We start from the raw sequence: 72089 nt of genomic DNA, 5'->3' as shown, positions 1-72089 counted from the left end.
GAGCACCTCCAGGACTCAAATTACTTGTGATAGGTGCTAACTGTTGCCATTGACATAGACGGCTATGGCAGAGCCCAAATTATCATCGGATAGAGTTAGGCATTAAGAAGGGGGATCCTTAATGTTAGGCATCAAGAGGGAGGGCTTGTGTAAAAGTAAGGTTAGGTTAGGCCATAGTAAAATATCGGAAATAATTTAGCGATATTCTACTAGCAGATTTCTGTGGTGTCCCAGCTACCATAGCATCCTTTTCACTTTACACCTTCATCTTACCCAGCTGCAGTGCATGGTGCTGACAGCAGTCTGACTATGCAGGAGGTGGCTCCTCCATAAAAAAAGCAGCAGAATTGGCCTATGGGAAAAATGGTAACAGTGGAAGCATACTGAAGTAAGCCTGCATGACTGGTACTTTCAGATTCAGAAAGAGTCCCATTTTTAAAGAGAACCTGAACTGAAAATAAAAAGTCAAAATAAACATAAACATGTCATACTTACCTCCTGTGTAGTCTACTCATCAATCTCCTCTCCTGCATCCCATTTGTCCAATGTTTCGAATTCTCAGTCCTGCATTTTGAAAATGGCCATTACCCCATAACAGCTTCCTGGTCAGCACACTGTGAAACTGGAATATCGCCCACTTGAGCCATAGAAACATGGACATTACCTTGCACATTCTGGTGTAACTGACAGCAGCTGATATATAACTGACAGCAACTGGTGTATTTCAGTTCTGACAAAATCTTGTCAGAACTGGAAGGGATCACTGTAAGAAGAGAATGGTGAGCTTCTGAGAGGAACTGACTGTGAGGTAAGTTTGTGATATTCATTTGCAGCTACATCACGTGTTTATTTTAAATAATTTTACTCAGTTCAGGTTCCCTTTAAGTATGCAGTGTGCCCTGGTTTGCTTTAAACAAATATATTTAATGTAAAATTATTCTAAGCAACAACCTGATTACCAAATGCTGTGTTCACATTTTGGAATCATATATAATTAAAATGTTATACATTTCACAGTAGGAGGTCAAGGGGAGGGGGGGGGGGGGGGGGGAGGGGAAATATATGGCCTGCTAGCAAGCACTCGTGTGCTATTTTTCTGCAGTAAATGGGGACCAATCATTTCTGCTCTGACATGTAACCTTGTGCTGGCTGTGTTGAGCTTTTACAAGGTTTTCACAGTGTGTTAGTATAAATTCCCTTGGTGATTTTCCCCGAGCCCTATCTGCTGCTAAGCTGCTAAATGCTGTGAGGGTTGCAGTGATCACCTAGCACCAGGAAGGGGCAGCAGATCCATGTTTCACATTTGCCGCTGGCACTATATTCCTCTGCATGCATTACAGGTTATGTGAGCAGAGAAAACATAGATAATGCAGGTAACAAGTGTAGCAATGTGATTTCATTAAATTATATGGTATTCTACTTAAGATACGTGTTTATTTTTCTTTGTTTTTTTATTTTTTGTTGTATGAATATAGATAAGCATCTACACTACAAAGCTGGGCTCCACAAGACTGCTCATTACAATCATTTACAGTGGCTTAACTTTCATTTCAGCAGCCTTTAATGTTTCAAAGCGTATTTGTTATAATGAAACAATCCCCGTGCTATGTATAGTAATAACAGACCATACATCATTCTCCCACTATAAATAGTGCCCAGCAAATTACCTATTCTTTCATCTACCCATTAATTTGAGGAAAGACTTGCGGCATGTTAAGATACTGTTTTGACATTAATGTACATTAATGTATATGGATCCTTATGTATTATTGAGTTAAATTACATACCCAGGAAAATCGATGTGTGTAGGCTGAACTAATGCTATTTATTATGCAGCGGGCATCTTAATTAATAAAAAGCATGCATGAATAAATAGGGATGCAGTGGGTTAGAGCGGTCACTCTGGGTTTAGTGTTACCGGACAGTGATCCTAACAACTGGAGCGCTAATACCTAGACTAAGCACTGCAAGCTCCGGAGAATTACTGTGCTATTGTTCCAGTTATTTTGTGCATCTGTCTCGACCAAAGAGACCCCCTCTACTATCAGAAATAGATGTAGGGTCTACTGAGACACAATGCTAATAGTAACGGTGGCCATAAACTAATAGATGGCCACCAGATTTCATCATTAGATTGATCCCTCTCAGATAAAATCTGATCTGAGAGAGATCGAATCCTTCCACACACTAGACGTTCTGCATGTATGCCGCCTGACCTCTATTGCTTGGCCTCTATCTATTGTCACATGACGCAGGTGCCCCAGGATTGAAGACACAGGGAGGAGGCACCCTGGCAGACAGAGAGTTAGCTCTGCTGCCAACACTCTGTCAGTCAGTCGACCCCCAAATCAAAGCTCCCAACCGCCGGCACCAATAATATCTTCAGTTCGGTGTGATTGACTGAGAAGATGTAGCGAAGATGCAGCCAGCAGGGATGAAAACAGAAGCACAGATGGAGCAGCTCGCTAAAACAGGTGAACTGCAATCCTGCCGGAAAAGGTGCAGGGTCTCGCAGCACGGGGGGGCCTGGAACCCACAGGGGGCAATTGCCCTCTCTGCTTTAATGGTAGCACTGGTTCTGCCTCTCAGCATGGATTGCCCTGCTTGTCATGCTTTCAGTGACATCATGGCCCTAACAGTAAAAGCACATATAGGAGGCGGAGCATGCACCAGCTTTTACGGTTGTCATGAAGGCTGGGTTAATACCTTTTGTGCCCCTAAGCCAAGTATGTTGTGGCTCGACTATCATGTGCAGCAGCCCCCCTCCTATTCCACATGCAACCCTCTCTTCCATATCTAGTATCCATGTTCTGTATTCCCTCTCTTTCACAAACAGCTTTCTTGGACATCAGTTTCTCTTTTTCATGTGTTGTTCCCCATTCAGCCTCCTCTTACATTCTTTCATGTCCAGGTGCCCCTTGGGCCACAACCACCCAACACCCAGGACTTTGTGGCCTTTCCAGAAATCCACCCCTGGTTGTCATCCGGCCTAGTGAGAGCAGAAAGCATGACAACTGGGAACTGTTAACCTGCCTAAATGAGTTAAATAAAATAGCTTTTATGGTGTTTTTGTATTTTCAAATATAACTGTTTGTGGGTATGTGTGAAAGGGGACAGTGCTCCCCATATCCATTCCCACTGGGGGGTATATTAAGGGGCCCCTTATTAAAAAGCCTTCCAGATTGAAGTGTAGGTCACTAACATGACCAATCTCCTCCACATGCATTTGAGTAGTTAACTTCTCTTGGGCACCGGAGATGAGGATGAACTCCTTGTTTACAACATCAGACAAGGGTGCTCTGCAAGTAGAGTGAGAGATTATTTACTACACTCCTTTCACAGAGTCTTCAGAATCCCTCACCCATTAAGTTGATCCGCATACTGCTAACATGCTCCCCTGCAGGACGCGGATCAACGTGATAGCAGGAAGCGGATCACCTTTATGGATGAGGGATTCTAGCGGGACGCCATGGCTCCAGCTACCGTATTTTTCGGACTATAAGATGCACTTTTTCTCCCCCAAAAGTGGGGAGGAAAAGTCAGTGCGTCTTATAGTACGAATGTGCCGACAGAGTGCAGAGAAAGCCGCAACACCTTATCTATCCTGCATGCGTCCAAGTCCCCGTCTCCTGCCACAGTCAGACTCATACATTGCATTAGTGCGCTGTCTTCTGTCCCTCTCACGTGACATGGCAGCGAGGTAGGAAGATGCGAGCATTGATTCTGGGACTCCATGCGCGGCGTGCTCAACCACACTAAGGAACGCACATCACCATGGCTGCAAGAGAGGCAGAGAAAGTAGCGTGGCTGTGGAGCGCTGCAGCCTCGATCTGCTGAAACTCTGCCCGGGGTGATCAGCTGGTTGCTCTGTCAGGCTGGAAGAGAGGCAGAGAAAGTAGCGTGACTGTGGAGCGCTGCAGCCCCGATCTGCTAGGACTTGGCCCGGGGTGATCAGCTGGTTGCTCTGTCGGGCTGGAAGAGAGGCAGAGAAAATAGCATGGCTGTGGAGCGATGCAGCCCCGATCTGCTAAGACTCGGCCCGGGGTGATCAGCTGGTTGCTCTGTCAGGCTGGAAGAGAGGCAGAGAAAGTAGCGTGGCTGTGGAGCGCTGCAGCCCCGATCTGCTGAAACTCTGCCAGGGGTGATCAGCTGGTTGCTCTGTCAGGCTGGAAGAGAGGCAGAGAAAGTAGCGTGGCTGTGGAGCGCTGCAGCCCTGATCTGCTGAAAGCTGTGTTGATCAGCTGGTTGTTCGATCAGGGAAGAATACTGCTCGCCTCGGTATTGAAGATTCTCTAGGACGAGTGGTGAGATCTGCCCCGAAGCTTGACCTCTAAACATTCCATGTGCAACCATGTGTGCTGGCTGTGTGATTTGCTGAAGCTGGTGGCGGCAGAGGTTTTGTAGGACGGCATGGTCAGTCAGGGGCATTGCTAGCACTTTTAGTGCTGTAATTTATTCAGGCCTCAGCGTCTCCTGTCTACAATGGGCTCTATTCTCAAAGAGCCAAATTTTCCGCAAAATTTTACCGCTATATTCCCGCCAGCGGTAAACTCCGCATTTTTTCCAAATTCACTAATATTTTCCGCATGTTTTCCGCATGCGGGAAAAAAAGATGCGGAAACAGCCATTATTCATGCAGGAATGATGCGGTAAAAAGGTCGCATGAAAAAGTGTTTAAAATAAAAAGTTAAAGTCCAGCAAGCACAGCCCTTAAGCCTCCACACTTCATTAAAGTCAATGGGATGCGGAATATATCACCTACTACTTGTAGGTGATAAAAAATCGGTAATTAACGACGAAATGATGCGCCTGAACATTTTTGAGAATTGATCTTTTATTGCGGAAAATACCGACTTTTGCGGAAATTTTTCCGCATGAATCCCGCACTTTTACCACACTCTTTCCGCATGCGGAAAAAACATGCGGAACATTTTGAGAATTCCAACTTGACGGTATTTTGGGTGCAAACTTCCCGCATGTACTTTACCGCATGCGGGAAGTCTTTGAGAATAGAGCCCATTGTGTGGGGCAATCTGGTTAAGATCTAAGGAATTCAGGTGAGAGCTATGTGAGAGAGCTTCTGAATGATGGGTAAAGGGAGGTTGTATATATAAAAAGACAAAATGGCGCTCAACACCCTTTCCACATATAACTGTCCTCAGATTAAGTTCAGTTTTCCCAAAGTTCTGCAGAATTCACTTGGTCTTCGTGTGATAAAACATTAAACGCTCACCAAAACTCGTGGCCGATCAATTACAATCAGCTTGTCACACTTTTGGCCCAGCCAGTGTATCTCAGATTCCTCACTCTGCCTTAGTTCCTCCACACATGTAAAGAGAAGTAAGACACTCATCAGGGGCCCCTGATGAGTCAAGTGTCGAAACTAGTAGGGCGTGGCCTACGGAGCACGGAAGACGCTACATGCTACACGTTGTTTTAAATGCTCATTCATGTTTGGAGATTGTAAGTGCACTACTTTTTAACTTTTTTTTAAATAAAACAGAATTATGCTATGTTGAGATCTCTCTGAGTCTTAGGACAAGTGACTTAAACATCGATAAAACCTCGGCTGATGCCACATGCTGTTGTTGCTGGTCCCTGCTGGTCAGCGCAGGCAATCCGGTGAGAGGCTTGCATTATTATTTGGTGGAGGACACACCGGGTGATGCTGGACTACTAGTGGGGGACGCACTGGTGGATAAGCGTGTATATGTTTGAAGCAGTATTACGCTATTTGTCTGTGTCTTACTTCTCTTTACATGTGTGGAGGAACTAAGGCAGAGTGAGGAATCTGAGATACACTGGCTGGGCCAAAAGTGTGACAAGCTGATTGTAATTGATCGGCCACGAGTTTTGGTGAGCGTTTAATGTTTTATCACATGAAGACCAAGTGAATTCTGCAGAACTTTGGGAAAACTGAACTTAATCTGAGGACAGTTATATGTGGAAAGGGTGTTGACCGCCATTTTGTCTTTTTATATATATGATCATTGGACTGTGAGACACACACAGGATATAACAGAAGGCGATCCATCTATTGTGATTTTAATTGAGATATTTTTATTATATTTTACATAGTATTGTTCACTTTTACTACTGTGATTTGAAGTGAGGAGCGCACAACCAGCATATTTTATCCATAATTTTTAAAGGGAGGTTGTAACAACACTGACACGCACAGTGTTTTCATTTGCATTTGACTTGGTCTACTATCTGTATTCTTTCTGTGTTGTTGCCGGTTACATTTACAGATGTGACCTTAAATTTCCCTTCTCTATTTTATTGATGAGCATATGTTTGCATTTGTTTGTCACTTTATCACTAGTTTAATTACATTTACCAGTGATCAAAACAACTGTGTGTTTGTGTGAGTCCAATGTAAACAGTATGCTGATTCTTATGCTAAATAGTGCCAGGAAACAGAGATAGTAAGCTCCAGTGTAGCTGAGATAGAGACAGTTTGGTAGGGAAAAGGTCCATAAGACACTCCTGGACCATGGACACACCAAGTTTAGTATTTCTTTTTTTCCCCCAGATTTGTACCCTCTAAGCCTAGGTGCGTCTTATAGTCCGGAGCGTCCTTAATGCCCGGTTGGATCCTGCACTGCCATTACATGCTTTATTCTCTAAGGAGCCATAAGTGGGTATTTTACATTGCACAGGGAGAGGTAGTTTTACTCAAAGCACTATGGTCTGTTTTATGTGTTTAATTTTTAGCGTTGGAATAAACCTGTATGGGACCTTTTAAATATTGAAGAGCTGATCCTGGAGCCATCTTTTTGGAGGTTGTGTACACGCTAGATCCACCTGACTGTGGAGGTGGCATCCATCTGGTGAGCTCCTTTGGAGTTCGGGACGGCTATTTGATATCCGCATGCGAGCTCACATCACAATTGGTGTTTGATTTTTTCATGTGATGGCAGCGTTCCTTATGCAATATTACACTATGTTAAGCTTTGCCTTCAAAGTATTAGAGGCAGAGGGTCAGTATAACAGGCAGGCAACTTGCATTGTTGAAAAGAAAAATATGTCTGCCTTTATATACCTCTCACATAAGGTTCCCTATAGTTTTTTAATAGTTAACGCTACAGTACACATTTAAAGAAAATACACTTGCCGAGTTCCAGATTCCCTGAGATGGAACATCCTGTGTGGAGGACCGGGGGTTAAATGTTTAGTAGTGTGGCCCCTTTGCAGTTGAAACAGGAAAAGACTGATTGTGAATTCAAGTATGTTGATTCTAGTGAGCTGAAAACTGCCACAAGCTCACCACCAACACTCTAACGTATGTTTTGGCAAAGTCTACAAGGTTTAATTATATTTTTTAAACTGATCATGCACAGGTGCCCCCAACTTTACATAGCAATTTATGGATCGCGGGATCTGCAATTAACTCAGAAATAAGTGCTGTTTAGCACACAAATTTTTTACCGCAAGGCATAGAATAATGACTTGCAGTCATACAGAAATAGCAAGATCAAGGATGCAGAAATATTGTTGCCAGATGAACAATAACATTCTCATCAAGGTTAAAGAGGAGATTCAGCTCAATGTTTTCATTTCAGAGCTAGGTAGAGTAAAGGAAGGATACAAAATCAATGGCTGTTACTGTAAAAGGGTCACAGAAAACAGGTGAAATCTCTGCAACGCATATACAGACAGCAATATCAACTTTTCTTAGCACTGTGGGGAAAGGTTTGCACATCTGTGAGGCATGTATTTCTTTTTGTGTCTTGCAAACTTGCCTCACTTTCTGACTCAGTAACTGGGTCACCAAAAACAGGAAGTGATGGAGATTTTCCTGTTCGGAGCTCCAACAAAGAATAAATGAAGCCCCCTTTCTTTCCCTGCTACAGTTGACTTTTGGATGGAGCAGCAGCGTGTGTACAGAGCATGGAGCAGCAGCGTGTGTACAGAGCATAGCGCAGCAGTGTGTGTAAAGAGGATGGAACAGCAGCGTGCGTACAGAGCATGAAGCAGCAGAGTGTGTACAGAGCATGGAGCAGCAGTGTGTGTACAGAGCAGGGAGCAGCAGTATGTGTACAGAGCATGGAGCAGTAACGTGTGTACAGAGTATGGAGCACCAGTGTGTGTACAGAGCATGGAGCAGCAGCATGTGTACAGAGCATGGAGCAGTAGCGTGTGTACAGAGCATGAAGCAGCAGTGTGTGTACAGAGCATGGAGCTGTAGTGTGTGTACAGAGCAGGGAGCAGCAGCATGTGTACAGAGTAGGAAGCAGCAGCATGTATACAGAGCATGGAGCAGCAGCACGTGTACAGAGCATGGAGCAGCAGCGTGTGTAGAGAGCATGGAGCTGCAATGTGTGTAGAGAGCATGAAGCAGCAGTGTGTGTACAGAGCATGGAGCAGTAGCATGTGTACAGAGCATGGAGCAGCAGCATGTGTACAGAGCAGGGAGCAGCAGTGTGTGTACAGAGCAGGGAGCAGCAGCGTGTGTAAAGAGCATGGATCAGCAGTGTGTTTACAGAGCATGAAGCAGCAGTGTGTGTACAGAGCATGAAGCAGTAGCCTGTGTATAGAGTATGGAGCAGTAGCATGTGTACATAGCAGGGAGCAGAAGCATGTGTACAGAGCATAGAGCAGCAGTGTGTGTACAGAGCATGTAGCAGCAGCGTGTGTACAGAGCATGTAGCAGCAGCGTGTGTACAGAGCATGGAGCAGCAGTGTGTGTACAGAGCATGGAGCAGCAGCGTGTGTACAGAGCATGGAGCAGCAGCGTGTGTACAGAGCATGGAGCAGCAGCGTTGAACTTACATTGAACTGACATTAGACACAGACTAATCCAAGAGCACATCCCTCCCCCCAATATCATAGTTAATTGAGAATTCACATTAAAATACCATTACTTTATTCATGAAGTTGTAGTTGTGATTGTGTTTGCCTCTTACGTCTCATCAAAGGGGAGGGAGACACTATATCACATGATAGCACTACTAGATCTGACAAAAAGCTAATGTCATGAACTGCTGTAGAGATTGCTGGGTCAGAGGAGGACCAAGTCACGCAGGGGTTTCCCACTAATTGTGTAAGTATCCAACTTTCAAACTTTTCTCCCTTACAGGTTTACTTTAAGAATTACAGTATACTGTAGCCAGCTGAATACAACACACACAGTTATGCACACACACACACACATACAGTATATTTATATAGCATGTTGGAATAGTGGTTAGCACTCTCGCCTTGCAGTGCTGGATCCCCGGTTTGAATCAGAGCCAGAGCACTATTTGCAAGGAGTTTGTATGTACTATGTGTCTGTGTTGGTTTCCTCTGGGGACTCTGGTTACCTCCCACATCTCAAAAAAACATACAGATAAGGTAATTGGCATCCTGCCTAAATAATGACCCTAGACTATAATGGGCTATGACTATGGAAGGGATTAGATTGTGAGCCCCTCTGAGGGACAATTAAGGGACGAGATTATTGTATATATTCTGTACAGTGCTGTGGATCGGAAGATGACAGAGCTATATATATATATATATATATATATATAGCTCTGTCATCTTATGTATATTATGTATGTATATACAGTTTTATGCCAAAAGTCGTCAACGTAAGATCTGTCTTGATTTCCTTCACTTTAGTTTCAGTAATAATTTTATTTAAGATGTGTAGGACATTAACATTGAGCGGTGCAGCTATCACCTAAAGCTTCCAGGCACACAGATATTCTGTTGGGGTTTCTTCCCTTAGTCTTTAGAATTCAACTTCCACAAAGGCACAGGTGCTAGTTTTTGGTCAACCCTGGGCTATCCCAGTGCTTGCTATGTCTAGCCAGCACTCCTTCTTCCACCACCCAAGGAGCCTTAGTAGGAGACCAGCAACTCAACACAGTCTTTGATTAGCTTTAGCCATCGTGCTGTTGGTTCTTGTCAGGACTTAATGTAACCTTACAGTTACAAGGAATAAAAGACGCAGTAGCACTTAGTATTCAGGGCCTGGATTCCTTTAAGGACCATCCCCTGTTTATTAAGCTTAAGGATTTGCTGAAAATTGAGGTAGAAAGAACACAAAAATGAATTAAAAAAGAAAAACAAGCAAAGTATTTAAAAGATATAGATGAATGGAAAGAAGGTGAATATTATCTTTATCTCCCAGGTAGACCACGTTCACGTTCAGGAAGTAGACCAAGAACCCCAAGAGGGGATACTGAAGAGAACCCAGACTCCCCTGAATCAGCGACCTCACTGAAATGGTTTTTTTTTTTAGGCGAAAGCGACGCAGAAAGCAACGGCGAAATAAAAAAGAAGCGAGAAAAAGAAAAGAAGCGAGGGCAGAAGGAAAAGAAAGAGCAGCCTTTGAAGCCTATCTTGCGTGTGCAGCCCCCGAGACAGGGCAAGTGGAAGTAGGTAATCAATTGGGCTATCAGGGGGAATCCATGGCAGTGTTGGGACAATGTCCCTTGGGCAATGAGCCTGGGTACACAGCCATGAACATTATAAATTTGTCTGACTTCTCCTTGGGCCCGGACCACATTTCCCTCCTTAGTAAAGGATTGTCGTTTTCACCTGTACAAGGTGGAGATTAGTTTTTAGTGCAAAAGGATCTTCAGATGTTTTTGCGTAAGGTCCTACTAAAGGCCACTTAATCCAATGAAAGGGAGGGGGAGAAAATTCCCAGGGCTGTGGACAAAGATCAAGTGATTAATGACATTGCTGGGGCAGATGGGTGGAGCTTGAAGGATCGTGAGGCTTTGAGAAACGTAGAGGCCCTACAGGATGAGGCAAAAGATAATGAAGGAGGGGTGGTGGAATATGGGGTGGGTGGTGAAGGTGGCTTGATCCGGCATGTACAATGTCGGGGAAAGTCAAAATACATGTCCTCCATACAATCAAACCCTACCTTAAGAATTTTTCATGACCTGGTATCCCAGGATCTAAAATCCATAGGGTGGGAAAAACCCGGATGGGACAATCTCACTAGGCGTGAGAGACTAGCATTGGATGAACTAAAAAGTTCTGATGAGGTAATAATCCGCTCAAGTGACAAGGGGGGAAATGTGGTCCTGTGGTCCAGGGAGCTGTACATGCAGGAGGCAGAAAGGCAGCTCTCGGACACGAATACGTACCAGCGGTTGCGTGGGAGCCCCTACGATAGAGTCACAAAAGGTGTCAATGAGTGGATCGATGATGCATTGGAAGAAGGGGTGATTGATGTCAGGAAGAGGGATTATTTGAGGGTGGAAACCTTCACGATCCCTCTCCTGTATCTGATACCGAAAATTCATAAAAATGCAAACAGGCCACCGGGTAGGCCGATTGTGAGTGCCATAAATGGACCCACTGAGAAACTATTAAAATGGGTGGATGAAAAGATCAAGGGCCTAGTAGCATCTCTCACGTCTTTTGTACAGGACTCTAGGGATGTCCTGCGCCTTATGAATGACCTTAAAATTGACCCTGAGGATCTCCTTGTGGGAATCGACGTGAAGAGTCTCTACACGTCGATTCCCCACGGGGTGGGGCTGGGGGCACTGGAATTTTTCCTGAGTGACACCAGCCCTGATACCCCTGTACACTATGACTTGGTGTTGAGGGCAATGCAGTACATTCTGGAGCACAATTGCTTTTTATTCAGTGATATCCATTATAGTAAGGTGCGCGGCACATCGATGGGCGCGGCTTGCGCACCTGCCTATGCCTGTCTCCATTTAGGCAAATGGGAACGGTGTGATGTATACCCAAGATGCGATTTCGAGAAATTCGTCCGGCTGTGGCTCCGTTTTATTGATTATGTGCTGGTGGTGTGGAGGGGGAGTGAAGCTGAATTGGAGGAGTTTATGAACCAGCTCAATTTAAATCAGAGAAAAATTCGCCTCACGTATACGCATAGTAAAAGTGAGATATCGTTTCTTGACTTGCGTATTACGAAGAGTGATGAGTACCACATTTCGCAAGCCCACGGCTGGGAACACTCTCCTCCACACCACCAGCCATCATCCACGACATCTTAAGGATGGGATCCCGACGGGACAGTTCCTGCCAAGGCAATGTACGATAGATTTCATGAGAGGGGATACCAACATGAAGCTTTATGTTCTAGTGCTGAGAGGGCAATGCAGACTGCCCGCAGTGACTTGTTGCAGGGAAGAGGTAAAAACAACAGGAAACAGGAATATGGGAGAAGTGAAGGTGGTCAAACCAGATACATTTCCCCATTTAATTCCAATTAGCACAAAATTTATGAGGTTTTTCTGCGACACTGGTCGGTGTTGACAGTCGACTCTCATATTGGGCCAATAGTTGGAAAATCTCCAAGCATGGTGGCACGACGAGCACCTACCTTGAGATATCACTTAGTACATTCAGACTTGGCACCTAAGTTGACATGTTACAGTCCAGAGTCCCGAATGGAATGCATAAGTGTGGCGACTGTTCTGTGTGTTGCTATGTGGATGCATGTAAAACCTTTAGGGCCCCACCACGAGAATAAGAATGGGAGATCCGCAGTTTTATAAACTGTAACTCAAAATGCACAGTTTATGTCATTCAATGTCCTTGCCCACTAGTGTATGTGGGGATGACCACGAGAAAACTAAAAACTCGCATTGGCGAACATTTAAGTAATGTAAACAGGGGGGTAAAACCAAATGGGGAATACCGCAGTGCACTAGTAGAACATTTTTGTGTGAACCATGACGGATCTACAAAAGGATTAAAGTTCAAAGGTATATATAGACTGAATAAGAGTAAGAGGGGAGGAGATAGGGAAAGAGTGTTATTGCAACAAGAATGCAGGTGGATATACCTGCTGGACTCTTTAACCCCAAATGGTCTGAATCAAGAGTTGGACTATACACCATTTCTCTAAACTATAACTAGCAAAAATAAAAATAAGAAGATGCCAAAAAGCTGAGAATGAGAGTGGGGGGATGGGAGAGGAAGAGGAGAGAGAAGGTGTGAGGAAATCAGATATGTAAACGGAATCTATGAAGAATAAATGCATACTGTAAGGTGATAAAGTATTTAGATGAGGTGTTAAACTATGAGTAAAAAAACGGCATGAGACAAAGGTGGAAGGAACAGAGGAGGCGGATCAGCTGATGTGAAAGCGTGGTCACTTGTAGTTCTGATGTTTTGAATCCGTGATCTGTTGTGAGAGGAGTCATGTTGTTATGGCAACAGGGGAGGGACCAAAGAAGCCTGTGTATGCAAAGCCGGGGCTGCATAAAAGAGATCCCTGCCCACCTGTCACTCATCCTGACGAAGCTCGCGGTGGGCGGGCGAAACATGTCGATGGGCGGGGTCACGTCCTGTTCTGTGTTAGAGCGTCTCACTTCACGCTGACGAGTGTAGAGAAGTGAAGGTGGTGAACCGCTGAACCGCCACTCCGCGCTGTTGTTTGAAGTGTGGTAGAGCTAGGTGGTGGAAGACAGCGCTATGCAAAGCACTGGAAACCAGGAGAGCAAAGCGCCCACCGTACTGTCGTCAGACTGGTGAGATCTACTGGCTGGCTATACGCTGCAGTGCTTATGTATGCCCTCGGTGTCAGTGGAAGATTGCTGTGCTAGGACTCTCTCTATCTGGCAGCTTACCATCAATTCATGTCCTAGGGATAGTTCACATTATTCTCCTTCCCTCCCACTCTGAAGAAAAATCCAGAGTAGTGTGGTACCGGTACCAGTGTGGGTGAGGTATGGGTAATGTGTGCTGGTTCATGTGTGAGGAGCGCCCCACAGGTAGTTTTAAGTGTTGTTAAGCAATTTTGGATCTTTTTATGCAGATTTTGATACTGAATAAAGGTAAATTCTTGATTGGATAACTCCATGAGCAGTCACTTTATTTTGTTAAACAGGACTTAATGGCTACCATAGCGGCATGGGGCCCACAAAGTAGTGCATATATATATATATATATATATATATATATATATATATATATATATATATACATATATATATATATATATATATATATATATATATATATATATATATACATATATGTATACTGTATACACACACATACACACACACATATATATTGATGCGAATATCTTTCATTACACATGTAGGAATATGTTGCCATTGCACTCATGTTCCCACTTCCCCATCCACCACCTGAAATCTGGGAACCTTTAAGAACATGTGGGCCCTGGGGCAATTGCACAGATTGGGCTTGATTCACAAAGCGGTGATAACCCAGTTATCACGCCTAAAAGACTTTAGGCGTGATGACCTTTTCACCACTGAGTTATCACCGCTTTTTCCTGCTCTTCGCGCGAAGTTACCGCGCGTACGCGCGCAAAGTCCCATAGGGTTTAATGGGAGCTTCGCGCGAAGCGTCGGGTGCTGCGCGCGCACTTACGCGCGAGTTTCTTCTTATCACGCCTAAAGTGAGTTTAGGCGTGATAAGGGGCTTTTCACTGGCGTGCAAACACTTTGCACCGCTTTGTGAATCAAGCCCATTGTCTAGCACTAATAAAGATCATTGTGCAAGCTGTGACATTTTCCTGCTGACAACATTTTTATTTAAGAAAAGGTACAGAAAGGGTACTCAGAGAATTCCCAGTGTATATGTCTATAATCTGTAATAGAATAAATAAATGCCAAATTATTCACCTCATGATTTGGCCCCCACTGGAACTGAAATGAGTTCTGAAATGAAGGATTACAACAGTTGCAGTGATGACTGAGCATCTGTTCTCTGAGAATGTGTTGTAAATATTTAGTTACATTGTAGAGTAGCTGAGCTGAACAACTGGCCAGGGGCGCCATAATCAATAATTACACATGATGGTCTTGTCGCTGTATTTGTGATGGTCTAACTTACCTTATTCTGAACCCCATAAAGGTAGCCTATCAAATAAAACCAGACAACACATTGTCATCCTAAACCTTTCTTGGCTCCAAAAACCTGCTTCGTCTCCAAGAGAAATATTCATACATACAAACAGCAAATATGGGATAATGCCAGTTATATTAGTTATATAAGGACAGCTGAAACACTCTGAATCATGACGCATTTTATTGTCTGCCAAGTACCAAATCTTGTTACGAGATACAGTTGGTAATTTATAAAATGGCAGATGGCAATATATTGAATATGAGTGAACCTGATTGGAAATGTCTCAGAGTGGTTTTGTTTGTTTGAGTATAAAGGGTATTATTGTGTGACTGGAAGTGGATGTGGAGTATTGTCCTCTCTATCCCGGCCTCCCTTTCCTTCTGGATAAAGATAAAGGACACTTAACATTTTATTTGCAGCTATCACAAGAGGCAACAAAACTATTGAAAATAAGCAACAACAAACTGTAAGCATAGCTTTGACAGCATCTTTATCAATTGCCAAAGCATCAGAGATGGATTAAGATATAATGGCGTCCTAGGCAAGGTAGTAGATTTGAGGTCCCCTTGTCTTTTTGGTACGCTGAAGTGGAGAAAGGTCAGTGAAGGCAGCTGGTGGGCCCCTTTACACCCGCTAAACCCCAGGTACCTGCCTAGGTTGCATGGTGGATGATCCTGCTCTGCTAATCATGAAGCAGTGGCCTTGAGGAGCATCCTCAATTGTGCTAATGCCTGAAATATTTGGACCTCAGCAAAGTCGAGAGTAAACTTGCTTTCAGCTTACAATGTAGAACTTACTATCAGACAGACATTGGAGTGGATGCATCAGGACACTTGGATGCTATGGACAGTAAATATGGCTGGCTAAAAGAGAACAGACTATACTTACCGTAGCTTTCACTGTCCAGATGGCTGGAGGGACAGAGTGTACTAAATGCTTTAAAATTAGCTCTGATGAATCAGTCAGTTCTGGCAAATATGGCATGTGATGCACCCTGTCCAAATTAAGACATGGCTCATTACTCAATGGATCCAGTTTCCTGAGCTGAAGAGTTGTGATCTTTCAGCTTAGCACACTGAGGTCCAACTGACTGGGTGGTACGTTTTTGTCTGATTGTTCAAGTACGGTAAAGAAAATCCTTCATCTGTTTTCTAATATTTGACTTCTTTTCTTCATCCATGTCCATTTTTTCTTCTGTAATATTCTTGGCTGATTGCCAATTGCTGCTCTGCTTTCCGTATACCCCACAACCCTGCCACATACAGATCAAGAGCCTCAGCATGTGTGACATTCCTACCAAGCCTTCGCATTGATCCATTCATCTAAAGCAACAAATATAAGTGAGCCCCAGCAAGAAATGTAAAGAACACAGATGGAGAAACTAAGTACAGAATATTAGAAGATAGATTTGGATTATGATGCTGGATATGTTACTGTTAATCCTTGGTGACAAATAGGTAAGGGGTTAGAAATCACCTCTTTTCACCATTTATTCAGCCAGGGATCCCAGCTTTGTTGCTCGGTTCAGCCAGCAATACCTCTGTAGGTTCCTTTTATGCCAATGTCTGTTTCTACAGAACCTCACCACCTACTACAGCAACATTTAATAAACCCCACTGTGTTTTAAAGTACTCATAACAGCTGCTCTGACATGATCAGCAATGCTGGTTAGCAAAATGGACACATAGAAGCAGCGGATGTGTCTCTAACACTTTTCAAGCTGAGATCAGCAAACACTGAACCCAGTTCAAGCAATTTGTATAAGCTTACAGCTGTATAACATACTGTACGCACACTGTGTATATTGGAGCTGATATGCTGATTGTTCACTAGGGCCTCATTTAAGACATTTTATGTCCCTTAAAGTGTAAGTCCACTGATATTTTAAGTCAATATCACTGGCTGCACTCTATCATAGGAATAGCTGCGCCATAAAGTGGAATACAACTGTGACATAACATTCAATAAAAATGTGTTTTCTTACTTTTTGTTACCAATGCAGTTTTTGTGCCCAAGTAATATTGTCTGTTTACAAATTACAAGTACCCAAAGTACAATTTGTATGTTCTGAAAGCTGCCATTGTATTTTATTAATACATTTTAATAGATATATACAGCAGCTATCTAGAGATAATTTCTCATATGTCCCTGCTTGTCAGCTCCCCAGCTGATAGCTCCTTCTGCACATGGCAGGCTGTGGAACTAATTGTAACAACTGAGGAATGTAAACAAAATATACTGTTATCTCCACTTTGTATGGAATCCTAAGCTGAAGGGGCTTTCCATGGCAGGGCAAAGTGCTGTGTTTAACTGTTTGAATGCTGTTCTACTACATTTTTTTTCTGGTAGTAAGTTTAAGGCTGTAAGTAATCTTTTAGAGTAAAGAAGAAATGCTGAGTTCCAGACCACTTTCAGTTGTATAGGACCTAAAGTAGATTATGTGCTGTACACTTGCTTATTGTAAGTGTACTAAAATGTAGGCAGTATGGACACATGCTAGAGTAAACTTGGCTGAGGTGCATGGGCGTTCGCACATCGGGCAAATTGGGGCATCTGCCCTGCCCTGGACGCCCGCTGCCCCCGGCCACTGCCTCCCCCCTGGCCGCCGCTGCCACTATCCCCGCTGACAGCCTCAGACCTCGATCAGCCGGCGACCACTAGTGCGGGCGCTAGGACCTAACGGACACTGCACTGATATGCGGAAGTGACATCACTTCCGCATATAGAGCGTGGTGTTGCCGTGCGCCCGCTCTAAGTGGTGCTTTGCCATATCATCGCTTTGCCATCTAAAACGCCTTTTTTGCATGTTGCTGGACTTGCTTTTTTATGTGTGACGCTGACGACAATATTTCTTGAACATCATCTCGTTTGGGGGATAGCTTATTTAATTTTGATAGTTCCCTCCTTATGCTCCTTAGGTTGGCCAGTGTGTGTGGTGACATATGATGTAGTGAGTCTGGTGGGCGCCCTGACGCAGGTGGGTACAACAGCGCTGTTGGTTTTAATGGGTCTTGTACACCTTTTTATGCATTGATAGGTCACTAACAATAAATAAATTATCCTTTTTCACAACAACTGGGTCACGTATTATCGATTGGTATACAATTGTGGCAGTTGGGTTAAAAATACCTAGTGGAATTTGGGATTATTGATGATTGTCTGTCCTCCTCCACTTCCCCCAACAATCCTATGTGCACTAAGTGGTTAGGTCGCCAACTGATACTGAGGGGTCCCTGTCACTACCTAACTGGACTTGGGGTCCCTGTCACTACCCAACCTGGGGGGCAGCTGTCACTACCGAAACTGGGGGTCCCCATCACTACCTAAACTGGGGGTCCCTGTCACTAGCTAACCGGGAGGTCCCTGTCACTACCTAACCTGGGGGGCGCCTGTCACTACCTAAACTGGGGGTCCCTGTCACTACCTAACCTGGAGGTCCCTGTCACTACCTAACCTGGGGGGCTCCTGTCACTACCTAAACTGGGGGTCCCTGTCACTACTTAACCTGGAGGGCACCTGTCACTACCTAAACTGGGGGTCCCTGTCACTACCTAAACTGGGGGTCCCTGTCACCACCTAACTTGAGGGGGCTCCTGTCACTACCTAAACTGGGGGCTCCTGTCACTACATACACTGGGGGGTCCCTGTCACGACCTGAACTGGGGGGCTCCTGGCACTACCTGAACTGGGGGGCTCATGTGACTACCTAAATTTGGGGGGCTCCTGTCACTATCTAAACTGGGGGACTCCTGGCGCTACCTAAACAAGGGGGCACCTGTCACTACAGAAACTATCCAGGCCAGTCAGCCCAGCATCACCACCAGCCAACCAGCCCAGAATCATATTTTTCGCACGAGTGCACCCCGGTTTTCGGCGACACTTCTTCCCCACCTTTTTGCCCCCCTGGAAAATTTTCTGTGGACGCCCATGCCGAGGTGGCCGGGAACATGTGCCTCTGCTGAGAATCTACCGTGTGTATGGGGGCTCCTAGTCCCCTTTGGTGGATCAATGCGCAATCTGCATGCATAGCCCTGGCTAAGATCATTATTCTCCCCACTCACCTCGCCCACCAGGGGCGTTGCTAGGATCCTAAGAGATCCTGGGTACTATTGGGCACTTCAGCTCAAAAATAGGTGTGGCCATGCAGCGGAATATGGGTGTGGCCATGGGTGGAGCCAAACTTACATAAACTTAATAGCAGTCTAAGTAGGCCTGCCCAGCAAAATTTTGATTAAAGCACCCTCTCCATTAATGCAACCCCCACCCCCCCCCCAAAAAAATGCAGCATATCACATAAATAGGCAATGTCACTTACAGGGGAACTGAAGTAAGAGGTATACGGAGGCTGCCATATTTATTTCCTTTTAATCAATACCAGTTGCCTGGCAGCCCTGCTGGTCTATTTCTCTGCAGTAGTATCTGAATAACACCAGAAACAAGCATGCAGCTAGTCTTGTCAGATCTGACTTTAAAGTCTGAAACACCTGATCTGCTGCATGCTTGTTCAGGGGCTATGGCTAATAGTATTAGAGGCAGAGGATCAGCAGGGCTGCCAGGCAACTGGTATTGCTTAAAAGGAAATAAACATGGCAGCCTCCATATACCTCTCTCTTCAGCTCCCCTTTAAACATTACTAGGCAGAGTTACCTGGCTTCTGTGCTGGCTGGTCCCCCCCATAGCTTTCCCTGACCTTCTAGTGGACTCCCTCCCATAGGCCTTCCATTGAGGCACCACAACTCCAAGCATGCCCCATAGAAGAACCACAGCACCTAGTATGGCATCACAGCACCCAATATGCCCACATAGAGGCACCATAGCACCCAGCATACCCCCCATTGCCAAGTGCTGTGGTGCCATACTAAGTGCTATGGTTTCATGCTGGGTGCTATGAGGCCTCTATGGGGCACACTGGGTGCTGTAATGCCTTGCTGGGTGCTGTGGTGCCATGCTGGATGCTGTATAGTGCCATGCTGGATGCTGTGGTGCCTCTGTGGGGTATGGTGGGTACTGTGTGGTGCCCTGCTGGATGCTGTGGTGCCTCTACCTGAGGGACATCCGGGGGCACCCCAGAATAGATCAGGGGCACGTGCCACTAATCTTTGGGGCTAGCAACGCCCCTGTCACCCACTCTGTGATGCTCCTCATGCGCTGTTCTGTGGGCCCTGCAATTCTGCATCAAAAATCATGTGCCGAAAATAGACATAATTCTGGGCTAGTGGACTTAAGCCCCGTTCACACTTAGAAGTGCAAATCGCCACCGATTCTTGCCGGTGTTTTGCGGGAGTGATTTTTCCGCGATTTCACATGGAAAAATCACTGGACAGTGCAGCGATGTCTCCATGATTGCGTTTAGCGCTTCTATAGCACTGAAATGCGATCACAGGGAAATCGCCTAAAATGGTGCAGGCTACGCGTTTGCGTTTCCCGTTTTTGGGCGATTTGCGGCGATTAGTGCAAATTGCCCAAGTAAGAATGGGCCCATAGGGTTTTATTACACTAGCGCTTTCAAAAGCGCTAGCGTTTGAACGTTTTGTCAAAATCGCCGGAAAAACGTTCAAGTGTGAATGGGCCCTTAGAAGGCTAAATGTTCAGCACTCTCTTCAGTATTAGGATGCTAGATTCCCAGAGCACTATCTATTTTTGCTCAATGGTCTCCCTATGTTTGTATGGGTTGCTTTAAGGCACCTGAACTTTTTTTTTTTCTGTATTGTACGCTCATTTTGACAGGGCCTTTTCTCCTAGTGTTTCCAGTATTGCTGTAAATGTATTGCTATTGCATCCCTTCATATGCTTTAGAAAAAATTGCTTTTTAATCATGAATTATCAGCATTTCCTCTTTTGTATGCATTATTTTTATTAATGATTTACATACCGCCATGTTCCCTGGTTCTGTAAATTGTAAGAGACAAACAAAAGTACATAAACATACAGACACTGCACTGAATAATAGCAATAAAGATAGCATAGCAATAATAATGTTGGATTATTCTATAAAGTGTTTTTTTCACATTTTATGCACATTATTTGTTGAGCAATGTTTTAAAGCAAATATACAAACTTCACTGAAGCTGACACACTATTGGCCTCAATTCACAGAGCTTTATCAAACACTTTATCAAACGTTTGATAATTTACCTTATGGGTAAAATCTAATTTTGAATTCACTAAGATGTTATAGATTTATCGAATGTTTTATCGATGAAATGATCAATAAATCTATAACACCTTACTGAATTCAAAATTAGATTTTACCCATAAGGAAAATTATCAAACGTTTGATAAAGTGTTTGATAAAGCTCTGTGAATTGAGGCCTATAAACCATACCTGGATAGAGTGTGTCGAGGATAGAGAAAGCAGAACTGCTAATACTGTTACAAAAAGAAGTTACACTTCTGGCAGTACTGGACATTCTGTTAACTTCACAGTTTTCATTAAAGTTACAGTTTTAATACGCTGCAAGGTTAAATTGTGCTATTGCTGGAAGAAGAAAACTGCTATGTAGAGATAATTTAATTTGTAGCGTATTCAGCTCCTGTTTGCAGCTAAAATCTTTTCGTCAAAATGCCCCATCTGTACTGGTGCTAACGAGGCAAAACTTGCCTGTGCTACTTATCTGAATGAGTGACACAAAATGGATAGTTGTGTTAGTGTCACAATCCCTGGGCTTCTTTCTCTATTGTCTATCTAATTATCTATCTATCTAGACTGAACAGCTACAAACATTAAAATAGTATATCTGCTCAATATTGTGTAGGACCCTCTTGTGTTACCAAAACACTCTGGCCCATATGCAATTCACTTTTTCACCTGAGTTTTCTCCTAGGTGATAATTTTATGTTTGCCAATAAAATTTCTCTTAAGCCACCAGCAAGCAAAAAAGTACTCAAAATAATTTTAATAGTACTTTCTCACCTACTTTTTGGTACTTTTTAAGTTGAAAAGTGCTGGAAAGTTATTTTAAATTGAAGATGAAAAATTATCTCCCAGGAGAAAACTCAGGTGAAAAAGGCAATTGCATATGGCCCTCTGGCCCATATGCATTTCAGTTTTTCTCCTAAGTTTTCTCCTAGGAATTAATTTTTCATCTTCTGTTTAAAATGTATTTTCAGTTTTCAGCACTTTGCAATTTAAAAAAGTTCCAAAAGTAGACGCAGAAGTACTGTCAAAATTATTCAGAGTATTTTCTTGCTTGCTGGTCGCTTAAAAGGCATTTTAGGATCAGGTGGGGAAAAAACTCCCAGGAGAAAACCCAGGCGAAAAAGTGAATTGCATATGGGGTTCTGCCTCATCCAGGTATGAATTCAACAAGATCTCAGGGGATGTGTAATGATCTGCTCGGCTGCCTGTGCAGGCAGGCAGCTTTTTGGCCATTGTTTAGGTTTGCATGCTGCAGGACTCTGGAAAGAAGAGCTTCTGTCAGTTCTGCAGCTTGCTGCAGAGGAATTTGCATACGTTTATCATGCAAATTGCCTAGCCACATCCATTGTGGGCTTGCTCTATAAGTACTATCTGTTTCCCACAATGCTTGGCTGGTCATAAGGAGTCTTCCTGTGAAACACTCTGGAGGAGTGTCAGCCTTACTCTCTGTTTGAAGATCAGCTTAGAGTAATTCCTGGAAAACTGCACTAGGCAGGTTTCCTTAGTGCAGTTAGGATTGCTTATCTGTTTGTTTGTTCTGTTGCTATTGTCATGTCCCAGCGGTGGTCGACAGGAAATGGTTCTGATCTCTGTTCTTGGAGTATAGCTGGTACAGTGGTTGCTACCAGCTATCTCTTCTGATCTGTCTCACTTGGATCGCGCTAGCATCTTGCGCTAGCGCTGTGGATCCTTCTGTTCTGTCTCCTTGGATCGCGCTAGCCACTTTGCGCTAGCGCTGTGGATCCTTCTGTTCTGTCTCCTTGGATCGCGCTAGCCACTTTCACTAGTGCTGTGGATCACTCTGTTCTGCTACTCTGTCTGCCTGGATCGCACTCGCCTAGCGCTAGTGCTGTGGATCCTTCTGTTCTGTCTACCTGGATCGCACAAGCCACTTTCGCTAGTGCTGTGGATCCTATCTCTCGCTTGTCCCAGTTTTCGTATGTCTGTCTTGTCTGCTACGAACGCTTGCTGGAGGCTCGGTGAGGTAACCGTTAAGCAAGCGCTCGTGTCCTCTGTTACATGTTTGTCTTGTCTTGGTTAGTTAGGCGTGCTTGTCTCTATTGTGCTTATCACGTGGAGACCGCGCACGAACGCGTGCACTGTTGCAAATGAGTGCGGTGTTCGCGTTCAGTTAGTGTGTGTTATTTTCCTTGTTATTCTCATTGTATTATTTGCTGTGCCTTTGCTAACCTCGTATTCTGTTCTGATCTGCCTTGTGTCACATCTGGCGATCGCACCTCTTGCGATCGCGTTTCTGTTTCGTATCTGCTGTTGTGTGTGCACTGTCGCGGGGTGGCGACTAGGTTGACGCACACACATACAACCTGTCCCTTTGCTCGTTCTCATTCGCAATCGCCTCTCTTGCGATTGCGTTCTGCGCTTCGTACAATTCCTGTCTGGCATTTGTGGAGGTACAGAGGATTGGTTCCTCTGCACTCCCCAGCGCCATCTGCCGACAGGAATTTCCCTCTACGGGTGCGTAGCACCTTTTGCTGAGTGCCTGCAATTATACGCTTGTGGAGGATTTCCGCCGTATCAGCGCACGCGTTGTGCGCTGATCACGGAAAAAGTTCCACAATCGTTACAGTATGACCAGCCCAACCCAAAACCCCAGTGTAGACGTAATTTCTGATTTGTACGATTTTGTCGAGTTTGGGTCCTGTGTCTTTAAGAGCTTTAAAAGGCTAAACTCAGAGACCAAAGCGGAATTTCTTTCTGAATGTGTGAGGTTTTGTCTGAATCCCACCTTTCAGATTACTGATCCATCTACGTCGGCTCTTCAGTTTGCCTATGTGCTCTTAAAAGACGATTTGTTCACCTGGGCATATGATGTGCTAAAAAATAATTCTTGGAATGGTAATCTGTATCAGTTGCTTGCAGTGATATTCTCTCACTGGTTTAAACTGCCTGGCTTACCACCTGCTCTGATTAAATGTGCTGATCTTTCCCTTCCATGCAAAACTTCCATGCAAAACTTTTCAGTATGACAATCAGTTCAATGTGTCTGTTGCCACTTCAGGTTTTAAACAGCAGACATGCAAAGTGGCTAAAAAGAGAAAAACTAAAAAACGCAAGCATCGGAATAAAACACTCCCTATTGATGTTTATAAGGATGTTGTTCCGTCTCCGGCTTTTTTGCCCCAATCCAAAGCTTATGTGGATCCTGCTATAGGTAGGATCGCACACTATATTAAAGCAGTTAAAAAATCTGTTCTTGTTCCTGATCTCCACCCATATGGAGATTTTCTGGAAACTGGCCTGTTTGAACCCCCATTTGCTTCCTGGTATGTTAGGGCCTTGCTGGAGGAATTCGATTTTGATTGGAAAGCCTTTTGCGATTTTTACATCGCAAAAAGCGAAGATGTCTTGAATAATTGTCTCGATTCTATGTACCTTTTGATTGATTCCGATGAATGTGACGAGGGTGATGTGGATCTGGTGATTTATGTGTGGCAGACGATTTTGGATGAGTTGCACACACACCAACCAATTGATTCCAATAAAGAGACATCGTTGTCGGATGATTGTTCCTGCCTTTCTGGGGTAAAGCATGTGAGTCTTGACTTTGTGCAATCTGAAATGAATGAGTGTGCCGCTGTGGTTGATTCCTGTGCGAATTCTGAAGGATTCGCTCCTGACAGTGTGCAGTTTGAATCTGTGCGATCTGATGCCTGTTTCTCGGATGTTCCTGCAGATTGTGATCGGCATGAGTCTGCCGGTTTCCTCAAGGATGTGTGGGATCCTTTGTCATTTAGAAACAGATCTTTGAGATCTTCCGTCTGTGACCCTGCTATGGGGAATATTTCTCGACTATGCAGCGTCAAAAGTAAAATTAATATGCCTAATAAAGTTTATCCTGTTGATGTCGCTATTTCTTCTGCAGATGAGTCTCTGTCTCACCCTGTTCACACCTGTAAGTGCCCGTTGCCTGGTGACAGTTGCCCCAGTGTTTCTGTCCTGAACACCTTACAGTCTGCCCCGCAGATCACGGAGGTTTGCGCTATGGAAGCATCAGTTTCACAACCTAAGGTGATTTTTGATTCGCAGGTTTTGCGTTCTGACTCCTCGGATTCGACATTGTTAGCCGAATCTAAGAGTGAGACAGCGCTTCGGTTTTGCGAATCTGATGCTGAACCTTCTTTGCCTTGTTCAGAGACGCTTTCTCTGAACCTGCCCTGTACCATGAATGAAAACATGTTTTCCTTTCACACTGACGTTTGTGAGCCCCTTTCTTGCTTTGAGGGAAGTGCTGATTCTGCACCCTGTACTCTGGATGAGTCAATGTGGCCTTGCTTAGAATCCCCTGCAGTGTCGCTAGAGGCTCGTCTAGGTATTGCCACTATACTCACCTGTTTTTCTGCAGTTTTGGAGTTACAAGCTAGTTTGACTGCCACACAGAATTCTGGGTACAGTGAAAAAGAAGTTAGGAAGTCAGTGTGTGCAGGCCCGGCCCTAGACCATTTGCAGCCTGAGGCAAACTTTAAAGAAATCGCCGCTGCGCCCCCCCCCCCCGTGGGTGTGGGGGGGCCGCCCGAGCTGGAGGGGATAGCGGGCAGGAATGGGGTATTGGGGCTAGCGGCGGGGAGGGGGGTCGGACCCCCCCTCCCTCGCCTGGGTCCCCCGTCCTCCGCTCCCCTCCAGCTTGTTATGCGCGCTGGCTGGCTGGCTGCAGCTGTAAGAGGCAACGGGCGGGGATCACTCCCCTCTTCCTTGTTCAGCCTGCGCTCCACTGACGTCACTTCCTGCTACGCCGCAGGAAGTGACGTCAGTGGAGCGCACGTTGGAACGAGGAAGAGGTGAGTGATCCCCGCCCGTTGCCTCTTACAGCCACAGCCAGCCAGCCAGCGCGCATAACAAGCTGGAGGGGAGCGGAGGACGGGGGACCCAGGCGAGGGAGGGGGGGGTCCGACCCCCCTCCCCGCCGCTAGCCCCAATACCCCCTTCCTGCCCTCTATTACCTACAGCTCGGGCGGCACTCCACACCCACGGACGGGCGGGTGCCGCCCCCTCAGAAGCGCCGCCTGAGGCAAACGTTTCACCCCGCCTCATGGGCGGGCCGGCCCTGAGTGTGTGTTTCAGTAAATATTCCTGTACATCCCGCTAATTATGATGAAGTTCAGTCTCAGGTTATGGTGGAACCATTCCTGGGACATCTGCCCTGCCTGCAGGAGGTATTTAATGTTCAGCCCTGTAACATGGATAGTTCAGAACCCTTCTTAGAAAACCTGGAAAATGATGTTCCTGAGGTCTTGTTTGATGTTCTGGAGGTCTCCGACTTCCTCCCAAAGGGTGCAGAACTTGTAGGAGATGTCTCCTGCCCCCCAAGTCCTTTTGAGGTGTTGCCCTCTTCCGTAGGCATTGCTGCCTTGCTGGCTACCTTTTCAGCTCTGGTGGAGCTTCAGTCATGGGTAGTCAATGATAAATTTCTGTCAGATACCATTACAGTCATTGAGATCTCTAAGCCTGAGACCGAGTCTTCTTTTGAAATACCAGTACCTGTGACCTCTACTCGTGATGATTTTCTGCCCGGTCCTGGTTTTGGTCTGGTCGTGCCGGACTCTGAGGTTGGCAGTTCCCGGACATGTCCTGAGATTTCTCATGTGCTGGTGTACCGCAGTGTGCTCTGTGACCCAGAAAGCCCAAGTGTGCCTCGGTTACCAGCGTACTCAGATGATTCCTCGGTGGAGACATGTTCTGATTTAGCCTGCCTGCTTGCATGCCCAGAAGTGGTCCTTGAAAGTCCTGATCTTGATGGGTGTCCTGCTAATTCTGAATCTGGAACTGCCATAGGTTCCATAGGGGTGCTTAGTAGCTCTCCATGTGAGCCTGGTGAGCGTTCTGGCTTCTTGGAATCTCTGCGGAGCTTCAAGGCGTTTTGGGAGATTCTGAGAGAAGTTTTGCTTGGTACCCCAAATACGATCAACAGCGGCTTTTGTTTTGAAAGAGACACTTCGAACAGGTTTTGTGGCAGATTTGGTATTTTCGGACGCTCCTTGAAAGGTGGTGGGTATTGTCTGGAGGGTGTCGGTGGCTTCTTCTCTGGTATCCACAGTCCTGATGGGTGTTACGCCGAGACTTGAAGTGCTGATGGGCATGTTTCGGTGGCTTCTGTTTCCGATGAGGTCGATTTCGGGTGGACTGACTCTGGAATTGGACCTTGTCGGGCTGTCCCGACCTTCATGAGTCTTCGGTTGGAGTCTTTTGCTAATAGCAGTTTTGAGGGTCATCTGGAATTCGACCCTGGGGGGAGGGGGGTGGGTTTCTGTAATGATCTGCTCGGCTGCCTGTGCATGCAGGCAGCTTTTTGGCCATTGTTTAGGTTTGCATGCTGCAGGACTCTGGAAAGAAGAGCTTCTGTCAGTTCTGCAGCTTGCTGCAGAGGAATTTGCATAAGTTTATCATGCAAATTGCCTAGCCACATCCATTGTGGGCTTGCTCTATAAGTACTATCTGTTTCCCACAATGCTTGGCTGGTCATAAGGAGTCTTCCTGTGAAACACTCTGGAGGAGTGTCAGCCTTACTCTCTGTTTGAAGATCATCTTAGAGTAATTCCTGGAAAACTGCACTAGGCAGGTTTCCTTAGTGCAGTTAGGATTGCTTATCTGTTTGTTTGTTCTGTTGCTATTGTCCTGTCCCAGCGGTGGTCGACAGGAAATGGTTCTGATCTCTGTTCTTGGAGTATAGCTAGTGCAGCGGTTGCTACCAGCTATCTCTTCTGATCTGTCTCACTTGGATCGCGCTAGCACCTTGCGCGAGCGCTGTGGATCCTTCTGTTCTGTCTCCTTGGATCGCGCTAGCCACTTTGCGCTAGCGCTGTGGATCCTTCTGTTCTGTCTACCTGGATCGCACAAGCCACTTTCGCTAGTGCTGTGGATCCTATCTCTCGCTTGTCCCTGTTTTCGTGTGTCTGTCTTGTCTGCTACGAACGCTTGCTGGAGGCTCGGTGAGTTAACCGTTAAGCAAGCGCTCGCGTCCTCTGTTACATGTTTGTCTTGTCTTGGTTAGTTAGGCGTGCTTGTCTCTATTGTGCTTATCACGTGGAGACCGCGCACAAACGCGTGCACTGTTGCGAATGAGTGCGGTGTTCGCGTTCAGTTAGCGTTTGTTATTTTCCTTGTTATTCTCATTGTATTATTTGCTGTGCCTTTGCTAATCTCGTATTCTGTTCTGATCTGCCTTGTGTCACGTCTGGCGATCGCACCTGTCGCGATCGCGTTTCTGTTTCGTATCTGCTGTTGTGTGTGCACTGTCGCGGGGTGGCGACTAGGTTGACGCACACACATACAACCTGTCCCTTTGCTTGTTCTCATTCGCAATCGCCTCTCTTGCGATTGCGGTCTGCTCTTCGTACAATTCCTGTCTGGCATTTGTGGAGGTACAGAGGATTGGTTCCTCTGCACTCCCCAGCGCCATCTGCCGACAGGAATTTCCCTCTACGGGTGCGTAGCACCTTTTGCTGGGTGCCTGCAATTATACGCTTGTGGAGGATTTCCGCCGTATCAGCGCACGCGTTGTGCGCTTGTCACGGAGAAAGTTCCACAATCGTTACAGGATGTCCTGTAGTATCTGGAGGTTGAGCCCAAAACGCTATGCTTAAAGGAGTTGCTAAGTGACCGAAAGATGTGCAGATTTACTTACCTGGGGCTTCTTCCAACCCCTAAAAGACTCTCTGGTCCCTCTCAGCAGTTCTGTCCTCCACCAGTTTTCCGCTGCCAGTCTCGTAGTTCTTGCCGACCCTTCCGCGGATGTGAGTGCTGCCTAAGATCAAGCTCCCGTCGCTGGGTGCGTTTTGCAAGAACTTCAAGCCTGGCAGCAGGAGTTTGAAGAGATTGGAGGAAGACAGAACTGCTACGAGGGACCAGGGAATCTTCTAGGGGCTGGAAGAAGTCCCAGGTAAGTAAATCTTTCGTTCACCTTGCAACTGTAACCTGAGGCTTCAGTATGTTCCTGATTTTAGGGAAAGGGGTGATGCCAAATTTTAAACTGAGCTGCAGTCCTTTCTTTTGAGTATGTGGTGTGATACCTGGCATCAAGGCATCAGCAGCTAACCTTTTGCCAGCCATTTTATTTAAATTTTTTAAGTGCCCTGCAGTGCCATGTTATTTTGTGGCCCCCTCTACAACCCCCCCCCCCGCCTATTACTATCAGGGTCGGTTCTCTCATGAAGCAAGGTGAAATATTAGTATCAGGTGCAGAGATTTCAGGGGCAGCATTTTGTACTGTGTGTACCTTCCAGAGGAGGAATGGAGTGGGTGAGGGTGAGCAGTTAAGGTGCATACACTCGCACTACTTCCGCCAACTACGGGTCTGTCAGACCCTCCCGCTGTGCGGACCTTCAGCTCAGGGCCGGGCCGAGGCATAGGCTGGAGAGGCTCCAGCCTCAGGGCGCAGAGTAGGAGGGGGCGCACAATTCATTCAGCTGTCATCCCTAATTGTGTTTGAAGCAGAAATAAATAAGAAAAGGGGATACATAGCAGTGACTGCAAGCCAGATAACTAGATATTAAGGTGTTGGGGAGGTTGTGGGCCCTGTGGCGCCTCTTAGTCTAATAGCAATCAGTGTGTGACAGCTGGAGTGGGAGGGATGGAGGGGCGCACTTTGGTGTCTCAGCCTTGGGTGCTGGAGGACCTTGTCCCAGCTCTGCTTCAGCTGACAGTAGCACGTATGTACGCGCTGTCGGCAGACTGCTAAGGCTGTTTCTGAACGATCCGCTGAGCGTCTGACGGACCCGTCGTTGGCGGAAGTAGTGCGTCTGTACGCACCTTTAGTCACAGACTCACAGCCAGTCAGTGTGATATTGTGTTGAGCTGCAGCATGTGGTGTTAGAACATTAAATGAAGCAGAGTAAATTGCCGGGTGCTGTGCGATCATTCCAAATCAGGGCGGGGTGTGCATCCTCACAGGTTTGCCTCAGGCAGCAAAAAGTCTAGAACCGGCCCTATTTACTGTATAAAAATGTAAGGGGCACCACATTTACTTTTGCCCAGGGCCCCATTTTACCCACATCTGTTTCTGTGTGTATGGACCTTGGGCAGCTAGCGCTCCTGTAGCTCTAATGTGTATCTGCACAGCAGTGCAAGTAAGACACTACTTAAATGGCCTACATTTTAAACCACAGCCTTATACTGGCAGTCTCTGCTGTGCCTCAGACCACATGGTGCGCTCCTCTCTCCGCTCTGTCTCTGCACTGCTTTACTTTTTTTGTCTTTCAATGAGTATTAGTCAGATTTTCAATTTCCCAGCTAAACGCTTTGTTGTAAACCTTTGGGCTTTCTCGGGAACATTACTGAGATTGCATGAAATTGATGCTGAGCAGGTGTGAAGAGTACAAAAAGATTAACCCTTTCCTTTACCGCAGCACTAGCTTATGCATATTGGGCAGCAATGAATATCTAGATAGGAAATGCTGTGTCTTACATTAGGAGAGATTACCCCAGGGAACGTATACAGGTTTTCTCTCATAAAATGAATATTACTGCTACCTGCTTCATCCTCAAGTTTTAAAGTGAAAAATCACTTAGGTCAAAGGGGTCTTATTTTCAGAATATACCCTAAGGAACTATTTTACCTATTATAGTATGTGTGTCTGTTTTCTATAAGCACTCCCTAAGCATTTGCCAGTGGCAACACTAATCTGAATTGTGTTGAAATGTACATATAATTCCTCATAAGAAATATGTTCTTTTAAAGCACCCTATCTATTGAAAGCATTAGTATGCACAAGTTTGGTAGGCCATGAAAAGGTGACTGGTGGAGGGCTGAATTTTGCACAGTGCACTTTTCATATTGCCAACGATCAATTTGGTTTAGGTTATAATGGTGACACACTGCAGTGTGAAGCCTGTGAAAACAGATGGAGGGTAAAAGTTACATTGTGTGTTATGTGTATGGCGCAGTGAAGCATACAGTAAATACAATGTATGCTTCACTGCTGCTGTTAACGCGCACATTATGCTCTACTGCATGCATATTGTTATGCTGCTGGATTCCAGCGCAACACACTGCTAATGTGCCAATGTTATCATGTTGGCAACGCGATACTATTGACCAACGCATTGCAATGTGTCGCTGCGAATATTTAGCCTGAAGCTAATCACAAACATTGGAAAATGGTCAGATATGTAGACACAATGACACAATTTGACTTCTGAGAGTTCTGCTTTGTACACTGTACCATTTGGTTGCAAGCACAAACTAAAGGGAAAGGCTACTTTCACAGTGACATGTTGCATTGGGTCAGACAATGCAACAGCATAGCAAATGCGATTTTATTGTAATGGTACGCTCACATCAGTGCATTAGCAGTGTGGTGCTGCTAAATCCATCAGGCATAAGGCATGTTGTGTGGTGAAACATATGTTTTCTGTACTGTATGCTTTACTGTATGCATCACACATATAATTATTATTATTATTATTTATTGTATTTATAAAGCGCCAACATATTACGCAGCGCTGGACATTAATTTAGGTTACAGACAATATTTAGGGGTGACATACAGCAATATGACAATACAGGAATACAAGAAAACCAGATCATGCAGCACAGTATGAGTACAAGGTAATGTTTAGTCAGTCACTGGATGGAGCATGGAGATTAGGCAAGTTAGGTTCACTCAAATGCATAGCATGGGTGCACAGTAATGGAGGTGCATGATCAGGTAGGACACAAAAGGAGGAGGCCCCTGCCCAAAGGCTTACAATCTAGAGGGAGAGGTAGGGACACGAGAGGTAGGGGACCAGAGGTCAGCTGTGGGTTTAGAGCAATTGAGAGGGGTGGTAGGCCAGAGTGAAAAGGTGAGTTTTGAGGGCCTTCTTGAAGGTGTTGAAGGAGGGGGCTGCCCTAATGGGTGGAGGTAGGGAGTTCCATAGTGTTGGAGCGGCTCTTGAGAAGTCTTGGAGGCATGCATGGGACTGGGTGATGTGGGGGACGGTCAAGTTCATTGGAGGAGCGGAGTGAGCGGCTTGGTGTGTATCTCTGAGTAAGCTCAGAAATGTAGGTTTGACAGGTTTTGTGGACGGATTTGTAGGTCAGACACAATATCTTGAATCTGATTCTGAACTGGATAGGAAGCCAGTGGAGGTATTCACGGAGGGGAGCCGCCCTGGTGAAGCTGTGGGAGGAGTGGATAATTCTGGCTGGTGCATTCATGATGGACTGCAGTGGGGCTATTCAGGTCATAGGGAGACCAGACTGAAGGGCATTGCAGTAGACGAGGCGGGAAATTATGAGGGCATGGATGAGGAGTTTGGTGGTGGCAGAGGTCAGGAAAGGGCGAATCTTACAGATGTTACGAAGGTGGAAGTTGCAGGACTTTGTGAGGTTTTGGATGTGGGGAGTGAAGGAGAGTGTGGAGTCCAGGGTGACACCCAGACAGCGGGCTTGAGAGGTAGGGCGAATGGTAATGTGGTTAACAGTGACCTGCACATCTGGGAGGTCCAGGGATGACCGGGGTGGGAAGATCATAAATATAACGCACAATATGACTTTTCCCCTCTGTTACATTGTGATCCTGCTTTTACAAGATGTGCAATGCAAAGCCCCAGTGTAAATCCAGCTATAGGTAGGATATCCAGGTTGTTGTCTAACTAAATAGGCTCATGGTAACACCGATAGTAGAATATCAATCATTTTACCAATATTCTACTATGCTGAATTCCTGATAGTAGAGGATAGTAGAAGATCAGTAATTTTACCAATATTCTACTATCCCCAGTTTCTAATAGTAGAATCTCGGTAAATATAACAATTTTCTACTGTGCCTCTCTGTAACTTAACCCTCCACTATCTATGCCTAACACTAATCAACCTGCAGCAACTGTTCTACCCACCTGCTTCCACAGTGTCGGCCAAGGGAGAACTGTCCAAGTCCCCAATGTGTACCGTTGCTGTGACTGTCCCCGGTGCTGAACTCCATGGAGAGCATAAAATCCTGAGCGGCTATGAAGCAGCTCAAAACTACCCCCTCAGGTTGATAATTATAGGGCCAGAATACGGCTACAGAGAATAAGCCCAAGCTGTAATAAATATCTGTATCTCCTGCATCACTCAGTGAATGAACCAAACTCCCCGCACAGCTGACACTCTAGCACAGCCCTTGTAATAATAATAATAATAATAATAATAATAATAAAATACTTTTATTATAGATACAAATTACCCTCTGTTTATTATCCAGGTCTCTCCTATGTCGCTCAATAAATGAACTGAATCCCCCCCCCTCAGAGGATACTCCAGCACAGCCCATCTGCCGTGGCTATGTAGCCAAAATTACCCTCCTGGCACCGCCATAGCTGGTAATTACATTACTTTTTATTAACTCTGTTCTGGTAATGATCACTTCTTTGAATAGTGTTAATCAATAATCAACTGTTCCCCATCCCTGCTTGCACCACTTAAACTGTGTGTGTGTGTGTGTGGGGGGGGGGGGGATGTAAAACTTGCATTGGGCCCCCAAAGCTTCTTAGCTAAGCCACTGCGACAAAGCCATAGATATCAAATTTGGTGTTGCATGTTACATAGTTACATACCGGTAGTTATTTTGGGTTGAAAAAAGACATACGTCCATCAAGTTTAATGTGTGGCAGCTTCATTTTTATCTTAGAAATTTGGCACCACAGACTTCAATATAAATGCTCAGAGTTCACAAAAATCTGTATTATGACGGATTTCTGGTCATAAATTCTAAATTCTGTTGCATTAGAAAGTTGGCAATTTCAATCATGCCTACTAGTTAACATGGTGTATTTGCTTGGCTTTCCTTTTACCTGGCTCCTGTACTGTGTACTTTTCATCCCCAATTTTCTCTATCAATTCAAACATATTATTTTGTGTGGTGAAAGGAGTAGGCTATTCAGTAGCTCAGCTTTGTTGCTCGGGGCAACACAGACGTGTAGGTGTATATAGTCACCTTTTGACTTTAGTTGCGGCCCTAGAGGTTAAGTTAGCTTTATATTACCACATTTGTAGCAGGTTTGCGTAATGAAGTCATAAAGGATACAGGAGATGATAAGTTGAAGTTACAGCCTAGAAGCAGAGACAACATTTCTAAATCTGTGAGCTGAAAAGTGGAAAATTAATGCATTTACTAAAAATATACTATTTCGCTAAATATTAACCTTACACAGTAGCTAAAAATAAGAATTTGCGTATTAGCGATAACCTACATTCCAGTAAGAAAGGTATACTTGAGAAATACAGAATAATTAATTTATCCAAATTAAACCTTCTAACAGCACCTGCAAGTCTTAAACATGTTTCCTTTTTTTTCAGCTAGAATGAGGACAGATTCAGTATTTCTACATTTATTATTTCTTTCTGTCTCCCACTTGGAGCACCACTCAGTAACGTCATTCAGCTCGCTAGAACAGTTCATTCATTGAAGTGAAATTCCAGCTACAAATTAAGCCCCTTACAATAGAGTGCTACTACATCTGTTCTTGCATCATCAATGTGATCTGCAGCTTTACAATATGTTTAAATACCTTTTTATGTCATAAAAAAAGCCAGGTCATCATTGGACTGCTGCTGCCTCTTCAAAGTCTATTAAGTTCCAAGGAGAGAAGAGCATACTTATGTCTTCAGCACTGTATTGCCAGCTCCAGGTTTATTGAGCATAAGACACTGAGGTTAACCAAGTATCTCCAAAATCTTCAGATTTTCTACCTTACCTGACCAGTATAAATATAATCACCTTCCCTTTAGCCAATCTTCATTGTATAAGTGTAATTCCTTGCTAAGTAATATAACAATTTTCCTAACCTTAATTTTGTGTTTCATCGATCATAATTCTTTCTCTATTAAATCGCCAGTTTTAGTCAGTGTTTACAAACAAAAAACATGTCCGCTAACCAGGAAGTGATGTTTGTGTTTATATATATATATATATATATATATATATGCTATATATATAATTACTTAGTGAATTATCTGCACTCCAATCTGGGATTCTCACAGTTTCTCAGCATGTGACAGGCAGCTCCCTGAACCTCACACTGTGAGGAGTAAATAAAGCACACAGAGCCTGCAGGGGGCGTGCATATTCATTACAACAGAAGCAGCTCATTCCTCTCTGGGTCAACAAAGCTTGATGAAGAAAAGAAGATCCAATATATTACAGAGACAGTGCAACTAGAAAAGGCTGCAGTAATCCAGACCACATTAGAACAGGTATAGGAACTTATAGGATAGAAGAAATAAGGCTGAAAATGTTGTTACAGAGTCTCTTTAAATACCTAACAGTCTGACCTTTCACCTATGCATAATCCTATCTCTAACCCTTCAAATTACCCTTACCAATAACCTACAGAATTAATTTACCACTAGCCCTAACCTTATCTGATACTGTTCTTTAAAGTAGAAATGCCACCTGTCCCAATTAACACTGACTTAAAGTTTAGTACTAGCCTCCCCAGATTGCAAACTACCTGCCAAAATCCTTAATTAAGCCATGCCTATAAAGACTTAGGGCTTGATTCACTAACTGGTGCTAAGCCGGTGTGCCCTAAGAGTTAGAGTGCGCAAACCACGGCGTTAGGTGGTTTGCGCCCACACAGTTGAAATAATCCCGTTCACTGCACGCACAGCGCAGATAATAGTGCGCATTGCTGGTCCTTAAAAGTTGCACCTGATGCGACAAAAATAACACATCGGGTGCCCGTTAAACAGCGCTATGATGCGCCACTTCGGGGGCACCCGATGCGTCATTTTCGTCGCATTGGGTGCGACTTTTAAGGACCAGCAGGTGAAACGTTATTGTTGCACCGCACACTAAAATCTGCGCACCCGCGCTGCGCGCGCAGTGCACAGGGCCGCACGCAAAGTAGGTTTGCGCACACTAGCAGCCAAAAAGGGCGTTTTACACCAGCGCTGGTTAGTGAATCAAGCCCTTTGGGTCCTAGTGATTACTGAAGCCCAACTTATGCCCAAGAGACTTGATATGTCTTGCCTATATAATATCTACTATAGGAGAAATCATAAAAAAGTATGTGATCATTTTGATCATGTGACTGAATTGTAAATCTGTGACTGGCTGGCCTAGACCATGTGTCAGGTCTGCTTTCTGTTTTTTTTGTCACATATACATGAATCAGAAGTGCCAACTGATGATTATATGATTGCGAGTACACAGACCTAAAACAATCGGTCACATGATCAAATCAGCCACATGTCTCTCCATGATCTCTCCTATTATATGGTAATAAATATGATGTAGGAGAAGTTGTAAGCAACTATAGTGCTCAATCTATTAGGCATTGAATTTGGCTGCTTTGAGAGGCGAAAGAGAAATATAGCAACAATGCTTGATGATTTGGATATGTAGCATACAAATTCCCAATGAAATGCTTTTAACTGCTTCAGCCACATAGACATGAGAGTCATGTCCACGGCCGCAGTTGCTGGAGCCAAATGGACGTGAGAGTTACGTTTGTACACTCTGCCGGTGTGATCACGATGGCCCCAGGGACAGAAAGGATTGGTAGAAGGGGACAAATAGTGGATCTTGTGCTATATACGCACCACACACGTTGCTTGTATAAGGTGCTTTACACAATTAGCAAGCAGTTAGTGAATCTGCCCCCTTCTAGCTGGTGCACTGGCTTAATGCAAAGTAATGTAGCTATTTGATACTGAATATCCATTGTATTAGCAATATTAGCGGGGTTTCTGTTTTTAATAATCTTTTGAGCTACCTGTGGGTGTGCATGTATTTTGAAGTGCATAGGGTTACTATTAGTATTCATTTAAAGGAAAACTTGGCTTTGCTACCTTTCTTTCACTATGCAGCTAGCTAAATGTTTTAGGACTTTCCAAAAAATCCAGTTTGTGCTAAAAAATGATTGTGGCAAATCTGCACCGTGTTTCTTAATTCTTTTCTCCTCCAGTTCCTTTAAGATGCTCGCTGCTTTGGTCAGAAGCCTGGTTGCTCAGAGAATCAGAGAATAGAGCTTCACACATTCCCAGCACTAACCTTAGGTTTATTGCAGTGAGATTTTATATGCAATTAAGTTGCACATCTGCAGGGATGCCAGAGATATGGTATTTCTCTTTTACAACCCAGGCATGGGACTAATTACACAGAGGCTCCCACTAACTGCATCCTTTCAGGCTTTAACTGCAATGGTCGGTTTGGCACCCACAGCATAGACATTTGCAAAATCCTTGCTGTTATTATTATATTTTTATATTGTGCACAGTTGTAGAGCACTCCTTTTACTGAGTGATTATATATAGCAAGGACATTCAGTAAATACTACCATAGCAAGATACACTAGGCCTGATTCATAAACCTCTGGTAAAATGTACATGCGCACACAGAGAAAATACATTTTACCAGTGTTTACTAGAGATCCTAGAGATACTAGAGATATCACAAACATAGAATTTTTCCTTTGCAAACAGCGGATGCTAACGTCTGCAAATGTTCGCGAACATGCGAACCCCGCGAACCGCCATAGACCCATTCAATGGGCAGGCGAATTTTAAAACCTACAAAGATTGTTTCTGGCCACAAAAGTGAACAAGGACACAGGCCTAGCTATGCTCTCCCTATCTATCTGCAGCAAGTCTGACCCTGCTCTCTCTGTCAGCAGCCAGCAGAGAAGGAATTCAATATGGCCACCGCAACTGCTTTTTAATAGGGGGGTGGGGGTCCAAGAGGGGGTGCTAGATGATTGACTGCCATGTGTCTGCTGACTCTGAGGTAAGGGGTCAAAATGTGGCTTCATGATGATGTACGGGGGGCAGGTTGCACATGTCATATTCGCAGAGAACGCGAACAGTGGAAATGCACCGGGAACTGTCCGCTGGTGAACTGTTCGGACCATCTCTAGTGTTTACACAAGTGATGTAACTGGTGTTGTGCAAAGAGAACATCTCAAGCATGTACGATATTTGTATAAGGTGTGTGTTACACTATTTGTGTAATATGCGTAATACTAGAAATGTGCGACTTATATACATAACCGGATTTGCGCTATTTATTCAATGGCAGTTGCATTTCTTGTGCAAATGCCAGGAAAATTTACGTGTTCTGTGTGCTCATGTAAGCTTTACTAGTGGATGCTGAATCAGGCCCAATAGATGGTAGAAGCCCCTACAGCACAGTGGCGCAGAAGCCCCTACAGCACCTTTCAGCGCTGGGTCCCGGTTTGAAACCCAGCCAGGGCACCATCTGCAATGAGTTTGTATATTCTCCCTGTGTCTGCATGGGTTTCCGCCAGGCACTCTGGTTTCCTCCCACATCTCGAAAACATAAAGTTGGCTACTCTCTAAATTGACCCTAGACTACGAAACATACACTACATGATATAGATATGATACATACGGTAGATATATGACTATGGCAGAATTCGATTGTGAGCCCCTCCTTTAAGTGACAAGACAATGGGCTCGATTCTCAAAGCGGTCCTAACCCAGTTAGAGACTTTAGGCGTGATAACCATTGCACCACGCTGGTGAAAAGCCAGTTTAGGCGTGATAAGTTTAGGCGTGATAAGTTTAGGCGTGATAAGTTTAGATAAGTTTAGATCACGCGCAAAGTCCCGCACGCAAAGTAGCGCCATTAAACGCGAAGTGCACCAGATTTTGCTAGCGCAAAACTTTTGATCAGCTGTGCACTGCGGTGCTAACCCAGTTGGTGCTATAGTTATCACACCTAAACTTATCACACCTAAACTTATCACGCCTAAACTTATCACACCTAAACTTATCACGGCTAAACTGAGTTTAGGCGTGATAAAGGGCTTTTCACCAGCGTGCTAACTGTTAGCACCGCTTTGTTAATCAAGCCCAATATATTGTGTATAGAGCTGCGGAATATGTCAGCGCTATATAAATACTAAATAAAATATATACAGTATATACACTGTATATATATCTGACCTGGAAAGGTTATTTTCTCTGAAATAAAGTGAAGTTCACTTTAATAGATAACGTAATACAGTACATCTGAGATAATATTACCGGTAGCTCTTATTCTATGAAGAATGTTTGCATTGTGATATGTAATACTGCTCTTCTAATATAAGAGATTTCTTTATTTCTCCATGACTTTGAGAATTCCACCATATATCTATTTTCCCATAATGCATCCTTCCATTATAAAACAATCTGTCACGAATGAGTCAGTTTTATGATCTGCCAACTCTCTAGTGTTGCGTATGATTGCGTGTACAAGACAATGCAATATTATATTAGTGACTCGTTTCTCCAGCAGAAAGTTACAGGAAAGCGAGGCTGCAGTCTTGTCTGGATTAGTTAACGTCAGCTTGACCTAATGGAAGTGACATGTTTCATTTGAAAAAGGGTCAGTTAAATACATGAACAAAGTCATCTGAAGACAGTGACAAGTTTAATAGGTTGAAAGATCGGTCCCTTGTGCAATTACGTGATTGATGAATGAAAACAAAACAGATTAACTTAAGCATTTTCAGTCATTTTGTTAAAATTTCCTCCTATTAAAACAAATCCTTCCAATATGAGCGAAGACTTGTTTCATGCTTCTGATACAGTGGTGGACGTTATTCATCACTATTCAAACTAGGATTCTACATGGGAAATCCAAGAAGAAAGAGGGTTCATGAGGGTTGCTTCCAAGAGACTTGGGCAGTCATCTATGGATGGGAAGACGGGGCTCAGGTACCCACTGCTTATCATCTGGGCTTTTGCTAATTAGATCCCATTACAAAAAGTACACTTGTTTATTCAGCTGTGCTGAGTCTGCTATGGGAAGTAACACAGCAGATACAGTTAATATCAGTATGCAGGTGGCGAATGCAACATCAAGTGATATATTTCTGGGTAAAGCATTATCGATCACAGTGTCTATAAGGTATAAAAGAAGAACCAGAAACCCACACCATTCTCAAATAGGAAAAGTCCTTTATTCAAATGTATGCAGGGAAAAAAGCCATCATCAGCATTGGTTAGATCCAACTCAGTGGTTACAGACCTATTAAAGTGGACCTGAACTCTTGCATGGGACAGAAAGAAAACATAGCGACATCAAAAGTAGAGAGCAATTCCAGGAAAGTCCAGCACCTAATTGGCTGATGCACACACTACCTGGGGTCCCAAAGTCACCTTGGTGCTCACAGCAAGAGACTTGCATATGTAGTAGGTGAAGAACAACAGCGCTGGGCACTCAAGCTGAATGCTTAAGGTTTTTATTTCAACAGTAGCGTCAGACAATACAGGCATAGGGAGTGAAAAAAACAGCCGTTTCACAAGCTTCTTGTCCGCTTCTTCAGAGACTGTATTGTCTGACACTTCCTGTTGAAATAAAAACCTTAAAGAGGAACTCCAGTGAAAATAATGTAATAAAAAAGTGCTTCATTTTTACAATAATTATGTATAAATGATTTAGTCAGTGTTTGCTCATTGTAAAATCTTTCCTCTCCCAGATTCACATTCTGACATGTATTACATGGTGACATTTTTACTGTGGGCAGGTTATGTAGCTGTTTCTAGCTGTTCTGGCTTTAACAGACAGCTGTAAACAGCCATTTCCTGTCTGTGAACATTGTTACATTGTGGCAGTTTGCCCAGAGTACCGCGGTACCAGAGCCTCTTGTGGGAGGGGTTTCAGCACAAAATCAGTCATACAGCGCCCCCTGATGGTCTGTTTGTGAAATGCAATAGATTTCTCATGTAAAAGGGGGTATCAGCTACTGATTGGGATAAAGTTAAATTCTTGGTCGGAGTTTCTCTTTAAAGAGGAACTCCAGTGAACATTTTTATTGTTGGCAGGTGATGTAGCTGCTGCATGGCTTTTGGCAGTTGGAAACAGCTGTAAACAGCTTATTCCCACAATACAGCAAGGTTCCCAGACAGGAAACTGCCAAGAGTACGTACTTTTCTTGTTTGTTGTGGGAGGGGTTTCACCACAATATCAGACATACAGCGCCCCCTGGTGGTCTGTTTGTGAAAAGGAATAGATTTCTCATGTAAAAGGGGGTATCAGCTACTGATTGGGATAAAGTTCAATTCTTGGTCGGAGTTTCTCTTTAAGCATTCAGCTTGAGTGCCCAGCGCTGTTGATCTTTACCTACAACAAAGCGACATGCATCCTATATAGATTTAAAGACTTTTGCCTGTCTAATTCAACCTAATTTGTGACTAATCACAACTGTAATTTGATCTCTTAGCTGCGTCAGCTAGCTGCCTTGGCAGAGCAGCTAATTTGCAATGATGGATGTTAACCATATGTCTACTTCCATAAAAAAACAGGAAGTAGACCCACTGCAGATTTATTATAGGATTTGTATCAGCTATAACACCAGTAGTGCTGGATGCAAGCCTGGTTTCTGGGGCATAAAGAGATAGTTGCATATTCAGTAGCGGTGCATTGTGGGTAACCACAGATTTTCACTTAAAGCTGAAGTACCTTCTGTTTTAAGAAGGTAAATCTTACCAAGCATTGCTTTTTAGTATGATGGATTTTCAGTCTCTTTTAGTCCCCTATACTTTCCTAGTGGTTTTGGGTAGCCCCGAGCTGCTTGGTTAGTCTGTTGTACCGGACCAAGCCCTATCCCATAGAGCCATATCAATCCCTGCCATGTACTAAGGAGGACTAAAAGTCCGAAACAGGCTGTCTGCATGTGGGGTTGATTATAGGCTGGCTATACACCAGCGGTTCTGGATGCAAGCCTGGCTTCAGGGGCATAAAGGGATAATCTGCATATTCAGGAGTGGTGCATTGTCGGTAGCCACAGATGTTCACTTAAAGTTCAATTATCGCAAATACGTTGTGTTTTAGGAAGGGAAATGACACCAAGCATTGCTTTTTAATAAGAGGGCTTTTTGGTCTCTTTTAGTCCCCTATAACAGGGCTTTTCAACCCTGTCCTCAAGTACCACCAACAGTGCATGTTTTGTGGAAATCCACAGAGAAAGTTAATCAGCTCTACTGAGACACTAATTACCTCACCTGAGAATGTTTGTGGTTTTCTGCAAAACATGCACTGTTGGGGGTACTTGAGGACAGGTTTAAAGGGAACCAGAGATGAACGTTTAACACAAAATAAACATATCAGTTGATAGCTTGTAAAGAATAAATGCTCTACCTGATAATTTTGCCGCTCTGGTGTGCCTTTTTTAGTGTTTTTTATCCATTATTGCTCCAGGAAAAATCAAATATGGCCGCCGGCTCATATCACTTCTGCTTCCAGGTTATGAGGTGTTCTGGATGTGCTGTCTAGGCTATATGAGACTAGGCTGCTATCTAGGCTAAATGCAGCCTTTCATCTATGTGCTTTCATATTGGTATGATCTGCCTGTAGGAAGTGTCACTGATAATAACTGCATTTTCATTCCTATGAGAATCTAGTGCACACAGAGCACACAGGGATCATATTACAGCCACAGAGCTTCTCTCTCAGGAGCAGCCCCCTCCCATGTCATCACAGCTCTCAGTATGCAAAGCAGAAGATCTAAGCCAGGAGGGGGAGGCTTGGGCTTGAAAGGACTTCACAGAAGAGTGACTTAGCTATAATGATTCCAGGTCAAACCTCGACTGAATTGTCGGTGGATTCTTATCACAGTTGCTAATAGACTAATTAAGCAGATAACAATGAAACTAAAAGCAGGGTAGGTGTTTACTGTCATGTTCCCACTGATAAATGTAATAAAATACATGAGGGTGCTTCATCTCTGGTTCTCTTTAAAAATCCCAGGCCCTATTATTTCATAGTGGTTTTGGATCACCCCGAGCTGCTTGGGTACCCTATAGCAAAGAAATGTTTCTATAGTGTTGCGTATCTTTTAGAGCAGAGAGGAAATTCTGAGTTCAGGTTCAATTTAAGACTTCGCTTGCAGAGGAAGAGACTTAATTTATAACAGCATAGGAATAATTTGGTTAAAAAATGTAAAACTTTGAAAAACTTTATTGAGCAGGTGTTTACCAGGAAACAGATTATTCAGTTAATGACACCACTTGAGCTCATGGAATGATATTTAAATAAAAAGATTGGGGGCTATATACTGTAGGTAAACTGGAAATATTATGTACACGGAAGGGCCTTATATGTTAACTCTAGATTCTGAGGGGGAAAGGGGTGGACAACATTGGGAGGAACTTCAACTAGGAATATTTTATGCTATGTTACTCTTTTTACTTGTAATTGTTCAGGCGATAGATTATAGGGTAAGGGACAGGGTATTTGGACAGATGGCTATAACCTGGTGGGCTGCATCATCACTGAAAATTGGGTTAATATAGCTATGGAATTCGTTACTATTTCAGTTGTTGATGTTATATTTACTACTTCTTGGTGGGATCCATTAAGAAAACAGGAATATTTTCCCAGGAAATCTGTAAGGTGATCTAAGCATTATAGCTGTATTTCTTTAGACTACTTGCAGTACGGGTTCTCTATAGAGAATGTCAGGCACTGACTATTTAAACCAGTTTGTGGAGGTCAAGCGTCATGGGCACTGATGTGTAACGCAGAACCTTTTCTCTGCACAGGGGGCCTCTGCAGTCTGTGTTCATCACTGTTCTGGTATAAAATAAAATGTCAGCAGATCAGATGGATTTCCTGGAGTGTAGGAATCCCAGTAAGTATGTGGTCTCCTAGAACTATTGTTACTAATCTTTCTCTGAGGAATATCTAAAAGCAAATATTCAAAAGGCGAAATCCAATCAGGGCATTCTTTTCCTCACATTGAACAATTTTTGTAGCTAGCTGTTTATAAACCACTTTATCAATATTTATTTGTAAATAGGCCATCCCAAAGCTGTTTCAGAAGAGAGCTGAATGAACCATATGTAAAGTACCCTATTAACCACTTGCACACCATAACTATTGAAACCTGCATTTTATTTGGGGCGCTCTATTCCTTACATAGATTTCAATAGTCTTATGTAATGTGCCCCAACCACATTAGTGCCTCACTGAAGCAGGAGTCAGGCTGATTGAATCCTGTACACTTCATCACTTTGATCGCCTGATTAGTCATAGTAATTACATAGCAAGGACCATTGCCACACCCTCCTAAAGTTTTACGCACGATTATCAGAGACGAAATCAACACATTACATGCAATGCATTATTCTCTACTCATCGTGTATGATACTTTACACACATTATTCTTATTACCACAGTTTGATGAATATACCTCTAGGAGGGAAAGCAAAAATAGATATCGCAACTGCTTCTAGAACATTCCTGATTTCTTTCCCCATTTGGGACATATTGTATATTCTATCAAAAGTCATAAAAAAATGAATGTGACCAAATACTCAATGCACCAATAGATGGAGGGGATCTACTTTACTGAATGATGTCATTTTGGCAAGATTTTGGCTGTTATAGTATATCACAACTTCCACAGGAGTTGCATACTGTGCAAAAAAGAAGCATATTCATTTATGTCATTTATGAAATTTGGCACACACATTACCTGGAATAACATATAGGATACTTTTTATCCCCATAACCAAAAAGTGTGCAGAGATAAATACAAATTTCACTGGGAAAATGTAAGCTGCAACCATTCTTACACTGTTAATGATAGGGTCCTCAAACATTGCACAGTTGGTCACTGGGTGACTGGGATTGATATTCAGAAAAGTGGATGGAGCCTACAGAAGCCAATCAAAATTCTATTCACCTATTGATTTTCAAGGGGAATATTTGATTTCTGCCATTCTTGCACTGTTAATAGCATAAGCCTCAAACTTGGTTGACTGGGGTTCAAATTCAGAAAAGGGGGTTGGGCCACAACCAGCCAATCAGATTTGTTTCAGTTCAATGCAAATTATTGATTCCAAAGACCACAAAGCTCACAAACTAGGTCATTGAGTAATTGTGTGTTAAGGTTAGAAAAAGTGGGGGGAGCCAAAACCAGCCAAATACATACCCGGGCAATGCTGGGCCATCAGCTAGTACAAATATACAGTAGAGACTCGGTTATCAGGCACCCTCAGGGATTGTCTGATACCGGATAAGTGTGCTTTCTGGTTGCTTGAGACCCAGACCCATATGCCATTCACCTGTTGTCCTGAGTTTTCTCCTGGGTGATATTTTCACAACTTGTATATAAAGTGTATTCTAAACCACCAGCAAACAAGAAAATACTCAAAGTAATTTGCATAGTAGTTTTTCACCTACTTTTTGCTACTTTTTCAATTGCAAATTGCTGAAAAGTTATTTTAAATAGAAGATGAAAAATTATCTCCTAGGAGAAAACTCAGGAGAGAAAATGAATTACACGTGGGCCTCAATTGTAAAATTAGACCTAGCTAGTATACAATAATATACCCAACTCTATATACATACCATGAACTCTGTATCAAATGTTAAGATATAGTAATTGAAACCTTATTAACTGTGGGACAACCATGGCGCCCAGTCTTATTATTATTTATTGTATTTATAAAGCACCAACATATTACGCAGCACTGGAGAATAATATATATATATATATATATATATATATATATATATATATATATATATATATATATATATATATATAGTGGAGGAAATAATTATTTGACCCCTCACTGATTTTGTAAGTTTGTCCAATGACAAAGAAATGAAACGTCTCAGAACAGTATCATTTCAATGGTAGGTTTATTTTAACAGTGGCAGATAGCACATCAAAAGGAAAATCGAAAAAGTAACCTTAAATAAAAGATAGCAACTGATTTGCATTTCATTGAGTGAAATAAGTTTTTGAACCCCTACCAACCATTAAGAGTTCTGGCTCCCACAGAGTGGTTAGACACTTCTACTCAATTAGTCACCCTCATTAAGGACACCTGTCTTAACTAGTCACCTGTATAAAAGACACCTGTCCACAGAATCAATCAATCAAGCAGACTCCAAACTCTCCAACATGAGAAAGACCAAAGAGCTGTCCAAGGATGTCAGAGACAAAATTGTAGACCTGCACAAGGCTGGAATGGGCTACAAAACCATTAGCAAGAAGCTGGGAGAGAAGGTGACAACTGTTGGTGCGATTGTTCGAAAATGGAAGGAGCACAAAATGACCATCAATCGACCTCGCTCTGGGGCTCCACGCAAGATCTCACCTCGTGGGGTGTCAATGGTTCTGAGAAAGGTGAAAAAGCATCCTAGAACTACACGGGAGGAGTTAGTGAATGACCTCAAATTAGCAGGGACCACAGTCACCAAGAAAACCATTGGAAACACATTACACCGCAATGGATTAAAATCTTGCAGGGCTCGCAAGGTCCCCCTGCTCAAGAAGGCACATGTGCAGGCCCGTCTGAAGTTTGCCAATGAACACCTGAATGATTCTGTGAGTGACTGGGAGAAGGTGCTGTGGTCTGATGAGACCAAAATAGAGCTCTTTGGCATTAACTCAACTCGCTGTGTTTGGAGGAAGAAAAATGCTGCCTATGACCCCCAAAACACCGTCCCCACCGTCAAGCATGGGGGTGGAAACATTTTGCTTTGGGGGTGTTTTTCTGCTAAGGGCACAGGAAACCTTAATCGCATTAAGGGGAAAATGGACGGAGCCATGTATCGTGAAATCCTGAACGACAACCTCCTTCCATCTGCCAGGAAACTGAAAGTGGGTCGTAGATGGGTGTTCCAGCACGACAATGACCCAATACATACAGCAAAGGCAACAAAGTAGTGGCTCAAGAAGAAGCACATTAAGGTCATGGAGTGGCCTATTCAGTCTCCGGACCTTAATCCAATAGAAAACGTATGGAGGGAGCTCAAGCTCAGAGTTGCACAGAGACAGCCTCGAAACCTTAGGGATTTAGAGATGATCTGCAAAGAGGAGTGGACCAACATTCCTCCTAAAATGTGTGCAAACTTGGTCATCAATTACAAGAAACGTTTGACCTCTGTGCTTGCAAACAAGGGTTTTTCCCACTAAGTATTAAGTCTTTTATTGTTAGAGGGTTCAAAAACGTATTTCACTCAATGAAATGCAAATCAGTTGCTATCTTTTATTTAAGGTTATTTTTTAGATTTTCCTTTTGATGTGCTATCTGCCACTGTTAAAATAAACCTACCATTGAAATGATACTGTTCTGAGACTTTTCATTTCTTTCTCTTTGGACAAACTTACAAAATCAGTGAGGGGTCAAATAATTATTTCCTCCACTGTATATATATATATATATATATATATATATATATATATATATATACATACATACATATATGATGATACAAGAGTGACAGACTGCAATAATCCACTCAGCTGTCTGCACAGGCAGACAGCTGTTTAACCATTCCTTAAGTCTGAGGGCTGCAGGTCTCTGGAAAAGAGACCTGTCTTTACTTTGCAAGTTTTTGACTTGCTCTGCTACTGAGGAATTTGCATACACTTGGCATGCAAATTGCCTAGCTGCCTCCTTTGAAGGCTTGCAGTATAAATACCATGTTCTCCCAGGATCCTTTGCTGGTCATGATGGTTTGTTACTGCTAAAACACTCCTGAAGTGTCAGCCTTGCTATTGTTTGCTAAAGATTATCTTAGAGTAGTTCCCTGGGACTGCACTAGGCATTCCTTCTAGTGCAGTCAGGTTGTATTACTCGTATTGCCTTGTTCTGTTTCTCTGCCTCGATTGTCTTGTCGCCAGCGGCGGTCGACAGGAAATTGTTCTGTCTGTCTGGGAGTGTAGGCCAGAGCTGCAGTTGCTGCTGGCTGCTCCATCGGTCTGGATTGCATACGCCCAAGTGGTAGCGGCAGTGCTTCCTTCTGTATTCTACCTTAGGGGTGCTAACCAGAGCAGCGGTTGCTAGTGGTAGCCCCATCTGTTTGTCTGTCTGGATCGCATCAGCTCTAGCGGTCGCAGTGGTGGTTCCTTCTATATTCTGCCTTAGGGGTACTAGCCAGAGCAGCGGTTTCTACTGGTAGCCCCATCTGTCTGTCTGTCTTGTCTGGTACGAACGCTTGCTGTAGGCTCGGTGAGGTATCCGTTTAGCAAGCATTCGCGTTCTCTATTTCGTGTTTGTGTACTTTGGTTGGTTAGAGTGGCACGCTTATCACTGGGCGCCTAACGCGCGGTGATCGTGATTAAATGTGTTCGCTGTTGCAAATGAGTGCGGTGTTCGCGTTTAGCTAGCATTTGTTATTTTCCTTGATGTTCTTATTGTTGTTGCTTGCTGGGCCTTTTGCTACTCTCGTGCTCTGTCCTGCTCAGTCTTGTGTCTGTTGGCAATCGCCAGTCTGGCGATTGCATTCATACTTTGTTTCTGCTGATGCGTGTTCACCGTCGCTGGGTGGCGACTAGATTGGTGGACACACATTCATTCTGTCCCTGTGCTCTTTCTTTATACTTGTGCTCGGTCTAGTTCAGTCTTGTGTCACTATTGGCAATCGCTACACTTGCGATTGCGCTTCCACTTCATTTCCGTTGTTGTGCGTTCACCGTCGCTGGGTGGCAACTAGATTGGTGGACACACATACATTCTATCTCTGTGCTTACTCAGTCTTGTTTCGCTGTTAGCAATCGTCATCTCTGGCAATTGCGTTCTCACTTGGTTTCCGCTGTTGTGTGTTCACGGTCGCTGGGTGGTGACTAAATTGGTGGACATACATACATTCCTTCTCTGTGCTTATTCAGTCTTGTGTCGCTGTTAGCAATCGCCATCTCTTGCGATTGCTTTCCCACTTGGTCTTCACTGTTGTGTGTTCATCGTCGCTGGGTGGCGACTAGATTGGTGGACACACATACATCTTGTCTCTGTGCTCTCTCTCTTTAAGGGCTATCTTGCCCTGCATTGCTTCCCCTCATACAATTCCTATCTGGCATCTGTGGCAGTACAGAGAAGTTGTTCCTCTGTTCTTCACAGCTCCATCTGCCGGCAGGAATTCCCTTCTACAGGTGCATAGCACCATTGCTGTGCTCTCTCCGATTATACGCTTGTGGGGGATTTCCGCAGTGTCAGCGCGCATCCTGTGTGCTGACCACGGAAATAATTACACAATCGTTACACAGACGTAACAACGTTATACAACGTAGAACAAAAGCTATATACATGATACACAGGGCCGGATTTACCATAAGGCACTGTAGGCACGTGCCTACAGGCGCCTTGTGTGCGACAGGCGGCTCCCCTCCTCCTACCTCCCGACTTTCTCCCTTCCCTGCAATCATGTAGCAAGCCGCCGCTCCGCTAACCCCACCCGCGATCCCCTCAGGTGTGCGTAGATCAGAGATGCCGGGGCGGAAGGAGAAGACCAGGAAGAAGCTGTTCTGAAGGGAGATTCGTCAGCAGCTTCCTGTTGCTCCAGCCACTTATTCCATCGCAGCGTGCAGAGGTCCGCCTAGACCCCAGCCCAGGACAAAGCTTCCACATGCCGACAGGCAGACCCCTGCAGTGATGGCAACTCGTCCTTCATGCCCTCCGCGTTTGGAGGGAAGCATCCACAGCCCCAGCCAGAAGACCCACAGGAAACCGGCAGACAGCTTCGTACACACTGGCCCTGCACGTGCTGGAGTGTCTGCTTTCCGAGGCACAGACAGACCTGCTCACTGAATTCCTGGAGCAGTGCAAGGAGGGGGGCAGCCCCCAGCCCAGCTGTGATCCTTAACGGGGGGGAGGCCTCCAAGCAGCTGCTGGCTGGCTGAACTACTGCTCTGCAGCTGGATGATGTCGTTGTAGTACAACACTCAGCACAGCCACAACTTCAAGGTGATCCATGTCCTACTTCAATGCTCTGTCCTTCACTCCCATCATTCTTCAATGTTCTGTCCTCCTCATCCACTTACTTTACTGTTCTGTCTTCCTCATCCTCCAGCTTTACTGTTATGTCTTCCTCATCCTCCAGCTTTACTGTTCTGTCCTTCTCATCCTCCTGCTTTACTGTCCTGTCCTCCTCATCCTCCTGCTTTACTGTCCTGTCCTCCTTATCCTCCTACATTACTGTTCTGTCTTCCTCATCTTCCTGCTTTACTATCCTGTCCTCCTTATCCTCCTGCTTTACTGTCCTGTCCTCCTCATCCTCCTGCTTTACTGTCCTGTCCTCCTCATCCTCCTGCTTTACTGTCCTGTCCTCCTTATCCTCCTACATTACTGTTCTGTCTTCCTCATCTTCCTGCTTTACTATCCTGTCCTCCTCATCCTCCTGTTTTACTGTCCTGTCCTCCTCATCCTCCTGCTTTACTGTCATGTCCTTCTTATCCTCCTGCTTTACTGTTATGTCCTTCTTATCCTCCTGCTTTACAGTTCTGTCCTCCTCATCCTCCTGCTTTACTGTTATGTGCTTCTTATCCTCCTGCTTTACAGTTATGTGCTTCTTATCCTCCTGCTTTACTGTTCTGGCCACCTCATCCTCCTGCTTCATTTCTCTGTCCTCTTCATCCACCAGCTTCACTGCTCTATGCTGCTCATCCCCAACTTCACTGCTCTCTACTCCTCCTACTTCACTGCTCTGGCCTTTATCCCTACCTGACATTACTGACCTCTGGAGCTTACACCATAAGGGCCCATTTCCATTAGTGCTAAATCTGGAACAAATCTGCAGCATTTCCCCGCAGGTGAGAGGGGCGGGGAAATGCTACCTGCCTATCTTCTCAATGCCATTGTCGTCCAGATTGTACAACTATGCAAATCTGGATGGCATGCTGCAGCATGCAATTGAAAACCTATTGACATGGCATGGCTTAGCAATTTGGGCTGCGTATTTGCAGAACGGGGGCGGCCAGAATCAAAAATGGCCGTGGCTCCTAGTGGAAACTGGCCCTTATCCTTAAAAATATTCTGTACTCTATTTCCTGAGTCATGTCACTAACTGTCCTTAGGATCTTACACTCTAATCACTGTTTCATGTATTTGTTAGTGACATGACACAGTGATTAGAGTGTAAAATTCTAAGGATTGTTAACGTCATGACGCAGAGATTAGCGTTCAGAATATTTTTAACTTGGGGTGTGGCCTGTGTTGAGAGGCGGGGCTTAGGGCACTAGAACGTCTGTGCCTACAGGCTCCTGAGTGGTAAATCCGGCCCTGATGATACATGATCATGCGATTATGGGCTGGCTAGGTAGGCCCAGGGATACAAGTACAGGCTGTCATAGGAAAGGAGCACATGATCATGTAGACTACACTAGGGAAGGAGGACCCTGCCAGAAGCTTACAATCTAAGGGGGGAGGGGGGGCGGGAACAAGGTAGAGCTATGAAATAAATAATCAGTAGAAAGTTACTGTGTGGTAGGGGGTGGGTAGGCCATCTTAAAAAAGTGGGTTTTGATGGCTTGGTTGAATGTGTTGAAGGAGGGAGCAAGTCTGATGGGCGTTGGAAGGGAGTTCCAGAGGATGGGGGCGGCTCTTGAGAAATCCTGCAGGCGCACAGGGGAGTGGGAATTGCATGGGTCGGTGAGGATGAGGGTGCGGATCTGTGAACAAGCTCCAAGATGTAGGTAGGGAAGGTCTTGTGCACAGATTTACAGTATACGCTAGGCATAGAATCTTGAACTTATCCTGAATCGGATAGGGAGCCAGTGCAGGGATTTACAGAGGGGAGATGTGGCTACGGAGTGGTGCGAAGAATGGATGAGTCTTGCAGCTGCATTCATAACTGATTGAATGGGGAAGCTACCTCTATAGGTTCTGCTGCTGGGTCTCCTGTCTTCAGTTGATCTTCACCCACCTTTCCTACAGGGGCTCAGCAGAGTTCTCAGCAGAGCTCTCAGCAGAGATGGTCAATGAGAGGCAAATAATTAAAGCTTGCGTGGAAACTGTAAGAAGTTTGGAGCTGGGTCAACCAAATGCACTTCCTGGTGTTTTTGATTGGCCCAATTGCAAGCTGCATTCAATTTGCATGTCATTTGCATGCAAACTGAATTTATTAGCATCTCATTGATCATTCCTACTCAGCACAATGTCACCTGGGTCCTCCCTCTGCTGTGAACTCTTTCAGCCTCACTCTGGGTCCCACTCATCATTGTTAATATGGAGCATATAGGCAATGAAGAGTGAAATCAAGGATGAGTTTGAATAAGAGTTAGGGAATAGGCTGACACAGCAACTTGGATCCTCAGGATACATAGCAGACAGCAGCTGAACAGAGGATCCAAATAAAAAATACAGGATGGAATCCCATCTACAGTCCATTGTTCTCTAAAGAGTGTGCCAGCTTTGCTGGGTGAAACCCCTTACTGTCTGCCACCACCATATACTTTATTTAGAACAGACAGAAGGTAGGTATGCTAGACACACCTGGAACTCTCCTGGCTTTTCCTGGAGACCTATGAAATTAAATATATATATTTTTTTTTTATAGAAAAGGGGACCTGCTGTGGCTGGGGTGACACAAGATGTTTTGCTTGAGGATAAAGAAGTGTAACATGGCTTTGAATGTAAATTGTCTACTAGAATAACTATTTATCTAACTTAAAGAACATAATACCCATAGAACAAGTAACTATGCAACTTGTATCTAACTTAAAGAACATTATTTATAGTAACTATTATGTTTTTGCCTTTGTATCTTTGTTAATGCGTAAAAGGTTTCTTGTTTTTTGCAGACACCATTAAACTTTAATATGCTGTTAATGCAAAGAAAACATACTTAACATCTTTTTATATTTGATGATGTTCCAGTGTGGCAGCCTGTCCAGCAACAGCTAACGAACCATGTAGCTAATTATAAAATTGCTGATTAAGAAGGAATTCTACATAACTGTTAATAGGTGTGATTTTAATTTCATTGAAGGTTATCTTGGGAAGCATTATTATTGAGATTCAACGTATTTAAAACTTAACATATTTACAAAACCTTGCTGTATACAAATTGTACTGAAGTTATGGTATACAGTTGCCTTATTAAAAAAAAGGTCCAAAAGAATAGGCGTTAAAAAGATTGTCATGGAAAAGAAAGTGCATGGAAATGCAGCCACATTAACCACTTGAGGACCCACCCTTTACCCCCCCTTAAAGGGATACTGTAGGGGGGTCAGGGGAAAATGAGCTGAACTTACCAGGGGCTTCTAATGGTCCCCCACAGACATCCTGTGTTGGCGCAGCCACTCACCGATGCTTCGGCCCCCCTCCAGTTCACTTCTGGAATTTCTGACTTTAAAGTCAGAAAATCACTGCGCCTGCACGCCCGTGTCCTCGCTCCCGCTGAGGTCACCAGGAGTGTACTGCGCAGACACAGACCATACTGGGCCTGCGCTGTGCGCTCTTGATGACATCAGCGGGATCGAGGACACGGCAACGCAGGCGCAGTGGTTTTCAGACTTTAAAGTCTGAAATTCCAGAAGTGAACCGGAGGCGGGGCCGGAGCATCGGTGAGTGGCTGCGCCAACACAGGATGTCTGCGGGGGACCGTTAGAAGCCCCGGGTAAGTTCAACTCATTTTCCCCTGACCCCCCTACAGTATCCCTTTAAGGACCAGCGCTGTTTTAGGTGATCTGTGCTGGGTGGGCTGTGCAGCCCCCAGCACTGATCAGGGTGCAGGCAGAGCGACCAGATCGCCCCCCTTTTTTCCCCACTAGGGGGATGATGTGCTGGGGGGGTCTGATCGCTCCTGCCTGATGGGTGTTGCGGGGGGGGGGGGCACCTCAAAGCCCCCCTCCGCGGCGACATTCTCCCCCTCCCTCTCCTATCTGTCTCCTCTGGGGATCGGGGCTGCACAGGACGCTATCCGTCCTGTACAGCCAGTGACAGGCTGTCCCCTGTCACATGGCGGCGATCCCCGGCCGATGATTGGCCGGGGATCGCCGATCTGCCTTACGGCGCTGCTGCGAAGCAGCGCCGTACAATGTAAACAAAGCGGATTATTTCCGCTTGTGTTTACATTTAGCCTGCGAGCCGCCATCGGCGGCCCGCAGGCTATTCACGGAGCCCCCCGCCGTGAATTGACAGGAAGCAGCCGCTCGCGCGAGCGGCTGCTTCCTGATTAATCAGCCTGCAGCTGGCGACGCAGTACTGCGTCGCTGGTCCTGCAGCTGCCACTTTGCCGACACGTGGTATGAGTGCGCGGTCGGCAAGTGGTTAAAAAAAACTTGTCTTGTGCACACATGAAAAACAGTTAGCAAGTAGGAAACTGTGTTAATTCTTCAATCTGTAGGGACAGACATAGCTACCTTATACTGTTATCTGGGAGGAATACATGGCTACCTCATCCTGCTATCTGGGGAACATGTGGATACCTTATACTGCTATTCTTGGGGCTCACATGGCTACTTAATTCTTGTATCTGGGAGGCCCCTGGCTACTTATTTTTTTAAGCAGGGGGTACAAGGCTATTAAACTATTTTATCTGGGGACACGTGGCTACTTAGTTCTTGTACTTTGGGGAACATGGCTACTTTATTCTTGTTTCTGGGGGAACATGGTTGTTTAATTGATGTAACTGGAGGCAGGTGGCTACTTAATTATTGTACTTAATTTACATATTTTGAGACGCCAGGGCAACTTAAAGTACACCTGACCTAAGAGGAATATGTAGGCTGCCATATTTATTTTCTTTTAAACATTTCCATTTGCCTTGCAGTATTATTGATCTCTTTGGCTGCAGTAGTGTCTGAATCAAACACCTAAAACAAGCATCAGGCAAGCACAGTCAGACTTCAGAAACAACTTATGGCATGCTTGTTCAGGGTCTATGGCTAAAAGCATTAGAGGCAAAGGATCAGCAGGACAGCCAGGTCGAGAGTTCAATATGGTGTATGTAGTGTGTATTGGAAGAGTGAGAAAATTGGAATAAATAAATGGATACTCACAAACCAGGGTTACCCCTTAGGTAACCACTGTATAGGTAGGTGGGGAGAACAAGCCTGTCCCCACTCAGGATTAAGAAGTCTGTAGATAGGAAGAAATATGAGGATTTCCGCCCTTCCACCTAGGGTGGGTCGATGCAGTACAAAGTAGTATGAGGCGCCAAAAGTATAAAGGGAGGTAACATTTTTAAAACATGGAAATGGTGTGGAGGTGGACCCTAAACCATTCCAAAGGATATGACAAATGAATGTGTCAGGTTACAACACAAATACTTTTATTATTGATGCACTCCATGAGATATTGCACAACGCGTTTCATGGGTGTGACCCCGCTTCATCAAGCAGTGAGAGGAGGAGTATAAAGCAAATGTCATCCATGTCTGAGAAAAGCACCTCTGTGAATTTGGCAATTTGTAGTGTTTAAAAGGAAATAAATATGGCAGTCTCCATGTGCCTCTCAGTTCAGGTAGGCTTTAATTCTGGTATGGGGGGGGGGGGGGGGGCATATAAACAGGGATATAACTATAGCCCTGTGACAGCAAACCACTAGCTCCCCCTTTCCATAGCAAAGCAGCATACTGCAGCGGAAGAGTAATACTACTGTAGCTCCATTAGTACTGCATGCTCTTGTCAGTAATATGTGGTATATCTGTAAGAGGTAGCGGAACCGCCGCCAGAACACACGTGGTGGCGGATTCCGCATCACAAACAGGAGCCTCCGCATCCTTTCCGGCGGGTGGAGTAGGGCAGGCGGCGGAGTCCGTGAGCTCGGCGGACTCCGCCGCACAGTTGCAGCTTGGGGGGTCGCCCGCTCCCTCGCCGGCTCAGAGTCTCCGCATTACGCGCACACGCGCGAGGAGGAACTTTATGCCTCTGGAAGGGGAGTCAGCTGACCAGGCCGGTCAGCTGACTCCAGCAGAAGTTTGGATTGGCTGGGGCTCTGGGGCGGTGCTGGGCAGCTCTCTGGCTACATATAGGACTTGCTGGTCAGTAGCAAGTTGTCTGCTGTCGTGAATACTTCTGTGTTAGCGCTCAGACCTTAGGCTAGTTCCCAGGTGTCAAAACCAAGGACTTCACACCTCAGTTTAGGATTGTATCTGATTGTTTACCTGTGTATGACTGGCTATCCCTGACTATCCTTTACTCTAATCGTTTTGTATCTCTGCCTATCTGATTCAAGTTGCCGACCCTGCCTGTTTACCGACTCTGAATCAGCCTTCTGTTTCTGTACTTTGCCAGCCCGTACCGTTATCGACTATTGGCTTGGTTTCTGACTATTCTCTCGTCTCATGCCTTTGCACTGTCGCGACCTGTACTGTTGCTGAACCTCGATCTGTCTGACCTTTCTCTCTCCAGTGGAACGTCTCCCACTGTAGGGTTCTCTCTGAGGTTTACCTCTCCGAGACGCTTGCCCTAGCAGACCGTTACTGCTAGAGGCTGAGACTCCTCCACTGCCTTTTGGAGGATCTCACACACAGGGTTTCCATTCAGAGGTAACCACACCTCTGAGGAATCGCAGTGTGGTGAATATTTCCACTACGTTGTATTTTGCTGCATTTATTGTTATCGCATTTGTTGTGTGTCTCCTACCCTGTTTTGTTCAGCCCGCATTATTAGCAATTCCGCAGATTGCTATATAATCGGGTCTGTCCTTGTATTATTGGTGATTCTGCGGATCCCCAATAATCAAGGTGCTGGGTGTGACACTGATCTTATCTGATCGTTTCAGGCCCTAACTTCAGTAGTGAGCCTTCCGTTGATATACCATCAGAAAGATACTGATTACCTTGCTCTCATTTATCTGCATTAGTGGTGGTACTGCAGGTAATCATGTGATCAGTTCTCCATGCTCTAGCTGACAGATTGTCACAATATCTCAATCGAATGTGCCACATTGCCAAGGACTCCACTTTGCAGCGACACCATTCTTCCTGCCAGACCAAAAAGAACGCCAGGCCTCAGAGAGGCCTGACATATGTGGTATTGCAAATTTATCTATGACATTTTTGAACATTTTGTGGCATAAATATTTTAAATTTTAAATATGTCATTAACCCATCCTGACTTCAGAGTGAAGGGTCAAAAAGTGGTACTATGGGAAAGCAGAATGCTCCCAGCCACGGGGGCAAGACGGGGAGGAAGAGCGCACGCAGCTGCACTGCGCATTTGACGACTTACCCCAACTGGCAAAACTTACAGGCTTCTAGTAGAGATGGCCTGAACGGTTCGCCCGCGAACAGTTCCAGGCGAACTTTGGGTGGTTCGTGTTCGCCAGCGAAGGCAAACTTTTGCGGAAGTTCGGTTCGCCCCCATAATGCTCCATTAGGGTCAACTTTGACTCTCTACATCACAGTCAGCAGGTTCATTGTTGCCAATCAGACTCCACTCACTGCTGGAGCCCCCCCTCCCTTATAAAAGGCAAGGTTCTCTGGCCATTTTACTCACTCGTCATCCTACAGTAATTAGTGAAGGTACAGCTGCTGACAGATTCTGCTAGGGAAAGCTTAGTTAGGCTTGTTAGCTTGCTCCTGGCTGATTGTTATTCCTTAAATAGCACCCCACAACAGTTTCCTCCCTTCGTCTCCTTCTTCGGAGGAGGATCTTGTCTTCCAGGGATTTGTAGGATGTCAAAAGCACGGTCACATACATTGGCCAGGAATCGAACCCAGGTCAACTGCTTGGAGGGCAGTTATGCTAATCACTATACCACCAACACTACAGGCTGAAGACAGCCTAGCTGGCTTGGGAAGGATGAAAAGCTAGGTGGCCATGCAACCATTCCTGCTAACCTAAGGCTTACTTGTGTCTTACAACACATTTTCTTAAGACTTTACCAAATCCAATGCTCCAATATGGGGAAGCTTCTCTGTTTGCTGTTTTTTGTTTGTTTTGTTTTTAAAGAGGCACTTAAGCCAAACTTTTTTTTTTTAAACCTGACAGTGTGCACAATAGAGGAGGCTGATAAGAGTCTTACCGCAGTGTTTGTTTTCTTATCTGGTCCTCTGTTTCCCACAAATCCTCCCTGACAGCCAGCCCTGACGGCGCCTGATGGCGAATGACCCAGGATTGTAAACACATAAATCTTTCCTCCCTTGATGAGTCTTACTGCCGCTGGCGCCGCTACCTGTACTGCGTGCAACAAAAAAACCAAACTTTTTTACCCAGAAGCTGTGGCCGGCTGATGTTTTTTCCTCGCTCGAGTGCTCTGCTATCTGAGGAATGCGAAACTCAGCCAGCCACTGAATGAAGTGTCAGCGGATGCTCCGGCTATGCCTCAGGAACAGCGCTTTGTGGACACTATGCTCGTGCACTGAAACAGACAAGGCAGTGCATGAGCGAGCGTAGCCAGGAGGCAGGAGACGCAGGAAGCTAACAAGCGCTGGCTGACCTGGAAATAGTTCCGGCCAGCAGCGCCATTTTGAATAAATTATAGGGAATCATCCTGCCGGTAACACAGTAAATAAAGCCTCCAGATCGGCGCAACACAGGCGAAATTGCAGGGCTGGGACACAGGATTTAGGTAATATATTTATTTTGAAAATCTATCCTGGCTTAAGGTTCACTTTAAGTGTGGTGTCACAGTTCACTCATCTCTTCAACTACAAGAAAGGACAAGGAATAGTCTTACCTACCGTAATATCTATGTTACGGCAGGGCCCTATTACACTTTCTCTTACAGGGCTATGAAAAACCGTTTTGCCCATGCAATAAAGCGAGGTGCAAAAATGAAATCATGCCTAGCAGAGGACGGTTTCGATCCATCAACCTCTGGGTTATGGGCCCAGCACACTTCCACTGCGCCACTCTGCTTACATTTGAAGGAAAGAGGAATTACACTTCCTGATAGATGTATACACATGCAAGATGATGTAAAGCAGTTTAGGCCTGCAATTCAACATTCAATGTGATTTCTGCCCTTAAAACGCTGCTTTGCGTCAAATCAAGATTTTTTCCCGGGATTTTTGGCATCTATCCCACTCATCCATGCCCCCTCTAGGTGTTGGACCCCTTGAAACATCTTTTCCATCACTTTTGTGGTCATCATAATTTTTTCTAGTTTTCAAAGTTCGCCTCCCCATTAAAGTCTATGGCGGTTCGTGAACGTTCACAAGTTCGCGAACGTTTGCGGAGGTTCGCGAACCTAAAATCGGAGGTTCGGGCCATCTCTAGCTTCTAGAAGAAGAACGGGAAGGTGGAGGAAGACAACGTCAGAGCGATCAGTTAGGAGGGGGCTGGAGAAAGCCACAGGTATGTATAAATATTTTGCATTTAGTCATCTCTGGTACACTTTACAATTTTTCGAGATAGTGGTCTTTTAATTGTTCATGTTGCGGTCATATTGGAATGGATACTGCAGATTCCTGCTCTCTTCATTACTTTGCAAATTTTCTTGTTTCTGAGTTTAATTTGTATGATTCGGATCTAGATTTAATCACCTGCAACTGTTTTGCTCCTAAAGCATTAATTTAATTAATATGATTTAAAGCAAGTACCTTATCAAGTTCCCTCGTTCTTTTCTCCAAGTGACAGACAGAGATCAGGGTTGTGATAAATCTTTGGAGTTTTAGGATATTGTTTCAGTTCTGCTTTATTTCATTAACATAATTAGAAAGATAGGGCCAGTGAGACGTATCATGCGCTTTTCTGTGTCTAAAGGTGCACAGTAAAACTTTCTTGGCTTGGATTTATTTGATGCTTCTCTATCTCTAATTACTGTGTTATGGTGAGTGAGTATTAGAAATAGAATGTACGCTCAGCCAGAACTCAGACCAGACCTCATTCCAAACCTCTATCATTGCCGGAGCTGTGGCTGAACAATACAGAACTATGACATTGTGCTCTTGTGTAGCAAAGTAGCAGTAAAAACTCCTTTGCAAAAGTCCAGCATACAATAATGTTTGTATTGATAGCAACATTATTATCTCACAAACACCAGCTCTGGGCATAGGTTGACATATTCAATCCAACTATACATTAGTGAACAAAGTGTCCAGCTGTTACCTTTTGGTTACTAATGAGCAGTGATAACTGAGCAAAATTGCTGAATTCTGTTTTGCTGGAGGTTTTGTAAAATCTAAAGGATTTTCATGCAATAGGGAACTCTAAAAAAAAAGGGTGGGTAGGAAGGTTTGACTGGTATGACAGGAATAGTCTTAAAGGCAACCTAAAGTGAGAGGGATAAAGAGGCTGACACATGTATTTAATTTAATTTTAAACAGTTTCCTGGCAGTCCTGCTGAGCCTCTGCCTCTAATACTTTTAGCTATAGACCCTGAACAAGCATGCAGATCAAATGTTTCTGACAAAAATCCGACAAGATTAGTTGCATGCTGATTTCAGGTGTGTGTGATTCAGACACTACTGCAGTCAAAGTTAAGCAGGGCTGCCAGGCAACTGGCATTGATTAAAAGGAATTAAATAATATGGCACCCTTGATAAACTTCTCACTTCAGGTTCCCTTTAAAGTGCCTATTAATGGTACTGTTTTTAACGATAATATTTTTAATTCAATTTTCAGTTCATATTGTATGAAAGCAGAAAAGCTGGGGGACCCAATTGTTCCTGAATGGTCACATTATCAATTGGTTCCCTAACCACTTGATGACTGACGGTAGATATGGTTAATCAGCATGGTGAATTTTTCAAAGTATTATTATTATTATTTAGTATTTGATATAGTGCAGAAATTTTACGCAGTGCTAGACAGAGTATATTGTCTTGTCACTTAAAGAGACACTGAAGCGAGAATAAATCTCACTTCAGAGCGTATATTCAGCAGGGGCATGTGTGCCCCTGCTAAAATGCCGCTATCCCGCGGCTAAACGGGGGTCCCTTACCTCCCAAATCCCTGCCTGAAAAATCAACGACCAACTTGGTCGTAGATTTTGCTGCTGTTGAGGCAGGGCTAACGGCTGCAGCCCTGCCTCTCTGCGCCGTCTATCAGCGGCGCATCGCCGCCTCTCCCTCGCCCCTCTCAGAGAAGGAAGGCTGAGAGGGGCGGGGGAGAGGCGGAGATACGTGCTGATAGACACGCATGGAGGCAGGGCTGCGGCCATTAGCCCTGCCTCACCAGGAAGAGATCCCGGGACTCCATGAGGGGATTTGGGAGGTAAGGGACCCCCGTTTAGCCGCGGGATAGCGGCGTTTTAGCAGGGGCACACATGCCGTTTACTGTGCCGTTTACTGTGATTAGGTTCCCTGGTCCATTGGCTGAAAAACACCCCCAAAGCATTAGGTTCCCACCACCATGTTTGACCGTGGGGATGATGTTCTTTGCGTTGTAGGCTTCTCCTTTTTTATGCCAAATGAACGAAACATCATTGTCATTGTGACCAAACAATTACATTTTTGTTTCATCTGACCATACCACAGAAGACCAGAAGTCTTCTTCTTTGTCCAGATGAGCATTTGCAAAGGCCAAGTGAGCTTTTGTGTGCCTTATCTGGAGAAGGTCTGCATCCGTGGAACCCAGCAGTGTGCAGTGTCCGTTGAATTGTCTGCCTTGAGACATTACCACCAGCAAAGCCCAGATTCACCAGGATGGCCTTGGTGGTGATCCTTGGATTCTTTTTCACCTCTCTCACTATCCTCCTGGCCAGCACAGGCGTCACTTTTGGCTTCCTACCACATTCTGTGAGATTTTCTACAGTGCAAAATATCTTGTATTTTTTAATAATACTTTGTACTGTAGCCACTGGTACTTGAAATAATTTAGAATGGCCTTGTAGCCCTTTCCTGACTTGTGAAAAAGGACAACTCAGCATGCCCTGCAACTTCTTTTTTGCGGCAACGTACCAAATAAGAGTCAAATAAACTGGGGAATGATCATTTATAAACAAGAAAAGTAATAGTGATTTTAACTTTTGGATTGCCTGATTAGCATGCTTATTACCTGTTTACCAGATAAAAATAAAGAAATGATTTTTTGATTTTATGCCCGACAGTTACACTTTAAAGGGACTCCGAGCAGTGCAAAAACCATGGAAAGATGCATATAATTTTAAAGCTCTCTTTCTCCTCTTTCCAATGATATATAAACCGCCACCCTACGCCTTTTAGTTTTCGCTATTTTCACGATTGAAATTGCCGCGGACGCGATTTCGATTGTGAAAATAGAAAGAACTAAAAGGCGTTAAGGGGACGATTTAGGGGTCGTCAGAAAGAGGAGAAAGAGAGCTTTAAAATGATATCAATCTTTCCATAGTTACATTGTATTACACAGGGCGACTTTTTCTCAAAGTCAGCAGCTCGAAATAGCAAAAATTAAAAGGCGTAGGGCGGCGATTTATATATCATTGGAAAGAGGAGAAAGAGAGCTTTAAAATGATATGCATCTTCCCATAGTTTCTGCACTGCTCGGAGTCCCTTTAAACAAATTGATTGATATGGGGTGTCTGTAAATAATCTCAGATTCACAAAAAGCTGTTGCAAATCAGTACCCTTGTTTATCTATCCAGTGGCCAACCAGACTTTGTGTACATCTGGTTGACCACTTCTGGGCACAAAAGAGAGCTGATTATTCAATCTGTGTCACTAGGAGGGTCAGTCTGCTCTGATTTTTGTGACCACAGTGGCCCCACCATATACATTGGTCAGAAACTTCACCCCCAGTGTTTTGCAAACATTCATCAAAATTACAGTTGTTGGTCAAAATTGAATTTGACAGTCTGAAGAGCTTATCCCTATTGATAAGATGTACTTAAACATATCTAGTTGATTATCCTCCCTGAGAACAATCTGTCTACATATGTGATTTGTAGAATAAACACAGCGCAAATATACTCTTCTGGGTAGATGATATGTTTCTCCACTCCTCCACCTGTATGCACTCAATGTGCAGTTAGAGCAGACAGGGAGGCTTTTAGTGGAATATACACACGTTTTATTGCTGGATAAAAAGGCACATACAGGCAATCCGAGGTTAGGCACTTACTTTAAGAGGGTTCTAATCCACTTAGGACCCTCCCTGGCTGGTAGCGCTTCCCACCCGAAGTGGTACTCAGGCCCCTCAACTCGATCCTGTATCTATGTTGCCCGCTCCTGTCCCGACTAGTGTCGGCTACTGCCGTCTTCAGGGGATAAACAGGAGCGGGTAGGCTGTGTATATTCCACTAAAAGCCTCCCTGTCTGCTCTATCTGCACATTTAATGCATACAGGTGGAGGAGTGGACAAACATATCATCTACCCAGAAGAGTATATTTGCGCTGTGTTTATTCTACATATTTGACTGTCTGGCTGCAAGGATTCGTCCTCACACAGCAGCACTGCACTCATTTTCTATTGGGGCGCCACAGTTATCATTCTGAAAATTACATATGTGATTTACCCATAGGCATGAGATCATAACTCAATGCAGCTAAAAATGTTCTGTCATCTCCTGTCTACTGGGACATTATCTCTTGGGGACTCAAGCAGTAAGCTTTGCACTATACAAGCTGCTAGCTGGTCTCACACACTATGAAGTATTTTTGCAGGATAAGGATACATTTCCAGGATTTACTGTCCTGATGTAAAAAAGTGAGAATTCTCTGCAACAGTTGTATGTTCTGTATACCAGTATATAGCATATCTATTGCAACTCTGTAGAGTTAACTTGCCTTGGAAAATATACAACTGCCATGGTATTCTGAACAACATTAGGCAAGTAGCAGAGATCAGTGTTATAAACATTATTATGGAGTTAACTGCTCATATTAAATGCATTAAGTTGGGGGAAATAGTGTTTGCTGTGCCGAAAAAATGCATGACACTGAATTTTACAGCACATTTATTGGTAAACGTAAATCCCCTCCATAAATGAAGAAAGTGTTGAGGCCCTGATTATTTTAATCTCTACGAAGCTATAGATATAAATCAAGAACATTTAATCTTACCTAAGGGTTGTATATTAGAAGTCAATTTATGCATCTATCATGTGAAAGAGTGATATATGATTTTATACCGGTGGTATGAAATACACATGTGACGGCTTAGAAAAACCTACAGCAGTTTTTCTGTGAAGTACAGTATGTCACTCAAAGGAGAGAGGATTTCATAAAAACGACAGTAAGCTCTCAAGGCCCTTTTCTTCCATCAATAACTTCAGTAGGTGTCGGTGACATTGGCCCTTATAGTCTAACCCTACCTCAATACAGAGCGAAAGCATCATAATTAAAGGATAGTGAAGGGAACGTCTTTTCAATGTCATACGGTGGCATAATCTGCAGTGTTGAAAGAACTATCAAAAGGTTTGATAAATGGGAAATCATGTCAAAACATCTAAAACGAATGTATTTAAAAGAATAAAACTTTCAAAGGTGTACTACCTTGAACAAATGTGTAGGTAACTTAGAGCTAATTGAAAAAGTGTTTATGCCATCTGACCGCATGTAAAAGCAATCACACCATGTATACCTGCATGCCTTAGAAATGTCATCAGGTAATACTAAGAAAGCAGTGTGAAATGAGGTAAAATGTTACTTACGGTATACTACAAAGAGATTCTAAAATGATGAAGATTTATTGGTCCCCATTAATGTAGCTACACAGCCAAGAACCCTAGCAGGGGGGTAACAATAGCCCTTGCCAGGGGCGTAACTAGGCCCCACCGGGCCCCACTCATGGCCGTTTTGGGGGGCTGGAGGGGACGCAGCACGAGGGGAAAGCCATGCCCACAGTCGGCAGGGAGGGGGGAAGGTCCCCCCCCCTCCCTCACCTCGGGGCTCTCCCCTCTGCGCTCCCCTCCAGCTTAATAAGTGTACGGGCAGCGGCGGGCAGCGGCTGATACATACCTTCCTTCCCTCTTCCGTGCGGTCCAGCGTGCGTTCCCCACTCTAGTCTCTGACGTGACTTCCTGCGGGGCAGGGGTCGCATCCCCTATTGTTACGCCAGTGGCCCTTGAAGCGTTGCCATCATGGGGGACCAGGTCCTGGGCAAAGGGGGCATGGTCCTGAGTTACAGTCAGAGCAGCACAATTTGAGGTTTCTTGTTTGTGGCCACCTAGGAGGAGGGGTTAAGGTTTAGGGATAGGTAGAGGGAGAGTTAAGGGTTAGGTATCAGTAGTGGGAGGGTTAAGGGCTAGGCATAGATATAGAGTAGGTTAAGGTTAATTCATAATAAAATATCATTTAAGATTACTGATATTTTACTATTGGAATTAAGAGGTAGAATATCAGTAATTTTACCAATATTCTATTAGCACCAATCTCCTGTGCCCTTTTTTTTTTACAGGAACATTTAATACTGAGATAATGTCTTTTGGACAGATGAGACGGGACTGAGGTTTTTCAGGAAGTCACATCAGCTCTATGTACACTGTTGAAAAAGTGGAGCTTTGAAAGAAAAAAAACACAACACCTTCTTCTGAGAAACATGGAGGAGCCTTGGTTTTGTTTGGAGACTGCTGTGATATATAAAGCAAGAGGTGCCTTGTGTCTTTGCCGGGAGCATTGAAATCTCAAGAGGTTCAAGATGTTCTGTAGAAAAATGTACTGACCAGTGTCAGTATCTGTCTCAGTAGCAGATAATTGATCCTCCAACTGGCTAATGACTGTTATGACAAGGCCTTCTTGTAGCTCAAATTTAAAGCGGTTTAAAACCCTGACATAATATTCAATAAAAACATGTTTACCTACTTTTTATATGCCTTACGGTTATCATATTTGCATATTTGCATAAGTATTATTATTCATTTAGAAGTTATAGGTTTCCAAAAGTACAGTTTTTTGCTTTGTGAGATGAATTTGCATTTTATTAATAACTGGTTTTATTCATTGCTGTTTTGCAGGCAGACATGCTTTCAGTGTCTCTCTGTCTCCAGCAGCTTCTCCGCAGTCAGAGAATGTGTCACATTCCTCACTTGATACATTTAAGTAAACAAGATAACATTATCTAAAGTTTGGATGCATCTCCATTTTACTGCACTGAACTTTCAAGCTCTGTGTGTAACCCTTCGAATGCTGGTCTAGTAAAAAAAAAATCCTGGTTGCGTATAATATGCTGTAAATAATGTTTTAGAGCAAAGATGAAATGCAGGGTTATAGTCCACTTTAAATCCTGTTGAACATCTATGGCAAGAAAAACAAGATGTTTAAAAAGAGGCGCCAGGTAAGGATAAAATAATTAAAAACAGTTTAAAAAGGGAGGTAGTGGTGGGATTACCTCCCAAAAGTAGACTCAAAGGTCAGTTTTCACTGAAAAGGTAACTTTATTCAAGAAAACTCCACTTAATAAAGTTACTTTTTCTGTGAAAATTGACCTTTGAGTCTACTTACATAGTTACATAGTTATTTGGGTTGAAAAAAGACATATGCCCATCGAGTTCAACCAGAGAACAAAGTACAACACCAGTCTGCTCCCTCACATATCCCTGTTGATCCAGAGGAAGGCGAAAAACCCTTACAAGGCATGGTCCAATTAGCCCCAAAAAGGAAAAAAATTCCTTCCCGACTCCAGATGGCAATCAGATAAAATCGCTAGATCAACATCATTAGGCATTAGCTAGTAATTGTAGCCATGGATGTCTTTCAACGCAAGGAAAGCATCTAAGCCCCCTTTAAATGCAGGTATAGAGTTTGCCATAACGACTTCCTGTGGCAATGCATTCCACATCTTAATCACTCTTACTGTAAAGAATCATTTCCTAAATAAATGGCTAAAACGTTTTTCCTCCATGCGCAGATCATGTCCTCTAGTCCTTTGAGAAGGCCTAGGGACAAAGAGCTCATCCGCCAAGCTTTTATATTGCCCTCTGATGTATTTATACATGTTAATTAGATCCCATCTAAGGCATCTTTTCTCTAGACTAAATAAACCCAATTTATCTAACCTTTCTTGGTAAGTGAGACCTTCCATCCCATGTATCAATTTTTTTGCTCGTCTCTGCACCTGCTCTAAAACTGCAATATCTTTCCTGTAATGTGGTGCCCAGAACTGAATTCCATATTCCAGATGTAGCCTTACTAGAGAGTTAAACAGGGGCAATATTATGCTAGCATCTTGAGTTTTTATTTCCCTTTTAATGCATCCCAAAATTTTGTTAGCTTTAGCTGCAGTGGCTTGGCATTGAGTGTGATTATTTAACTTGTTGTCAATGAGTACTCCTAAGTCCTTCTCCAAGTTTGATGTCCCCAATTGTATCCCATTTATTTTGGATGGTGCTAGACCATTGGTACGACCAAAATGCATGACTTTTTCAACATTGAATTTCATCTGCCATTTATGTGCCCATATAGCCATCCTATCCAGATCCTGTTGCAATATGTCCCTATCTTCCTGAGAGTTGATGATTCTGCACAATTTTGTATCATCTGCAAAAATAGCAACATTGCTCACTACTTAATCTACTAGGTCATTAATAAATACATTGAAGAGCACTGGACCCAGTACAGACCCCTGTGGGACCCCACTGCTAACAGTCTCCCATTTTGAGTATGATCCATTGACCACAACTCTTTGTTTTCTGTTCATTAGCCAGTTCCCTATCCATGCACACAGACTCTTCCCCAGTCCTCGCATCCTCAACTTTTGCACCAGACTTTTGTGGGGAACAGTGTCAAAGGCCTTTGCAAAGTCCAAGTATATCACATCTACAGCATTCCCAATATCCACATTAGCGTTCACTACTAGTGATGGGCCGAACCTCCGATTTTAGGTTCGCGAACCGGGTTCGTGAACTTCCGCGGAAGGTTCGGTTCGCGGAAAAGTTTGCGAACCGCAATAGACTTCAATGGGGAGGCAAACTTTGAAAAATAGAAAAAATTATGCTGGCCCCAAAAGTGATGGAAGAGATGTTTCAAGGGGTCTAACACCTGGAGGGGGGCATGGCGGAGTGGGATACACGCCAAAAGTCCCGGGAAAAAATCTGGATGTGACGCAAAACAGCGTTTTAAGGGCAGAAATCACATTGAATGCTAAATTGCAGGCCTAACGTGCTTTAAAACATCTTGCATGTGTATACATCAATCAGGTAGTGTAATTAGAGTACTGCTTCACACTGACGCACCAAACTAACTGTGTAACGCACCACAAGTTACCAGCTGTTTGTGTAGTGATGGCCATGCTGGACTACTGCGTAACATGGCGAGATTGATCTTCCTCACTCAGTGATGTCAGTTAATGTGTGACTGCCTTCTCAACTTTCCATGGCATTGTTAAAAAACTTACGTTTTGTTTTTAAATTACATTTTCTACTTGCTGTGTACTTGTTCAGTACCGCTACAATGAGAATCCTATGGAGGCGGGCAAGTCTGGCATTGTGACCCCGGGTAATGGCCGGGGAATGAGGGATGGAATCCGGTGTGGAGCCTGAGCAACGGCTACCACTACACATCCAAGGAGGGCAGCAGGCAGGCATGCACGCCCGCCCCGAGGTAGTGACCAAAAATAACAATACAGGAGGACTATCGAGGGCTTGCTGTATTTGAAATGAATGTACTTTAAGTCCTTTAACGAGAACCAGTTATGGCGGGCAAAGATGACACCACATTTCTTTCACGAGAATCTTATGGAGGCGGGCAAGTCTGCCATTTGTGACCCCGGGTAATGGCCGGGGAATGAGGGATGGAATCCGGTGTGGAGCCTGAGCAACGGCTACCACTACACAGGCAAGGAGGGCAGCAGGCAGGCATGCACGCCCGCCCCGAGGTAGTGACCAAAGATAACAATACAGGAGGACTATCGAGGGCTTGCTGTATTTGAAATGAATGTACTTTAAATCCTTTAACGAGAACCAGTTATGGCGGGCAAAGATGACACCACATTCCTTTCACGAGAATCATATGGAGGCGGGCAAGTCTGCCATTTGTGACCCCGGGTAATGGCCGGGGAATGAGGGATGGAATCCAGTGTGGAGCCTGAGCAACGGCTACCACTACACAGGCAAGGAGGGCAGCAGGCAGGCATGCACGCCCGCCCCGAGGTAGTGACCAAAAATAACAATACAGGAGGACTATCGAGGGCTTGCTGTACTTGAAATGAATGTACTTTAAATCCTTTAACGAGAACCAGTTATGGCGGGCAAAGATGACACCACATTCCTTTCACGAGAATCATATGGAGGCGGGCAAGTCTGCCATTTGTGACCCCGGGTAATGGCCGGGGAATGAGGGATGGAATCGGGTGTGGAGCCTGAGCAACGGCTACCACTACACAGGCAAGGAGGGCAGCAGGCAGGCATGCACGCCCGCCCCGAGGTAGTGACCAAAAATAACAATACAGGACTCAGGAGGACTTTTGAAGCCCTAATTGTAATGAATCAACTTTAAATCCTTTAACGGGAATCCGTTATGGAGGGCAAGTCTGCCATTGTTTGTCACCACGGGTAATGGGCGGGGAATGAAGGTTGGATTCCGGCCCGAAGTGGGAGCCTGCTGAGACCCATGCTGTAGCTGCCCTGACCGTGCTTTGCAGACCAGGCATCTATGATCAGATGGACCCTTGACCCAGCGGAAGACAAACCAAGTCAAAAACATTTGCCAAGAATGTTTTACGGAGGGCAAGTTTTTTGCCTTTTTTTTTCAATTGTTTGAAACTGTAGATGGTTGTATTTTTAAATTGTTTAAAAATGTAGATGGTTGTATTTTTAAATTGTTTGAAAATGTAGATGGTTGTATTTTTAAATTGTTTGAAAATGTAGATGGTTGTATTTTTAAATTGTTTGAAAATGTAGATGGTTGTATTTTTAAATTGTTTAAAACTGTATCCATTCAAGTCCAAGTTATGCACTGACTGCCAGGTATAATGTGCAGTCACAGATGCAGTGAAAGGTATGCAGTGACTGCAAAGAGCCGTTTGTGTAGTGACGGGCGTGCTGGACTGGTGCGCACCATGACGAAAGTGCAGGTGATGGTGGCTTTTCAGCCCATACGGTCGCCCGGCTGATGTAGCTGAATGACAGAACAGTGATTGTCCAGCTGATCAAATTTGGTCTGACCACAATGAAACAACGACCTTATTATCTTTGGTGTGCCACCCCCACCCAAGACACTCATATAGCCGGCGGTCATTGCTTCATTGTGATACGCAAGCCCCTTCACCGTGGCAAGGTAATGATCACGAAGGGGGATGGGCACATGTACATGCCTTTTGTTTTTTTGTTGCAGCTGCTTGCAGTTTAACACGTTACAGATAAAACCACAATAGTGCCGTTCCACCCCTGAATTGAATACCAACTTTACACACAAATAAATATGGGGCTTTAAATGAACAATTATAGTCTCTTTATTCTTCTTATCAACGTCTTCACAGTTGCGGACACATGGATAAACACAGTTTTCAGATTTCCAAATCACAAATAAAACGACTGCCTGACACGTGTTTCACGATCAAGGATCGCTTCCTCAGAGGCATACAGTACACATGTACATCTGTTAAAAACACACACAATGGAAAGCCTTTATATTATATACCACTCAAGGTGCATGCGCATCGCAGGATACAGGAACAAAAAAAGGGGAACCTTATCTTACCTTACGCCTGCAGTTCAGCCAGAAAAATTAGGCAGGCAAAAGTTTTTTTACACTTGCGCTCAACAGTACAGTATTGGCCCTTTAAATGTACCCTCGGTGCAGCTCTCTTGTGCTGGATGGGGCCAGTCACTGGTAAAAACAGAAGGGTAAGGGGAGACAGAGAGTGCTCCGATGGTGCATTACCACAAATAAATGTTTTAAGCACACAACAATATTTGCACTTACAATATATAAAATAATACTGCGCCTTGCATAGCCCGTCAGTTGGTCGCCTCAGTACATTCCAGCCTGGCTAGGGCTGGAGGTGTGGATGGAATCACACAGGAGCGTCCTTCTGCGGGGAGCGGTGCGCAGTGACTGCTGTCTGACGTCACTACCGGTTTCGGCGTAAGTCCACGCCTTCCTCAGGTGACGTTACGCTCAGACAGACCTCTATACATAGTTTCCCTCGTGTGGCAACTGTTACCACGGGGCGGGACTAAAATTGAATAAAATTGAATAAACTTTATTGTAACGAGTTAAAAAGCTGACAAACTCCGCTATAATACGGACTATTGTCAGTTTCCGTATGGATACGGTTTTTGTCATTTAAAAGGCAGACAACCTCCGCAATTATGCGGAATACTGCCCGATGCCGTACGAATACGGCTAAAAAGGCTAACCCCCTTCGCAATCTCTGCCATATAAACAGAAAGGGGCTGGAAACCTCCGCAATTATGCTGAATACTGCCAAATGCCGCACAGATACGGCCAAATTAAAAGGATGACAACCTCCACAACTGTACAAAATACTGACAGATGCCGCATAGAAACGGCTCTGCCATTTGGGAGGCTGACAGCCTCCGCAAACACGCGGGATACTGCAAAATAAAAGAGCTGACCACCTCCGATGTTATGCGGACTGTTATCAGATTCCGCATAGGTATTAATAAAAAATAAAGAATAAAAATTAAAATTGAAAATGAGAATTGCTAGCATCAACAGTAATTAATAAAATTAAAGCTATTATTCTTATATATCTTGTTGGCCCAATCTCTAACCTCTATGTTTATTCAGCAGGTTTATTACCTTTTACATGGCTATATACGCCTCGAGGTCCAGCTACACCAAATCTAAGAATGAGACCTTACTGCAGTCAATCATTTGTGTGCAGGAAAACTTGAGGGCTAAAATCAGTCCAGCCACATATGGATGAACTGGAGAGATCTACTAGTCTTGATCTAGACTGATTCTCAACCTAAGAGTTAGTTGGGACCATAAATCTAAAAAGGGGTATTGTACATATAAAAACACGTTTAGAACCTTTTTGTCCAACTAGTTGTGCCATTGCCATACTAATACATAATGCTCATTTGTCACTGGGAATGGTTTCTTTGGATCTGACTAATTACCAAAAAAGAGATTAAGGCTACATAGTGGTTAGATGAATAATTGAGCTATATAAACATTCTAAAATTTCTAAAAAAGTGTGCCTAGACTGTCTGGTATTTGGTATAAAATGTTCTATCAATTTTGTGCCCCTAAATGGTGGTTAGATGAATAATTTAGGGGCACAAAATTGATAGAACATTTTATACCAAATATCAGACAGTCTAGGCACACTTTTTTAGAAACATGGCGCCGGACACTGCCCCCAGCTGTTTCTGAGGACGAGCTCCCTCTGCTTCTATCATGGAGTCGTCTCCTACTACTCCTCTCTGGCTCCCCCTCTGAACTGTCCCCCTGGTCATCTCCTCTATTGGGAACATACGTGACATCCGTATAATCGTCATCATAATCCTCCTGCCCAGACAACTCCACAACTGCACCAAGGTGGTTCATCATGCCCCTCCTCACACATTACGTCCATACTATCGCCACCTAACTCAGACGTATGAGGTGGTGTACCTGCGCCTTCTTCTTGTTGTTGCAGTAGTGGCTGTGAATCAGTGATTTCACCACCACCACCACGACCAAGTAACTCCTGCGAAGTGTCAAATGCAGCGGATGTGGTGCTTGTCGTAGCGCTGGTGGCTGCGGGAGATGAGATG

The 72089-nt window shown here is 44.3% G+C and overlaps 1 long non-coding RNA gene across 1 annotated transcript; it reads left to right on the top strand.

Annotated features, from left to right (window-relative positions):
* The first annotated feature begins 16205 nt into the window (after positions 1 to 16205).
* LOC137561342 (uncharacterized) lies at positions 16206 to 65177 on the top strand. Its single transcript, XR_011029975.1, has 3 exons — positions 16206 to 16268; positions 17730 to 17788; positions 64823 to 65177. It is a non-coding gene; the product is annotated as an uncharacterized lncRNA (long non-coding RNA).
* Positions 65178 to 72089: the final 6912 nt, after the last annotated feature.

Source organism: Hyperolius riggenbachi, chromosome 3 (assembly GCF_040937935.1).
Source record: "Hyperolius riggenbachi isolate aHypRig1 chromosome 3, aHypRig1.pri, whole genome shotgun sequence".
In the NCBI taxonomy this organism is placed as follows: Eukaryota; Metazoa; Chordata; class Amphibia; order Anura; family Hyperoliidae; genus Hyperolius; species Hyperolius riggenbachi.
This window is presented reverse-complemented; position numbering and strand designations above follow the sequence as displayed.